The sequence below is a fragment of the Coenobita brevimanus genome, chromosome 93 (assembly GCF_032717465.1).
Source record: "Coenobita brevimanus isolate Jiangsu-jjx chromosome 93, ASM3271746v2, whole genome shotgun sequence".
In the NCBI taxonomy this organism is placed as follows: domain Eukaryota; kingdom Metazoa; phylum Arthropoda; class Malacostraca; order Decapoda; family Coenobitidae; genus Coenobita; species Coenobita brevimanus.
In genome coordinates this window covers 947,195-1,019,283 of record NC_137046.1, presented here as the reverse complement: position 1 = coordinate 1,019,283, position 72,089 = coordinate 947,195, and positions in this window count along the sequence as shown.

The following is a 72,089-nucleotide window of genomic DNA, read 5'->3' as shown; positions in this document are numbered from 1 at the left end:
TGCTGGATCTTGTAATTTTCACATTCACCACCATAGACGGGCGAGAATTAAGTTTTCAGTCCCCTTCCTTTCCTTTATCCCTGTCCCGCTTGTCCCTCCTCCTTCCCGCTTTTCTCTTCCTTTTCCCTTCCACTCTCCCAAATGCATTGCCTTCTCCTTTCCTCTCTTCCCTGCCTCTCCTGCTCCCCTTCTCTTCACCCCTTTCTTTCTATTCTTCTCTTTTGCCCAATCTGTCTCCCCCCTCTTGTCCTCCCCCCACTCTTCTCTCCCTCTCAGGCTACATAATCAATTTTTCTTCCTTCTTTTTTGCACGTTTCTCGTCGTGGTCTGGTGGATTAATAGACTCCCCACTCTGATTACACTTGTCGCCTCGGATCAACCCCTTGTTTATCCCAGTTAATCCTCACTTTTTTTCCATTCTGAAGTCTCAGTAATTCCCTGATACCCTGGCCTGATGGTCATGCTAGTGTGAGACAGAAACAGTACCCCTTGCATGTGTTTCTGTTGCTGTTTATCACCGTTTTCAATTACCGTCAATGCTGTGTTTTTTGCGAGTTGTGAGATTGTGGTGTGGATGCTGCAGGCTCCACCGACCCACATTCAGGAGCCATGTTCTCGAGGTGGCGGTCAGGTAATTAGCAGTCATATGTTACGCTTGGATTTATGGCGTCAGGTACTGCACCCTGCCTGTCACCTGCTTCGTGCTGCTGTATCGTTATCGTCGTCGTTGTCGTCAGTCTTCCTCGTCGTCGCGTCATCATTTTTACTGTGATCCCCAGTTTACCCAAGAATACGCTGGTAGTCACAGAGCAGTATTTTCAACCCTTCTGTTCGATGACGTCTCTTATTCAGTTCTGCTTCGTGGCACCGACCCCTTTCTTCTCATCAGCTTGTGAGTGCACCACAACACCAGACCTTCACTCAACACCCCGTATGTACAAGACCCCAACACCAGAAGCATGCCACACCACGCCCTTGCATCACACAACACACCATACCACACCACCGACCTTCTACAACACCCACACAGAACACACCACATCCACACTTCATACCACATCGCATCACACCACACCACCTGTTCCACATCCACGGATTATTCCATCAAATCTCTTTCTTGGTCCTTGCTGAATAATACAAAAGCATATTTCTCATTAAGCTCAGGGGAAATCATCGCTGTGCATTTAATGTTACTTTCCCTTAAGACTATGGAAAGCAGTATCCATTCGATCACTTTCATAAAAACCCAGTACCCTTCTGTCTACCACATGGCGGTCCTCCATTTTTTTTTTTTCCCTGCCGCTTCTAATCAGTGGACTAATGGTTGAGGTGTACTGGGAGAAGGGGGAGGCGCTTTCTTCCTGATCTTATTTCATATCATAATTATGACTTACTCTGGAATGAGTGTTCTTGAATAGTCCATTATATTTGGTGTGTGTGTGTGTGTGTGTGTGTGTGTGTGTGTGTGTGTGTGCCTTCACCCTGACCTCCTTTCTCCTCACACCTCTCTAAATCCTCTCCCCTCCTCTCCACACCTTGCCCTTTCTTCTCCATTCCTACCCATTGCAATCCACTTCTTGCCTCTTTTTGCCCGCTCCACCAGCATTCCGACTGGTTGGTGAGGTGACAAGCTTCTTATTGAAATTCTCGGTCCGCTCAGTAGGCTGCTCTCCCCATGATTTTTTCCGCAATTCCTGTATGAGTTTGTGCTGTGGCTGCTCGTGCTGGGGTTGTGTGTGTGTGTGTGTGTGTGTGTGTGTGTGTGTGTGTCAGAGAGAGAGAAAGAGAGAGAGACGGAGGAGCAGGAAAAGATAAAGACTGACGGTAAGTCATATTTAGCTTATCAGTCTAGTGACGTATTATGTCTTCAGTTATGGCCAGGTTCAGACTCTAGTCAGGTTAGGGAGAGACCAAGGCTCGTATTTTTGTCGGCTAAGGAAGCTTCTTAACACCTCTGCTTTAGAGATTTATTTCGTAAATGTGTGGTTAATATCCTTTTGAACTTTGTATATACACAGTATTGCTGTATTTGAAGGATTTGTATGAAACAGAATAAGTGTAAGGTGTAATAAGCAAAATAAATCGCATAGGAAAAGGTGTTAAGGAGCTTTCTTAACCGACGAGAATACAGGCCTCAGTGCCCTTATACCTTTTCATGCAGTTGTATAATTAGGGATCTGTATGTAACATCGACTGTTGTGGGGGTTTCTAGTGGAAGATTGGACCTAACAGAAATTTCAGGTCAGCCTTCACGACCGTCGTGTACTCGATAGGTAAATAATCACACTTGTATCCGTCTTCGTTGGTGCTGAACTCCCACAATTTTTTTTCTGTTGGTGCTCAGTGTACTCTGATTTCCACACTTTATTTCTTTACTACCCAAATTATCCGGATGTTACAATTGGAAAACGGTAAATCGATGGGATGACCCGTGATGTATGGCTTAATGGAGGGTGTAATAGGGAGTAATTATGGCAGAGAGGCGGAGGGAGGGTTACTTGGGCCTGTAATTATCCTTCCTTCCGCGGCACACTGCGTGTTATCTCTTCATCCAAAGTAATTAAGAACATGGCTATTAAGAATAAAGTGGGGTTTGGGGTCATGGTGAGGGTGATAAGGAAGATGAGGAGGAGCAAGGGTGTGTGTGTGTGTGAAAGTAAGTAGACCTAACCTGACCTGCCTACTTACTTTAAACCTACGAGTATCTTCATCTGCTTACTCTGATCCACTTCCAATGACCTCAAGCGGTTTGAATACAATATATCTAACCTAATCTTGGTTTGTTTTAGATTTCTTTTCTTCAGCCTTCTTTTTAAAGGTTTTATATATATATATTATATATATATATAAATTATATATATATATATATATATATATATATATATATATATATATACACACACACACACACACACACACACACACACACAGAGCAGTATAGAGGAGCGTGAGTTGGAGATTATTTTGGAATACAGTGATGGCCTGGGCTGCGTCGGGAGACATGTGACAAGGCTCGTGTACCTCCTTGAGTCTAGTGTCATTACGCCTTCGTGAAAACCCACCACCAACCTCAGCTGGAGGCGGCACACATAATGTTTCACGGGTTTTATAGGGCGATGTACAACTCCGTCTTGGTCCACTATGCCAGCGCATAAAGTGAGGGTGTAGGGAGTTGCAACACTGAGGTATTGAGCCTGCCGTTCGGTCCGGTTATACAATCATTCCTCAGCTTCGTCCACCAAGAGAGGGCTGGCGGATTGCTGAAGAAAGATAGTGTTAACCAACACTTCACCGGATCCACATCCATTTGAACCTGTGACAAAATCAATAACAACAAAATATGATATATTTCTAGAGCATCAACATATATTTAATGCTAGTTTTTACTTCCCTGCCTTTCAGAATATATTGAATATTGAAATTAAATCCATACAGGAATCAATATCTTTAAAAAATGTTTACGAGAGGACTTAGCAGAACATTTACAGAGTTCCCGCAGTTCTTACTGAGAAGGTTTCATTAGACCATCTTAAGTCGTCAGATGTCTCTGCGTTGAGTCAAGAGGATGTAGAGTAACTGCGTCGACAGAAATATGCAGACAACCTCACACCGTTTCTGTCTTTATCACACTGTTTGGAGTGACTGTCCCTCAGTGATGAAGTGAGCGTGTAGTGTAACAGAATAGACAAAAGCCATTCAACCAAACAACCTCCCATCACTTCTTTCATTGTCACACATTCGTCAGGGAGTCAAGCAGGACCCATCTCTTCCTTTTTAAAGCCGAGGCAAGTGTCCGGCTGAGGGAATAAACAGTCTCCACCGACACCGTGTACGCAAGAGAGAGAGAGAGAGAGAGAGAGAGAGAGAGAGAGAGAGAGATTCATCTGCCATGAGGATGAATTTATACCCCTTCTTGTAAATTAAGGTTGTTGAAGAAGGCTTGATTACCAGTGACCACAGCGTCAAATTACCCAAGTTATTATAGGAAAGCTTATACCAGCTTTATCTTGCTGATACTGTCCTCCTTCTCTGGGTGTGGTTTTCTTATGAGTGATTTGTGAGGCATGTATGTCAGAGGCGAACACCCATGGTTGGTGTTGACGGTGTGAGTCAGTGTTCAGCTCACAGTTTCTGCAGCATATTTACCCCAGCCAGTATGACGAGTGAGCGATGACTTTGTTATATATGCTGAATTTTGTTGTATGTTTGTTGACGTGAAGATATTATGTCATATGTGTATTTTCCTCGATTTTCTTATATGTCTAGTAGAAATATATATATATATATATATATATATATATATATATATATATATATATATATATATTTATATTTATATACATATATGTATATAAATAATATATTTATTTATATATATATTTGTTTATATATATACACACACACACACACACACACACACACACACACACACACACACACACACACTTGTATACACTTCTTTTTTACTTATTCAGATGTACCCACTGCATTCACTTATGCTTATCCTTTACACACATTGCACACTGACTGTGGAGCCAAATGATTCCTTGTAAACCAGGAACTATTCACTCTGCTGGGTGGTAACCATACCTGTATAACCAAATGACGCCTGGTGGTTTAGTGGGTCAAGACGTTTAACCGGTGTGAGCTCGTCAAGGTTTACGTCCGATAGAAAGTTGGGGTTTCTTGCCCAAATAATGCCACTCAGAGGGCCAGTGAGGCTGGTCACCCTCACCTTAACTGCCGGAACTGAGTAGCCTAGTCCCAGGATCGTACGCTTTTGATGGGGCAAAGAAGGCTTGGATCTTGATGATCATGAATCTAGTAGCAAATACACAAACCTGTCTGCACTCTTCCTTGTTGACTTAGATGCACTCACTTCCTGCACCTGTGTTTATCCTTTACACACTCGCTTTTGTCCCCCTTCCTCCACTACACACACACAGGCGACTCCAAGCACTCGATGGTAAATAATAATCACCGAAAAAACTGGACGTGTGGTCAAAGGTATCTCTGTGACCTCTGCCACCCCCTTTTGTTGACACTGTGGCGCCGGGGTGCTATGACGTCACTAAGCCAATGCTGGATCGTGACTGTGTGCCTTTCTGGGTGTGGAGTTGGGAGGGGAAGAGGAAGGAAGAGGGGGTTGGTGGTAGGGAGGGATGATGAATTTTTATTGCTGTCGGGTCTGAAGATGAAGGCAAGTCTGTGTTGTTTGATGAGTTCGTCACTGTTTGATTTGGTTTGGTTCCAGTTGGTGTTTCCTCTTTTTCCAGGTTGATGTGTGTTTGTTTGGGGGATGCAGGGATGGATACGTCATGCAGAAGGAAGCGGGAAAAATGGAGTGTGTTTTGGAAGTTTTGTCTGTATGTGTCGTGTGTGCAGTTTGTGATTATGTGTGGGTGTTGGTGGTAGAGAAAAGCATGTATGTTCGTTATTAGTTCCGTGTGTGTTCGTGTTTGAGTATGTCCGTCGAAATTTTATACCCGCGCGATATGGGATATTATGCTTGTGTGTGTGTGTGTGTGTGTGAGAGAGAGAGAGAGAGAGAGAGAGAGAGAGAGAGAGAGAGAGTGAGTTAGTGAGTGAGTGAGTGGGTGTTCTGGGAATAATGCTACAGCTCCGTCACTCTAACTGCACTACACCCTTACTAACATCCTCACTGCTGTCCCATTGAATGAAGGCTGGATCGTTAGTGTGATATAGGTGACAGGAGACAGATTTACTGCTGTCATAACATCAGCGTTTTCTATAAGCCTCTTGAGAGAACACAACAGTTACACAACCCAAGCCAATATAGCGTCACATTTTCAAACGATACCGGGTAATTCAGCATTTTGTTACGAATATAGAGTCGCATGGAGGTTGGTATAATGTTGAATGATGGGTCGTTACCAAGTGAACAGAAATGTAGCATGTCTCCATCGAGGTCTCTCTTCCCAGGTGATGTAGTGACAGCGTTTGAGTTAGAGGGATGTCCATGTTTTACGCGCATTGCTTTGATTCGCACTGATGGAACTGTTAGTTTCAGTCAGAGGCGTAGGTTGGTCTCCTGCCTTAAATGTTTAGGACTGCAGTAGCTTAACCTCTGACACAGACGCATTGAAGGTGACGGGACTGCCCGTGGTCTTCTACTTTAAATATTTAGGGCTGCGGTAGCGTAGCCTCTGACACCTACCCTTTGAATGTGATGGGGTTGCTTATTTTATCACGTCCCAGACCGAGGTTTGTGGCAACAGGCAGGTTGATGTGTTATTTTAAGTGCTGCATGATGCGTATTTAATATACAAAGGCAGTAGCTCCTGCAATAAATATCGAAAGTCTTTTGTTCTCGTCTGGTGGTGGTGTGGCGATGATGAACATAATTGCACTTCTGTCTATGTGATCCTTCACTAATGAAGTGGCAGTAACACACACACACACACACACACACACACACACACACACACACACACACACACACACACACACACACACACACACACACACACACACACACACACACACACACACACACACACACACACACACACACACACACACACACACACACACACACACACACACACACACACACACACACACACACACACACTGGTATTATCAGGGAGGCCACTGAAACAGTTTATACTATTGACTGTACACAGATTGGGCAGAACACTATTTTGGTTGTGGTGGCGGATGCACCATATGTTTTCATCATATATTTACCAAAACAATACCGTAGTCTTTACCTACGTACCATATCTCTCTCCCGAACTCAATCATCAGGAGATAACCAGAGTAAAATACATGAGCTTTGCCATCCCAGTGAGAGTTATAGAGTGTCTCTATGACCTCCTTAGTACGTTGGGTCAGTTTAATTAAAAACATAATAAACCGGAGTTAATGAAAGTAAATATCACAAAAGGGAGACCATCGCAGCAAAAGAATCAATATCTCTTTAGTGTAAGATATGTCTTGTTCGTATTTTTAGTTACCGGTAGTTGTTTTCCGAGGAGGGGCACTGACCCTCCGCCAACCCACTTGCTGTCACGTAGGGAACACCTGTTGGTTGGTAATAAGGTTCTCACCCAGCGTTGTAAATGAATTCCTGGTTTACAGGAAATCATTTGGCTTGTCACTCAGTGTAGAGCTACCCTAAACAGAGTACCTCTACATTAAGTGGGTGGATAATGGGCGCCCCCCATCTACCACATAGGTTGGCAGTTTGATGAGTAAGGATGGATGTTTGGAGGGTGAAATGCTTGAAAGGGTACAACAAGGAATAAAGGTTGCTGATTCCTTGAAAGCAATGATAAGAAACAGGGAAGTGAGCATGGAAGTGAAAAAGCTACTACATGACAGTATTGTGATACGAACTCTAACGTATGGAAGTGAAGCTTGGACGTTGTTGGAAGGACACACAGCAAGAGTGAGAAAAGTGGAAATGAGTTATTAGAGAGGAGCATGTGGAGTAACGTGGGGAGAGAGACTGACAAATGAGGATATGAAGGAGCGTTGTGATGTGGATGTGGATGTGCTAGGAAGCGTTGGGAGAAACACATTGAGGTGGTTTGGCCATGTGGAGAGGATGGAAAGTGAGAGACTGACGAGGAGAGTGTATGTGAGTTAGGCTAGGTGGAGGGGAAGAGAGGGAGGGGAGGCCCAGGATGAGATGGAGGGATGGAGTGGAGAGGTATATGAGAGAGGGGGGGGGGCTGGGAGCGGGGCAGTGAAATGGCGGGGGACAGGGCGACATGGAGGCGATTTGTTTGTGGCCACCCCGAGTGGAATTAAGGCTTCTGGCAATAGATAGATAGATAGATAGTATGATATATAATTGGCTAATATGTGTAACGTTCAGGATTTGTGGTTGGCCAAAATGTGTAACAATCATGATTTACAGCACACTAACCGTCAAGTTTAATGTACAGCATCCATATGTCTCTCAGGCTTTCTTTTGATAAATGTATCTCACCCTGAGGACAACCATTTACGCTCATCACATTCAGGGTGTACAATTTGCTAATGTGTTTGCGAGGGGAACACTTTTGTTTGATCGCAAACAGTGAACATGCCTAGTATGGATGCATCTGATTAGTATTGCTCCACTAATCACTGGGATGCACAGACTTCCTCGTCACGGCAAGACAGCCTTCTACAGAAGTCCTAACATCCCTAACATTCAGGACTGACACCTTTATGTCCCACGTTCAGGATTTACGGGTAGCTGGTATGGATTTACAAATCGCTAATATGTCCCACCTCCAGGATTGATACTATATTATCTATCACATTTTAATTACATTGTCATTTTCATTCAAGATTCACAATTGCCTTACACCCTGCCTGTTCTGGGCTTGCATTTGTATATTTCATGCTCAGTATTTACAAGATGTTTACGTGTCTCAACGTCCAGATTTGCAGTACCATATCCATCACGTTTGCCATACAGTGTCATTCACAGTCAGTACATACATGACTGAAGCTACAGTTGTTACTGTCAGGGTGGGAACTCAGCATCAGTGCCATTTAGAGCATCATTCAGACTACACTGACACCAAAAGTGTGACTGCTAGTGACTGGTCAGCATCAGGCTTGTTTATAGCATCGTCCTTGCCACACTGACGAGTCAAGGCGGCATGTCAGCTTCAACGTAAGGCCAGCTTATTCAAGGTGATTCACTCGCACAGGACCCGGGATTAATGACACTAGATTCAGTCTGGGACTGAATCACCCTTTAGTGTCAACCAACCCACACTGACAGCATCAAGGAACCTTGGCTGCGTCAGGACAGCTGTGAGCAGCAAGGAGGCTTGACTACGTCAGAAAGGTTGGGCCATCAATCATCCCACAAAGACAACACCAAGGAGGCTTGGCTGCGGCAGGACAGGCGGGAGCATCAACCAACCCACACTGACAGCATCAAGGTGGCTTGGCTGCGTCAGGACAGCTGTGAGCAGCAAGGAGGCTTGACTACGTCAGAAAGGTTGGGCGCATCAACCAACCCACACTGACAACACCAAGGAGGCTTGGCTGTGCCAGGACAGGCGGGAGCATCAACCAACCCACACTGACAACACCAAGGTGGCTTGGCTGCCTCACAACATCTGGGAGCATCAAGGTGGCTTGGCTGCCTCAGAACAGCTGGGAGCATCAAGGTGGCTTGGCTGCCTCAGAACAGCTGGGAGTATCAAGGAGGCTTGGCTGCCTCACAACATCTGGGAGCATCGAGGTGGCTTGGCTGCCTCACAACAGCTGGGAGCATCAAGGTGGCTTGGCTGCCTCACAACAGCTGGGAGCATCAAGGAGGCTTGGCTGCCTCAACATCTGGGAGCATCAAGGTGGCTTGGCTGCCACGGCTGACAATGTTTTGTGTCACTTTGAACATTTGTATTATTAGTTTAATAAATTTAGAGCTACCCTGGAATAAAGTGACCATCGCTGTCCCTCGTCTTACTGGAGCGTGTAATCAGCCTACAATTACATTCCACTTCAGGTCACTCACTAGTAAATAAAGTTGCTTGGTAGTAAAAAAAAAAAAAAATAGTGAAGATTTCGGTCGTGGTTGGAGGTTTACTGGCATGAGGCATTGCGATTCTCTCTCTCTCTCTCTCTCTCTCTCTCTCTCTCTCTCGGTTTAGTTGTTTGTGTTTCACGTGCCTGTCCACTTGTCTGTCTGTCTGTTTACCTTCTGCCTGTATACCTCTCGTTTTTTAGTCTTGTTTATTTATTGGCAGACTCATTTTCGTTCCTTCCTTTCCTTTATCACTTATCACTCCGCTCACCTTTCCACAACTCACACAATAATATGAATCGAAATGTGCAAATGCGTGATTCCCTTGATACGTTTTGATGGTGTTGGGCCGCATGAAAGGGTGTATCAGAGAGAGAGAGAGTGTGTGTGTGTGTGTGTGTTCTTAGTTATATTGCCGCATTTGAGACCGGCTCGTTTTGTTCTGTCTCCATATATGCATTTACCCAATCTATTCTTTGAACATACAAGAATAGTGAGGCGCCTTGGACCCACTGCATCCCCTTGACGTGTGGGTGACCAGATTGTGACTGCATTTTTTTTTATTTTTTTTTTTATTTTATTTTTTTTTTACCAGCAAGAAAACTTCATGACTTCTGTACCAACACACACATTGAACGCAATTAAACAATCTTATATTTATTTATCTCCATGGGCAATCCTGTGACGTCCCTGGGCCCAGTAGACCTGTACCTCATCCTTTCCTCACACTGACACCACCGCCACTGATATTGATGAGTCACCCATGTAGAGCGTAAGTTATGGTGGTGGACGGGGTGGTGATGACCCTGTTAATGAAGTTGGCGGTGGCGAGAGATTATAGTAAAGCTAATTAAAGGTAGATGAAGAGGCCGGGGTGGCTCCCGTGGTGTCACTGGCCCTAATAAACAGATATAGCCCATCCTCTTCACATTGACACCACCGCTACTGGTTTTATGAGTCATCCTTCAAGAGCGTCTGTTGTGGTGGTGGACGGGATGGTGACGATCCTGTAGCTAATAGAGGTGACGGTGGCTAGAGATTATAGTAAAGATAATGGTAGACAAAGAGGGCGGGGTGGCTGCAAGTGTATTGATGACGGGGGGGGGGGAAAGGGCATGGGGTCGTAACCTGTAGTCAGAAGGCATAACTCCATCTTATGTATACCAGGCGAGTGGCAAGTGGGTGCAGGGGCGTTGGCAGGATGTTTTCCAGCAAATCTGTTTCTCGTCTGTAACTAATCCAGATTTCCTCATATTTTGCTGTACTTATTTACCGGAAAAATGAGAAGAACAGTTAAGTTTGACCACATTCTAGGCAGGGCGGGTCTAACTAAGGGACATTTAGTGGGTAGTCACGAATCAAATTCGCGACATTTCCCTTTTGTGAGAAGCCACGAACTATTAGTGGAAAACTCACTGTGTATCGTTCAGTTAACCGCTCATTCGGACGGAAGCTTTGTCAAATCAATTTTTCATTGTCATACGTGATCGTCTTTGTGTGAGACATTAGCGCTTCTGCTGAGCGATTTGTTTTGGGTGCGTTTCGCTCACTCAACCGTTAAAAAATGCGGCCTATCGCTCCCATTTCTTTCTCACGAGTTTACTCAGTCCAGTGTTTGCTCTGACGGAGAGAGGTTCTGTGCTCCAGCAGTGTGAGAGGTCAACCCAAGCTCCACAAGACCACAGCTCCAAGCTCCCACCCTTGAATTGGGTGATACACAGCATTCATCGACCAGTATTTCTTTCCGTTTTCCTAGTCTTAAGAGTTTAATTAAGGTGTTTTTCCTAGGCGTAAGAATTTAGCTCGAGTGAGTGAGTGAGTACGATCTCTTTATTTGAATTCATTTGAAGTGTAACGTTAAATTTATTTTTGTAATCAATAAATTTAACAGTTCTTTTCCTTGAGCTTAAGGTAATGTAAACTCTTGTTTCATTTCTCCACAATTAAGCTTATTTTCCATATAGCTCCTAGCTTGCATAAACGTTTTGCTATTCATAACTGGTACTTAGGCCAGTCTTGTATTAAACTTAAAATCCGTTGTGCCTCCTAGGAGTTAAGCATCAGCAAGAACCTGATATTATTATTAGTATTAGTTATTGTCAGGGGTGAAGTAACTTTCTCCAGAGGCTAACAGTACTAGAAATCAGCATTGGTGAGTAATTAGTCTCTGCTGTGTACTGTTGAGAAAGTTTATAAATTCCCTTTCTGAGAAAATCGGCGAAGTAAGCCAGCGTAAAATAATCATTGCTTGATGTAGCAAGACAATCATTGTCCCTGCTCTTCAGTATTATTGAATATTATTATCAGTTAAATAATATTTAGCATTTATTTTTAAAGCCCCGTGATATTTAAAAAACGCCGTGACGATTGGCGACCTCATTCCAGGATATTAGCTCCTAGCTCTAAAGCTATTCACGAGATAGTGCTCACTCGTTCATATTTAGGTATTTATAATTAAAGTTTATAGGCACAAGTTTACTGGTGTTTACCGTTAATTTAGCAAGTGAATTTTTGCTTTATTAATTTATAGAGTACTTAACTCTATTTAGTACTTTATTTTTGGTAACGCTAGACGATTTTATTCGCTCCTGGGTAGCTGCCGTACCCATTGTGTTAATTATTGAGTCTTCTCAGTTATTGGCATTTTTGCTTTATTCTTTTCCAGTTAACTAGATAAGACTGGTCACCACTAGCTTGTGTCTGTACTCTTTACTTGTGTTTATTAGCATTCGTTTGCGAAGCAGTCAGTACTCAGTTTCGGTTTGCTTAGTAAATTAGCGTCATGGCTACCACTTTATTTTTACAGGAAGCCAAAGAAATGGGTCTTTCGGACCCAACTGAAATTAAAGAGTATATACTCTCACGGCATAATCAGGAGCAGCAGCGCGAGAATGATGCCCGTGAAGAACGTAAGATTCAGCGCGAATACGAGCGAGAACAGCGTGAGGAACGCGAATACGACCGCGAACAACATGAACGTGAGCAAGAACAGCGTGAATACAAGCGAGAACAGCGCGAACACGAGCAGAAACAGCGCGAACTCAACTTGGAACACGTGCGGGAACAACGTGAATACGAACGTGCCGAGCGAGAGGCACGAGAAAAACATGAACTTGAAGTGCTGAAGCTCAAGCGAGATTCCTTGGCTTCAGACACATCCGGTGCAGTTGGTCCAAGCTCCACGAGCGTTCTTCCTACACATGTCCTGGCGACCCCACGCATCAAGCTTCCTTCATACAAGGAAAGTAAGCGAATCGAGCCGTACATAGCTCGTTTTGAGGACATGGCAGACATGTATCAACTGGATGAGGCAGCTAAACGGATCCAATTTCTTAGTTTATTTGAGGGCCCTGCCCTCGATATTCTCCACAGAATTCGTGGAGACAATCTCACGTATGAGATGATGAAAGCTGCACTCACTAAGGCGTATGGTCTCACAGTAGACGATGCCAAAGTTCAGTTCATGCGAGCTCGTCTCCAAGACAAGGAGACAGCTGTCCAGTTCCTCGACCGTCTCACTGCTTACATAGGTGAGTGGATGGAGAAAGATGAAACTCCTTCCACGCTGAGGGGATAATTGATCTTATGCTGCGTACACAGCTAGAGAGGTCGTGGCCTGCTGAGCTCATAGCACAGCTTAAGATCTGCCAGGTGAAAGATGCCAGCCAAATGGCAGAAAAGGCTGACGCATTCTTTACTGCATACGGGTATCAAACTCGTAAGCAAAACACCTGGAACAGAAAACCTGATAAATCTTGGAAACCGTCTCAGATTGAACCCCAGCAAAAAGGCCATTCTCAGAATAATGGCCAAGGTCCAAAACCGCAGTGGAAGGACCAGGGGCAAAACACTCAGAAACCTGAGTGGAAGAGGTACAACAAGTACCCTAAGCAGCAGCAGTATGAGCCACGCAACCGACCGCTGGGACAAACTTTTTCACCACCAGCTCAAAAGAGGCAGGAAGCGAATGCAGCCTTCATTCCTCAGCAGCAGCACGGTGGTCACGTCCCTACCAGTATGGGTACTTCCCCACAGTTCACTAGTCCCACAGTGACAGTGAACCTGTTCCATCTTCCCAATATAATTCACAAGGCACAATGTTTGCCACATCAATTCAGCAGCCTCATGAGTGGCTAGCTGCTTCCTCCACAGGCCCTCCCGCAGGTGACAGTACCTTCCTTGTTCAGCCAGGGTTTGTGGGAGACATTCCTGTGAAGGTCCTGAGAGATAATGGTTCCTCAGGTTGCTCTGTCAAGCAGAGTTTAGTTCGGCCTGAGCAATATACAGGTCGACAGATCCATGCAGACCTTATTGATGGATCAGTGAGATTGTTCCCTGAGGCATGTATCCAGGTGGCATCTCCATTTTATACTGGTACGACACTTGCAGTTCTCATGCCAGAACCTTTATTTGACCTCATCATTGGCAATATTTATGGTGTCAAGGATAGTTGCACCGAACATGATGCTACTCAGACTTCGGCTGCTATGGTAACACGAGCCATGGCTGAGGCTCCAGTCTGTGTCACCCCAGTGATCATTGAATCGCTGCAAGATCTGATGTGTAGCCAACTTGTTGTACAAGAACAACATTCTGACCCGACACTTGCTGCCGTGCGGAACAAACAAAAGGGTCGAGTGATTAAGTATTCATGGGGAGGTCGAGCCAAGTTCCTTCGCAAACAAGGACGGCTCTACCGTGAGTCACGAACACCCGAGGGCGAGGTTCGACTGCAGTTTGTTGTTCTCGCCAAGTACCGCCTAGCAGTGTTACAATGGGGTCATTGTTCAGCCTCAGGAGGTCACATGGGCAAAAGGAAGACCCAGGGCCGTATCCGAGCTGACTTTTTCTGGCCAGGGATGGGACAGGACATAGATAGTTTTGTCCGTTCCTGCAGTGTGTGTCAAAGTAACACCATTAATCAGGGATATGTCCTTCCTGTGCCGTTCATAACCACACCTGTAATCTCTGAGTCAGTTGAGAGACAGGGTAGTGGTGAAGTGGATGCAGACCTGACGTCTCGCCCATTGGCCCCACAGGACACATTATGTCCAGGGCCTGTACATACATATTATGTACCTTAAGTTAAGGGGAAGTTCAAGAGAGAACTCCGCAGAGGCGACTCGAGGCTATGGAAGACCCGAGTTTGCACAAGGATTCTCAGCTCCCCGATACTAATATAAGTACTGTAGGTTAAGGGGGGAAGTTCGAGAGAACTCCGCAGAGGCGACTCGAGGCTATGGAAGACCCGAGTTTGCACAAGGATTCTCAGCTCCCCGATATTAATATAAGTACTGTAGGTCAAGGCACAGGTTGAGGACCCGTGTGCAGTTTGAGGCTATGGAAGACCCGAGTTTGCACAAGGATTCTCAACTTGCCGACACTAATCGTGTGCTATAATTAATGGCGACCTCGAATGTACGAGCTTAGGCTGTCACTTGTATTTTTCAGCTAGAGCGTACTTTCCGTAGCATGTACTGATTGCTAGGCAGAGAGAGTAATTGTAATCAGAATTTTTGTCTCATTGACACTTTTGATGCTCCACCTTAATTGGTTTTGCAGGTACAGCAATGGGTGTAGCAGTTTTGCTGTGCGGGCCAGCTGATCGTCTGCCGCACGATGCCGCCTCTTCTCCTCTGCCTTCGTCGTCGCCATGTTATTATTTACTGTGTCATTTTACACGTAGGTACAGTTACACTACAACTGTCACACCTACACCGTGTATTACATACACCACGCTACACAACAATTAGTTGTCAGTGTAAATGTAGCGAACTTTTGCTCAGTTTGACCTGAGTACAGGATTTTCACCGTCGTCACGGAGTTTTTCCCTCAAGCTTGCTTCTATGAATGTAAATACGAGTTTTTTTTCGCTCACTGGCGACTGCGACTTTCTCCTGTAGCAGGATAGCACACACACCACAGTGTGAATCTTGTGTGAATGAGTTAGGATGTGTACATATATATATATATATATATATATATATATATATTATATATATATATATATATATATATATATATATATATATATATACACAAATTTTTTCCCATAAGGAAAAAATTTAATTTTGTAGGGGCGTAATGTCACAAATCAAATTCGCGACATTTCACTTTTGTGAGAAGCCACGAACTATTAGTGGAAAACTCACTGTGTATCGTTCAGTTAACCGCTCATTCGGACGGAAGCTTTGTTAAATCAATTTTTCATTGTCATACGTGATCGTCTTTGTATGAGACATTAGCGCTTCCGCTGAGCGATTTGTTTTGGGCGCGTTTCGCTCACTCGACTGTTAAAAAATGCGGCCTATCGCTCTCATTTCTTTCTCATGAGTTTACTCAGTCCAGTGTTTGCTCTGACAGAGAGAGGTTCTGTGCTCCAGCAGTGTGAGAGGTCAACCCAAGCTCCACAAGACCACAGCTCCAAGCTCCCACCCTTGAATTGGGTGATACACAGCATTCATCGACCAGTATTTCTTTTCGTTTTCCTAGTCTTAAGAGTTTAATTAAATTGTTTTTCCTAGGCGTAAGAATTTAGCTCGAGTGAGTGAGTGAGTACGATCTCTTTATTTGAATTCATTTGAAGTGTAACGTTAAATTTATTTTTGTAATCAATAAATTTAACAGTTCTTTTCCTTGAGCTTAAGGTAATGTAAACTCTTGTTTCATTTCTCCACAATTAAGCTTATTTTCCATATAGCTCCTAGCTTGCATAAACGTTTTGCTATTCATAACTGGTACTTAGGCCAGTCTTGTATTAAACTTAAAATCCGTTGTGCCTCCTAGGAGTTAAGCATCAGCAAGAACCTGATATTATTATTAGTATTAATTATTTATTGTCGGGGGTGAAGTAACTTTCTCCAGAGGCTAACAGTACTAGAAATCAGCATTGGTGAGTAATTAGTCTCTGCTGTGTACTGTTGAGAAAGTTTATAAATTCCCTTTCTGAGAAAATCGGCGAAGTAAGCCAGTGTAAAATAATCATTGCTTGATGTAGCAAGACAATCATTGTCCCTGCTCTTCAATATTATTGAATATTATTATCAGTTAAATAATATTTAGCATTTATTTTAAAAGCTCCGTGATATTTTAAAAACCCCGTGACATGGGTGACGGTAAGGACTGGAATGCTTAACAAGTTTGAACAGATGAAATGTGGAGTTCTTTGTCCAGTTTTTACTCCGACCTACATGATTGGATATTATGGATCATATTCCTGCGTCAGCGTGAATATAACCGTAAATTAGACTGAGGAAAAAGACTGCGTGGTGTTTTCTTCTTTGACTCATTCTCATCGCCTGAGAGTGCATGTCACGAATCAATTCGCGACATTTCCTTTTTGTGAGAAGCCACGAACTATTAGTGGAAAACTCACTGTGTATCGCTCAGTTAACCGTTTCTCTCTCCATTTCGGGGTATACTTTTCAAATAATTCGTCACCGTTTTCAAAAAGTGACCGATTTAATGCACGTCACTAAGTGCGCTACTGAGCGATACAATTATTTCTTTATCGTTTGCCTCTGCTTCCCTCAACCGTTAGCCACGCCTTGCGTCCTGCCCATTCAATGTATTTGAATTCAGTCTTGTGTTTGCTGTGGCGGAGAAAGGTTCTGTGCTCAGAAGTGGAGAGGTCAGCTAGCACCCCAAGCTCCACTAGACAGTTAATCCAGTCCTCCCACCTTAGTGGTGATACATAGCATTCATCGACTGGTATTTCTTTTGTGTATTTTGTAGTTTTAAGAGCTTAGTTAAGGTGTTTTTCCCTAGGCGTAAGTATTTAGCTTCTGTGTGAGTGAGCGAGTGCGTCTCATTGATTTGATTTGAAATGTAATGTTAAATTTATTTTTGTAATTAATAAATTTAACAGTTCTATTTCTTGAGCTTAATGTAGAGTAAATCTTGTTTCATTTCTCCATAATTAAGCTTATTTTCCATACAGCTCCTAGCTTGCATAAACGTTTACTATTCATAACTGGTACTTAGACCAGTCTTGTATTAACTTAAAATCCGTTGTGCCAGGAGTTAATGCATCAGCAAGAACCTGATGTTATTATTATTAGTATTAGTTATTTATTGTCAGGGGTGATGTAACTTTCTCCAGAGGCTAACAGTACAGTAATTCAGCAATTGTGAGTAATTAGTCTCTGCTGTGTACTGTTGAGAAAGTTTATAAATTCTCGTTCTCAGAGAATCGTGCTAAGCCAACGTAAGGTAATCGTCGCTTGATGTAGCAAGACAACCATTGTCTCTGCTCTTCAATATTATTGAATATTATTATCAATTTAAATAATACTTAACCATTTATATCAAAATTACCGTGATATTATAAAAACCCCGTGACAATTGGCGACCTCATTCCAGGATATTAACTCCTAGCTCTAAAGCTATTCACGAGATAGTGCTCACTCATTCATATTTAGGTATTTATCATTAAAGTTTATAGGCACAAGCTTACTGGTGTTTACCCTTAATTTAGCAAGTGAATTTTGCTTTATTTATCAATAGAATACGTAACTCTAGTTTATTTTTGGTAACGCCAGACGATTTTATTCGCTCCTGGGAAGTCGCCGTACCCATTGTGTTTATTATTGAGTCTTCCCAGTCATTTACATTTTTTATTTATTCTTTGCCAGTTAATTAATAAGACTGGTCACCACTAGCTTGTGTCTGTATTCTTTACTTGTGTTTATTAGTATTCGTCGCTAAGCAGTCAGTACTCAATTTCGGTTACTTAGTAAATTGAGCTAGCATCATGGCTACAGCTGTATATGTACAGGAAGCCAAAGATATTGGTCTCACAGACCCAGAGAAAATACAGAGTTACGTTCTCTCACGGTTCAATTACGAGCAAGAACGTGAGAAAGATGCTCGTGAAGAGCGTAGGATTCAGCGCGAATGTGAGCGAGAACAGCGCGAATACGAGCGAGAACAGCGTGAGGAACGTGAAAGAGAGCGTGCTTATGAACAAGAGCAGCGTGAGAAACAGCGCGAATACGAGCAGAAACAACGCGAGCTCGAGTTAGAAAAAGAGCGAGAACAGCGCGAATACGAGCAGAAACAACGCGAGCTCGAGTTAGAAAAAGAGCGAGAACAGCGCGAATACGAGCGTGAACAACGAGACAGAGAACGAGAACACGAACGTGCCGAGCGAGAAGCACGCGAGAGACATGAACTTGAAGTGCTGAAGCTCAGGCGAGATTCCTTGGCTTCAGACACGTCTGGTGCAGTTGGTCCAAGCTCCACGAGCGTTCCCCCTGCACATGTCCTGGCGACCCCACGCATCAAGCTTCCTTCATACAAGGAAAGCGAGCGAATCGAGCCGTACATAGCTCGTTTTGAGGACATGGCAGACTTATATCAACTGGATGAGGCAGCTAAGCGGCTTCAGTTTCTTAGCCTATTTGAGGGCCCTGCCCTCGATATTCTCCACAGAATTCGTGGAGACAATCTCACATATGAGATGATGAAAGCTGCACTCATTAAGGCGTATGGTCTCACAGTAGACGACGCCAAAGTTCAGTTCATGCGAGCTCGTCTCCAAGACAAGGAGACAGCTGTTCAGTTCCTTGATCGTCTCACAGCTTACTTAAATGAGTGGATGGAGAAAGATGAAACTCCTTCCACGCGTGAGGGGATAATTGACCTTATGCTGCGTACACAGCTAGAGAGGTCGTGGCCTGCTGAGCTCATAGCACAGCTTAAGATCTGCCAGGTGAAAGATGCCAGCCAAATGGCAGAGAAGGCTGACGCATTCTTTACTGCATACGGGTATCAAGCTCGTAAGCAAAACACCTGGAGCAGAAAAGATACTGGTAAGTCTGGGAAGCAGTCTCAGACTGAATCCCAGCAACAAGGTCATTCTCAGAATAATGGCCAAGGTCCAAAACCGCAGTGGAAGGACCAGGGGCAAAACACTCAGAAACCTGAGTGGAAGCGGTACAACAAGCACCCCAACCAGCAGCAGTATCAGCCACGCAACCGACCGTCGGGACAAACTTTTTCATCACCAGCTCAAAAGAGGCAGGAAGCAAATGCAGCCTTCATTCCTCAGCAGCAGCACGGTGGTCACGTCCCTACCAGTGTGGGTACTTCCCCACAGTTCACTAGTCCCACAGTGACAGTGAACCCCCCTCCACAGATGGCCAATGTTCCATCTTCTCAAGTATATAACCCTCAAGGCACAATGTTTGCCACATCAATTCAGCAGCCTCATGAGTGGCTAGCTGCTTCCTCCACAGGCCCTCCCACAGGTGACAGTACCTTCCTTGTTCAGCCAGGGTTTGTGGGAGGCATTCCTGTGAAGGTCCTGAGAGACAATGGTTCCTCAGGTTGCTCTGTTAAGCAGAGTTTAGTTCGGCCTGAGCAGTATACAGGTCGACAGATCCATGCAAAGCTTATTGATGGATCAGTGAGATTGTTCCCTGAGGCATGTATCCAGGTGGCATCTCCATTTTATACTGGTACGACACTTGCAGTTGTCATGCCAGAGCCTCTATTTGACTTAATAGTAGGCAATATTCAAGGAGTCAAGGATAGTTGCTCCGATGATGACGCTACTCAGACTTCGGCTGCTGTGGTAACACGAGCCATGACTGAGGCTCCAGACTGTGTCACCCCAGTGATCATTGAATCGCCGCAAGATCTGATGTGTAGTCAACTTGTTGTGCAAGAACAACATTCTGACCCGACACTTGCTACCGTGCGGAACAAACAAAAGGGTCGAGTGATTAAGTATTCACGGGGAGGTCGAGCCAAGTTCCTTCGTAAACAAGGATGGCTCTACCGTGAGTCACGAACACCCGAGGGCGAGGTTCGACTGCAGTTTGTCGTTCCCGCCAAGTACCGCCTAGCAGTGTTACAATGGGGTCATTGTTCAGCCTCAGGAGGTCACATGGGGAAAAGGAAGACCCAGGGCCGTATCCGAGCTGACTTTTTCTGGCCAGGGATGGGACGGGACATAGATAGTTTTGTCCGTTCCTGCAGCGTGTGCCAAAGTATCGCCACTACTCAGGGACATGCCCTTCCTGTGCCATTTATAACCACACCTGTAATCTCTGAGTCAGTTGAGAGACAGGGTAGTGGTGAAGTGGGTGCAGACCTGACGTCTCGCCCATTGGCCCCACAGGACACATTATGTCCAGGGCCTTTACATACATATTATGTACCGTAGGTTAAGGGGAAAGTTGAGAGGCGACTTGAGGCTATGGAAGACCCAAGTTTGCATAAGGATTCTCAGCTTCCCGGTACTAATAGAAGTACTGTAGGTTAAGGGGGAAGTTCGAGAGAGAACTCCGCAGAGGCGACTTGAGGCTATGAAAGACCCAAGTTTGCATAAGGATTCTCAGCTTCCCGGTACTAATAGAAGTACTGTAGGTTAAGGGGGAAGTTCGAGAGAGAACTCCGCAGTGGCGACTTGAGGCTATGGAAGACCCAAGTTTGCACGAGGATTCTCAGCTTTCCGGTACTAATATAAGTATTGTAGGTTAAGGGGGAAGTGAGAACTCCGCAGAGGCGACTTGAGGCTATGGAAGACCCAAGTTTGCACAAGGATTCTCAGCTTTCCGGTACTAATATAAGTATTGTATTGTAGGTTAAGGGGGAAGTGAGAACTCTGCAGAGGCGACTTGAGGCTATGGAAGACCCAAGTTTGCACAAGGTTTCTCAGCTCTCCGATATTAATATAAGTACTGTAGGTTGAGGCACAGGTTGAGGACCCGTGTGCAGTTCGAGGCTATGGAAGACCCGAGTTTGCACAGGGATTCTCAACTTGCCGACCATAATCGTGTGCTAAAATTAATGGCGACCTCGAGCGTACTTTTCATAGCATGTACTGACTGCTAGCCAGAGAGAGTAATTGTAACATAATAAGAATTTTGTCTCATTGACACTTTTGATGCTCCACCTTAATTGGTTTTGCAGGTTCAGCAATGGGTGTAGCAGTTTAGCTGTGCGGGCCAGCTGATCGTCTGCCGCACGCTGCCGCCTCTTCTCCTCTGCCTTCGTCGTCGCCATATTATTATTTACTATGTCATTTTACACGTAGGTACAGTTACACTACAACTGTCACACCTACACTGTGTATTACATACACCACGCTACACAACAATTAGTTGTCAGTGTAAATGTAGCGAATTTTCGCTCAGTTTGACCTGAGTACAGGATTTTCACCGTCGTCACGGAGTTTTTCCCTCAAGCTTGCTTCTATTAACGTAAATACGAGGTTTTTTCGCTCACTGACGACTGCGACTTTCTCCTGTAGCAGGATAGCACACACACCACAGTGTGAATCTTGTGTGACTGAGTTAGGATTTATATGTATGTATATTGAAATCTTTCTTCTGAAGGAAGAAAGATTTAATTTTCATGGGGCGTAATGTCACGAATCAATTCGCGACATTTCCTTTTTGTGAGAAGCCACGAACTATTAGTGGAAAACTCACTGTGTATCGCTCAGTTAACCGTTTCTCTCTCCATTTCGGGGTATACTTTTCAAATAATTCGTCACCGTTTTCAAAAAGTGACCGATTTAATGCACGTCACTAAGTGCGCTACTGAAGCGATACAATTATTTCTTTATCGTTTGCCTCTGCTTCCCTCAACCGTTAGCCACGCCTTGCGTCCTGCCCATTCAATGTATTTGAATTCAGTCTTGTGTTTGCTGTGGCGGAGAAAGGTTCTGTGCTCAGAAGTGGAGAGGTCAGCTAGCACCCCAAGCTCCACTAGACAGTTAATCCAGTCCTCCCACCTTAGTGGTGATACATAGCATTCATCGACTGGTATTTCTTTTGTGTATTTTGTAGTTTTAAGAGCTTAGTTAAGGTGTTTTTCCCTAGGCGTAAGTATTTAGCTTCTGTGTGAGTGAGCGAGTGCGTCTCATTGATTTGATTTGAAATGTAATGTTAAATTTATTTTTGTAATTAATAAATTTAACAGTTCTATTTCTTGAGCTTAATGTAGAGTAAATCTTGTTTCATTTCTCCATAATTAAGCTTATTTTCCATACAGCTCCTAGCTTGCATAAACGTTTACTATTCATAACTGGTACTTAGACCAGTCTTGTATTAACTTAAAATCCGTTGTGCCAGGAGTTAATGCATCAGCAAGAACCTGATGTTATTATTATTAGTATTAGTTATTTATTGTCAGGGGTGATGTAACTTTCTCCAGAGGCTAACAGTACAGTAATTCAGCAATTGTGAGTAATTAGTCTCTGCTGTGTACTGTTGAGAAAGTTTATAAATTCTCGTTCTCAGAGAATCGTGCTAAGCCAACGTAAGGTAATCGTCGCTTGATGTAGCAAGACAACCATTGTCTCTGCTCTTCAATATTATTGAATATTATTATCAATTTAAATAATACTTAACCATTTATATCAAAATTACCGTGATATTATAAAAACCCCGTGACAGTGCACCAGAATCCATTGTTGTCAGATTTACTTAATGAATCTTGACTCTTGTGTCTGATCTGATGACGTATGACATCTCTCGGATCCGGCCTCCTTAACACTCCGCATATTGGGAATCGGTGGCTTTATGGACGTCATTACGACCTTAACACCGCCCCGACACGCCACCAGATCCGAGAGGCATTTAAGACGAACCTGTAGGTGGCGAGGACCTGGCTTACATCTGGCAAGCTGATAACAGAAAATATAATGATGATACGCCTGTGTTCATAGTAGAATGGACGCACACACACCCGGTCAGCCCGGGTGTGTGAGGAAGAGTGATGTGGTGTGGGAGACGGGTTGGTGTGGATAGATTCTCTGTATGTTCTTTTCTCACGGTTGTATACTACACTGCACGTCAGACAAAGATACATAATTCGTTTGTTAGGTGGATGAGGAGGGATCTGCATATTTAGTATTAGGTACTGGAAAGTTGCTAAAATTTTTAAGTCTCCGTAAATTTACCTGTGTAAGCTTTCCAGGTTTCCATACTGGAGCCATCAATAGCAGATAAGGGAAATAGAATCACGGTGCACTTCCATAAACTCCACCACCGAATGTGGAGGAGGTTGTGATTATATATTTGTATGTAAATCTGTCTGTCTGATTAAAGGAAAAATCATGATAAAACATTTTGAGAATGCTTTGACTAAATCGAGAAATAAATAATTGAGTTTTGGTGAAAGTTCTTAATAAAAAAGGAGCAGGGCAGTCTACCTATCTATAGCTAGACACCATAATCTTATCTTTCCATAACCAGACGCCATAATCCCATAAGGGGTGGCCATCTGTCTTGAATTAGTTGTTTTACGGGGAGGGGCACTAACCCTTCGCCAACCCACTTGTTGACACGTAGGGAACACGTGTGGGTTGGTTATATGGTTACCACCCAGCGTTGTAAATGGTCTCCTGGCTTACAGGAAACCATTAGGCTTGTCACTCAATGTAAAGCTACCTGAAATGGAAAGAATAATAATAAAAAGTGAGAGGAAATGTGGGGGATATAGGAAGAGGGAAGAGCAGACACAGGAAAAGAATTATAAAGATGAAGGAAGAAGTAGTTAGCACTGCATCAAGTGAGTGGATGGTGGGTGCCTCCGCATACCACAAGCGACACAGTTGTACCCTACTTTAGTAAATAAGGTACAGTTAGGGAACCAGTAATCTTCTGCGTTTTGTTTGAAAATTAATTATCTAAACCAGCGAAACGTAATCTAAGTCTCAGTTGGTTTGTACTGTGTTTCTTTTAGGTCGACTCTAAAAACGCGAAAACTGATTTTCATAGAGATTCTCATAGTCAGGACTTGACAACCCTGTAGGAAATGTTCAGTATAGCGGAGGTGGGGTCTACTGAATGTTCTTATCGTTTATTCTGTTAAGTGGAAGGTTAAGTTATGCAGTATGGGGTACCGATCTGTGTGTGTGTGTGTGTGTGTGTGTCTGTGGGGGGGGGAAGCGCCGTGATACCCTGGTGGTGTTGACAAGGGTGACTGAGAGTACGAATGTGTTGGTTATCATTCCTTTGTCTGGCTGGAGTATTGTGGACAATGTTAGTTGACTGTCAACCCTTATCTCACCTCTTCCACTCCATACCTCCTCCCTCACTTAGCTCTCCACACCTCTTCCTCTCTTCTCTCTCTCTCTACTCCACTCACGTAACCTTCCCCCTTCATCCATCAACCGGCTCAGACATGACTCACTCCTTCCTCCCTACATCAATCCATGTTCTGTTCTGCTGTAATTCCGAAGTTTGCTCCTACTGTCTAATATTACGTCAAAGATATAATCATTTACTAGTGTTAATTTATTTGTACGAAACTTATACAACAAGGAAAAAGTGATCATCCTCAGGACCCAAAATGTCGACCAAGACACTCGATACCGAAGCGTAGAGGAATCCATTGGTACATTCAGAAACTCTTGCAAAACATTGGTGAAATCCAGCCAAACACTTGAGACATTCAGCAGTACAAGGAGGCAAGCCCAACATATCACTGCAAGGTTTGGTGGCACCGAGTCCTACATCACAACTCCCATGTCACTGGGGTGGTGTTGAGGGAGGCAGTACCTTGGTTTAGATAAGGAGTGAAGCTTACATCATCTCTCTCTCTCTCTCTCTCTCTCTCATCATATTTTTGTTGCAGCCAAATAGTGTGTGTCTCTAACTGTGCTACTCATTTATTCACTGAGTCGTTGTATCTTCTTGAAGGATGAAATCTGGCAGGTTGTAGCATTAGAGCTTTGGGAGCGTCACACTTTCATTTCAATTAATTTTTCCAGCGCCCACAGGAGTCCAGGCCGTTGTGGGGAGGGAAGGTGTTGGGAGTAGTGAGTATTTGTGGTGTGATTGGTGAGCGTCACGGGCGTGTCTGGGGTGGGTCTGAGGTGCGTTTGGTGTGCATCTTGGGCGTGTTGAAGATGTATCTGAGGATCATTTGGTGTGAGTTCGGCTGTAATGATGCCTTTTCTCTTGTTATAAATTTTTAATGTACATTTTAAATGACCAGAAGTATTTGCCATGTAAACCAGCACTGTCTCCCTCCTTGGGTGTATTTTTTGTGTCTTAATTCACTGCCTTTTACGTCGCTGTAATATTTCGCCAGCAGTTGCAGTTTGCTGCGAAAATGCAAGTGTTAAGCATTTAAAATCGAGTTTTGTTAACAGATGCGAGATGACTTCATGAGATCAGAAGGAGTGCAACCAAGAAATGTTAGAAGCCACTGAACTGCGTCATTAAAGCCTCTAAGTAATCCTCCATGTTGTCAGTTAGGCATAACTTACTGAATGTGACGTCAGGCAATAAATATAATATTTATCTATGTACCTAGGCTGCTTCCCCCGAAGAAAGGGGGGTAGCCGAGAGAGGACGACACACTCCCAATTTACTCACACACACACACACACACACACACACACACACACACACACACACACAAATTTATTCGTATCTTAGCCCCAAGGGGAGAAGTAGATATACACCTTAGATAAATAGATAGACTGGCGTGAATGCCGCATCATTACTGAGCTGTGTCAGTTGAGCCTTTTAGTAGTGAAAACCCTTAACCCTTTGACTGCGGGATGGTTTTTTGAGATGAAGAAAATCATCCAGAATTAGGTAATACATATATGGGTCTTAGGTGGTAGCCAGAGGATTAAACCAAGTACACCGTGTGCTTTGTTTTCTTTTTTAAATTCAGAACTGCACAAATTATCTGCGGACAGTCAAACATAAACAGTTGGTAAAGCGCAGCCATGGAATTATTTTGGCGCAGGGTGGACCTTGGCTGAGAGCGAAATGAGAATTTATTGGGTGGGGCAATCAAGGGAGTATGAAGCCTCGATGAAGATTAGGATCCCGAACGATTAACATCTTTAGTAGGTTAGTGAAGCTCCTTTAAGGTGGTTGATTTTTATAGCCTTGCGGGTAGTTAATATCAGGTGATAAGAACGTTTATATGTGGAGGGGAAAAGTGAATGCTGTAAGAATGGGAGATTTGGGCCCGTATTCTCATTGGGTAAGGAGGCTCCGTAGCACATCTTGCTTAGTGATTTGTTTTTATATATAACTGCGTGATATCCTTTTGTGCGTTATTTGTACAGAGTATGGCGATATTTAAAGGACTTAGATAACACAGACTAGGACAGTAAGGTATAGTAATAATAATAAATAGCTTAAAAAAGGTGTTAGGAACCTTCCCTAATCAATGAGAATACGGGTGAGAGGGAGCAGTAATGAATGAATAATGACGGCCGTGGGGGTCACCAGGTGTCTTAATGTTGTTTGCCGTGCTGATGAGATGGCCATGCAAGACTTCAGCATCTCATCTTGCCTCTGTCACACCTGTTACCAGCCGATATTCTTTGCCTAGAGTCAGGTGTGCCATAGCCTTCAATAGCACCGCTGCAGAGGATGACAATAGTTGTGTGTTCATGACCGTACCCAAACATGTCCTGAGACTGGGGAAACTGTCCAGGTCTGCCTCTGAATCAGCCACATGCACCTGACTACTGTAATTGGCTTATGATATTGGGGATGTAGCCTCTCTATTGCGAGTATTTTCTTGATCCCCTGATATTGTGATACATACTGATTTAGTGTACCATACAAGTCACAGAGGCGCTCGCCTGTGATATACCTCCAGACACTGATCTCTCTTCCTCAGTGCTTGGGGAGGGGACATGTGCAGTGGAGAGTGGTGCCTTCGTTGTTGAGGGATCTGATTTGAAGTTTTGTTAAGTATTGGCGTCCGATCATATAGAAAGGAATAGGGTGTGTTTGTTGTCTTAACCACCCTCAATGGATTCTGGTGTTTGGCGTCTTACATACAGATGGATGGTTAAGCCACAGCGGATGGGCACTTCAGTGTTCTGTAGTGTGGGAAAGTTGTTTTATGTGGTGTGGCAGCTTTATTAAGGGAGCAGCACAATGCGACGTCAACAGAGGCACCTTCTGGCGGTCATGTCTCTCTGCCCAGCTTCTTATAGGTAACGAGGAAGCTGGAGATAACATGCGTATCATTGCCGTTTAATGCTGCTTATTTGTTAATGAAGCTGGATATAATGCGGCTTTTAATTAACAGTTTCAGGCTGTACGTTTGTTAAAGCTGCCGGCATCATCAAAAAGGAGAGGCGAGCGTCCTGCTGACTATAATAGTGATGGGATCTGACTGTGCGGGGGTGGCTGGCGGCACACTGTGTGGGGTTGTGGGGATGTGGGTGTGGAGGGTAGCACACTGTGTGGGATTGTGGGGATGGGGATGTGGAGGGTAGCGCACTGTGTGGGGTTGTGGGGATGGGGGTGTGGAAGTTAGTACACTGTGTGGGGGGCTGATGGACGTTGCCGGCGGCACACTGTATGACTGTGTAGCTGGCGGCACTGTGAACAGTAGTGTAATCTCACAGACCAGTGTTATGAATTATTCAGCAATTACGGGAGTGGTGGATATAGGTGGCGATAAACAGAACAACAGTGCTACTGTTAGTATCTCACCAGTGTTGTAGTATCCAGTAAGTATGGTGACTGCACTAATGCTCTCGCACCCACCGTGTCTTCAACTGCTGTTGTGTGAAAGTTTTTCGCCTGTTTTGCGCAGCCAAGAATTTCGATGACTGGAATGATGTGTTAGTGGATGTATTGTCCATTTCACTTGCCAAACTGCATCATTGTTCTTCTGCGGTTGTCCTCTTTCCCTTTCTCTAGATTTACTTACCCCATGATTTGCAGTTGTAAAAATTGTTGTTGTTGTTGTTGATGATGATGACGACGACGACGACCTTTCCTCCTTTTCATTAATCTTTTCCCAGCTCCATTTCCTTCCTTTCGCCATCACTGAGTATGAATTGTGAAATACATATGTTTTATTGAAGGTCTTGCGATGGTGTAAAAACCTCCTAACTCAAGTGTCAGCCCCTCAGCCTACAACTCCGCCGACAGCCCATCATTTGCTTCACTCCGACTCAACGACACCATCTCACCCAAAAGCCGTTGATATTATCGGTATTAACGCTTGGCAGATCGTATGGTGAACTAGAGGCGCTTTAGTAATTGTGAGCAGGTGCTGGCCCAGTGGACAGGGTATAAAAGGGATAATAATATGGCCATTCATCACCAAAACAAAGAGTATCCCGGTATATGGACTGATCTGTTAAAATGGCGCTTGGCACGTATCTACAATGGGGAAAATTAGAGGCCCCGTGATGCTTGATTTTTGGCTGATGTTGCCTTCTCTGTAATCCTACCCATGGAATAAACTTACTTGCTTCCATCAGGGCGCCTCCTGACCCCTCTCCTACCCAATGGCGGGTTGGCAATAGCGATGCTGGGCTGGCCAGTAGAGGGTGTGTTTAACGGGACAATAGCAAGATACCGTTCACCAAATACAGGTAAAGAGGGCGGGGTGCAGGCGAGGCAGTGTTATGCCTCGTTAACCCAAGCCGCCAATAATACACACACATCACAGTCTTCAGTTATCTCATCATCTGCTTACCGCCAGACGCCAGATTTCGTTCACTAAGACTGCTACAAAAAGTCCATCAATACATATCAGACACTTTCGTATCTTTTGGGTATCTGTCCAGTGTTAAACGCCTAGTCCCATAAACATCTTCAGTGGTTAAGACAAAGACTTCACCCAACCTCTCTTTCATGTCTCATCATCACTGCTGTCTGCTAGTCTGAGTCACCTTTCTTCATGCAATCTGTATTAAAGAGTGTTTGCCACCTGACTACCACGGCCATATCTTTGTGTACAGTATAGTGATCTCGCCGCCGCTTTGGGAAGAGAGAGAGAGAGAGAGATGATTTAAGAGAACATAATCGAGGCAACTGTAACTCAGTTAATTAATCCCCAGGCGCATGATTTAGTGTCCGACAGCGTGTAAGGGTTGGACCTGCCTGAGGTGAGTAGCAGCAAATCTGTGCTTGTATTCAAAGAGGTGTTACTGAATTAACCATTAGGAAAACTTTCGATGTATTGAAGGAATTAGAAAGTACAGTATCCCCATTAACACTTTCACTACGATAACATCAATCGATGTTTACTGTTCAAGATAACATTCAACCTATGATAGATTTATTCTTACGGTGTGATTAAAAGAGGCTAGACAGAGGATCCCTGCTTTCCTCCCACCCCTCACATCCACACCTACATTATCCCGATGCTCGTCACTGTACTGCCATATGGGGTGTTGCAGTTGTAGCCCACCTCTACTTAACTAATATGGATTTTTTTTCCAGGTGTCAGTCACTTCATCGCCCATTTTCAGTTTTTGTTGAGTATTTTTGCTTTCTTCTTCGTCTTCTTCTTCTTTTTTTTTTAGGTTTAACATTTTTTTGTGTTTTGTGTCATTGTTCACTTTTTCTCCTCGGTTTTAAACAATTTTGCTCGCCTAATACCTCACCACCCCGCCACCAGTGATACCTGTGTGGTCTTATTTGATGTTGATGGTGTGCTGCCATCATCAAAGGGCCGCGGAAGGTTGAGGTTACCAGGGTTATTATCGACGATTTACCGGCGATGAGGGATGCCCAGGAAGGGGATGTAGCTCGATAAGGCACCAGGGGAAGATACTTAGGATTCTATTAAGCTCGATAAAGGAAGCAGTGGAGAGTGAGTCAATTACAAGGCAAGCTCCGTCTCTATCCCTCACTCCCTAGTCTAACCCACACCTCATGTTCCAGCCTCCTTCCCCCCAAAGACCTCCCAGGATAGTGCAAGGCCAAACCCAGGCACAGCTTCCATCTGCACCCATAAAATGTCACCATATGCTATACCGTTTTTACTCTTACGTGGCCTAATATTGCTATCTCTCCACCTTCAGTACTAAGGTGTAGCAAGAGATTAATACTGTATAAGTTGCTAGTCATGAAGAAGTGCTATGTAAAGGATATAGAACCATAGTATTCTCTTATTTTGCCACTGAGGTTCGTGAACTTAGCGGCAACCGGACGAAAACCTGGGTCAAGTTAAGGTAAAAAGACTATACCATTAACCTTTACCATTCACCATATCACCTTAACACCTATAAACTGTTGTGATAAAAGGAAGGATGGTATATGATTTTATTTCAGCCTCGGTTGTAAGGTGCAGTGAAGCAAACTTGAGAGTAATCCATCATTTCCATCAGAGAAAAACATTGGAACGACGGTTGTGAACGCCATGGTGTTTTTTTTAGTCGCCTCATTATACAGCTGGAGGGCATTAGTGGGTGTGTTACATAGGTGGTGACAGGTGTTACAGGTGTTTGTGCTGTAGGTGGTAAAGCAGGTTCAGGTTTGCGATACTTGAATTACTGAGCCGAGGAGTACAGGTCTGGCGTGTATGAAGTCTGAGCTGCTACCCGTGTCAGAGAAAATAATATGCTGACCTGGCAACAATTCTGACTTAGCCACAAGAGATTTCTTAACGCCTCCTCCTACAACTAAGTCATACAACCAGCTATACAGTAAGGCATATACATTACAGGTAAAGAAGAGTTCCCTGGGTACGTATTTGGGTATGATAAACAAACATCTTCATCAGTATCATGGCATTCTTCCTTCACTGATGGTTAGACGCGTTGAGAGTGGGTGAAGGGACGGTGATTAAGTGAAAGTTGAAGAATGATAGAACTGATTGAAGTGAAAGAAGTGGAGAAGGAAGACTTGGAAGAGTAATGGGAGAGAATGGACACAGCTTGTTAAAGTGATGATGGGAGAACACTGCATGGAAGATAATTGGTACAAAAAGATAAGATGCGGAGAGAGAGAGAGAGAATGTACTGAATGACTTGAATAGGCGTTCTCGTCTCAACCCCAGCTATACTTGATGCTAAAATAAGAGTAAGGTAAGATTGCTTGTAGGCTCTAAGAATCTCCCACTCCTCCGTTATCAGTTCGCATATCTCTGACGCGTCTCCCAATTTATTCTCTGACTGACGTATGCTTAGATGTCATGATAGTGTTTTATGCCGTATAATTTAATCTGTTAGGGAATACTTACACCAGGTTAGTGATGGTAGTTAGACGGAGACGTGTGGGTGAAGATGAGGGGTAGACGCTGTAGGAGTTTTCTGACCTTACTCTCCTCCGGGTGATTATTTTTTGTCTTGCCTCCACTCCCTCTCATTTTTATTCTTTCTCTCATCTTTATTTCATTCCTATTCAGACATTATATTCTTTATGTCTTCCTTTCAACCTTAGTGCTGCCAGCTCTCTCTCTCTCTCTCTCTCTCTCTCTCTCTCTCTCTCTCTCTCTCTCTCCACCATCACCTCCATGCTCGTTGACACACTTTCTATAGCTTCTTCCTTCACTTCCTTTCTCTTCCCATTCCTCCACACCATTATTTATCATCCTTCATTCATTCTGCCTCAGTCACTCTTTCCTTTCCCTAAATTCTCCTTCCGTTATTCTGCCACAGTCTCTACTTGCCATCTTCATTCAGCCCTCTCCTTTACCTGGTGTGTTATCGACAAAACATCCTTGTAGCCCCACCCAGACTCAATTACAGTACTTCCCTCCCAACCCACCCTTCCTCATGCACGATATTCATGTGCCCCCCTCTCATTCCTGGTCTTCATCTGTTCAACATTCTTTCATCCATCCATCCATCCACTTCTTTAGCTTCAGTCCTTCATTGTATCCCAACGAAGCTAAGCCAAGTGAGCAGCACAAATCGCCAGCTTAAGACAGTGTTCAGAGATCCACGTGTTCACTCAGCCTTAATTCTTTCTTGTATCTAATGGTGATGGCAGCTGATCCTGATCCTTAACTGGTTGGGGGTTCTTTTATCTGATCGTAAGGTTTAGTTAAGTTGATAATTTCCCCGTTGTCAGGTTGAGTTAGCTTAGGTTCTCCGTTTCCTTGATGATCTGTGACGGTGTGATCACAAAGATGCCCCTCTTAGTTTGGCATATTAATTTCCAAGCTGGCTGTTTTGAATCAGAGGTGGTGGTTAGTTCCGCCAGACGAAGCACTGCGATGCTTTTTGTATTCTGTCTTCCTACTAAGATAACCTTCATCATTATCACCATGACAACCGTAATTCCCACTAGATACATTGCATCTTCCTAGCCATCTACTATACTCCATTTCACCAAGTCTGGCATCATCAGTGATGTCCTCAACGCTTGTAGTGTGGATGTAAATCCTCTACTTTGTGAACCTCTATTTATTACCCGAGAATCAATATCAACAGGCAATACAAAAAGGTATATCCAGTACCGAGGATCTTTATCAGAGCTACAGGTGTTGAGGACATCACTGATTGAGCCAGAATCGGTGAAATGGAGTTTAGTAAAACAGTCACTCAAAAGGCCCCTCCCCCCTGACCACTATGGCAAAATTAACCACCAACTTGCACTCAGTTCGGCCAGTCTGGGAATTAATATTGCATTGGATTGGCCTGGGAGCATTGTGCTTGAAGGTACATCACAGTCTAAATCACCCTACAACCAGGTGATTACCTACCTTAACCCAGTCTAACCAAACCCTACCGAAATTAACCTAACTTAACCTTGCCTAACGCAGCCTAACCCAACATAGTCTAACGTAGTGTAACCTAACCTAGCCTAGCCTAGCCTAGCCTAAGACTAAGCTCACCTAGCCTAACCTGACCCGACCATCGGCAAGGGATCCTCGAGTCAGTCAAATCTGGTGACCGGACGCCATCAGCACCAGATAAGAGAGAGAGTTAGAAGGAAGACTGGGACAAGTGGAGCCCTGCACGCCCCGGCATCGCCCCAGTCAGGATACTATACCGGTTTGTGATGCTCAAGTGACCTCGGGGTTAGACATATAACCCGCTGGAGTAGGCAGTGTGAAGGTAGAGGGTTGAGGAATACCTATTTGCTGAAGGTTAGATTTGAATAATAAAGATAGGCAATGTATCTACTACGAACGACGGCGAAGCCCTCGCGAGTCTTTCGTCAAGTAGTGGCATTTTCTCGCATATGAGCGGCCCGACCCTGCCTGGTCCAACCGTAATGCTTTTGAGAAGCTTATATCTCAGCAACCACAGGGCCGATCATTGAGTTGTTTGCACCATATGATAGTCCAGTTCTTTAAGATTTGTTTTTGACAGGTTTCATCACACCCAGGCGGTGCACGTGGCACTTGACGCGCCAAGTGCAGCATGTCGAAAATCTTCAAAAGAAGGCCACACACCAGACAGTTTGTCGTAAAGGCACGAAACTTGGTATGTTGATAGCCATCAAAACACTTCAGGCCTCCTCGGGGTGTAAGGCGACATTTCAGTGCTTTCGGATGTAAATGCCCTCGCTCGTACCTCGCCGACAAAGGCGTTTTACTGGTAAGTTAATTCAAGGAGATGAGAAAAAAAAAAAAAAAAAGTCTTTTAAAGAAAGTATTGATTATCAGGATTAAATCTGTAACACACACACACACACACACACACACACACACACACACACACACACACACACACAGTATCGTGCGCTGAGAGGTTGTTACTGTGTAGGGATGGAAGTGCCTCAAGGTTCACTCGTCGATACCATGTAAGTTGTCATGTCCGTACTAAGAAGTTAAAGGTAATTTTGTGAGGCATGTGATGTGTTGTTCATGGTAATGGTGATGGTATGGTAATGGTCAGACCTGGGTCATAGCCTGCCTTATCGTTCCTACCCACCTACCCATGTATCTTCTTGCTTACCTGCCTACTTGCCTACTCACCTGTATTCCTACCTACAGTACTCATTACCTTCTAGCTTTCCACCTACCTGTATTCCTGCCCACCCACTTACCTTTGATCAACTCACCTATCAGCTTACCCACAAACTTACCTGCTTACTCATCTGCCTACCTATCTATTTCCCCTCGTGCTTACCTTTCTACCCACGTACCTGCCTACTGACCCACCCACCCTCCCTGCCTGCCTGCCTCCCTCCCTCCCTCCCTCCCTCCCTCCCTACTTGCAGTAACTATCCACCCACTTTCTAACGGGTTGGGGTGTGTCCTACTTACCCATCCACCGATTTGTGATCATGTCAATCCACCCACCCACATACTAGTCTGCTTTTGGATCTACCCACTCGCTGAACCATCTAGTCACCTTCCCTACCCCCTCTCATACCTGCCAGCTACTCATTCTTCCACCTAAGGACTTACACACGAGCATTGCCAATATACCAACCAATCTACCAGCCTGCCTGAGAAGAATATGCCTGAGGAACACCGAGATTCACCCTGTTGTATGTGGACCAGATGTGGGTGTTAGTGTTGGCTCGTGCAGTACTTATTACCTCACCGAGATTTTTTGCGCCTTGCTTGGTTCTGTCCGGCTGTCAAGGTAGTGGGTGGATGTGGGAGGGAAGGTGGGATGGAGGGAGGCAGGATAGGTATAGGAGAGCGAGGAATGAGTGGAGTTTGTGTGAATGGGTCAGCGTGTGTGTGAATGAATGAGCGAAGTATGTGTATGGATGGACGTGGAATGTTAGTGTGTGTGGGCATGGCATCTGAATGGTTAGGCAGTGCGGGTATGTGGTGTGGATAAGAAGAGAATGGACGTGTGTGGACGTTGATGCTGGAATGCAGTGTGTGGTGGTGTTTTAAATTGGTATGGATGAGGAAAGAATGAGTATGGGTTAGAAGATAATGTGGATGGGTGTGGGATTGAGCTGACAGTGATGGTGGGTATGGCGAAGAAAGGTTTGTTGGCAGTACAGATAGACTGTGAGGGAGGGTGTGATCTTGGAGAGGGTGGGTTGACAGTGTGGGCAGGTAGATGTGGGTAGGGTGAGTCAGGTGGGTGTGGCACGACTACTGTACCGAAAGTCAGGGCCGGTCATCACAGCGCCTTGCTCCAGGACATCATCACCGGAAGTTGGTATTACACTGTTAGCCCGTGTGAGGTGAAGGTTGGCGGGGCTGTGGCCTTGGTGGTGGTGGTGGGGGTGCTGGAGATGGAGTTAGTTTTTACCTTCACAATATCCCAGGGGTGCGAGAGCGACGCGTGTTTCATTTTTTGCTGTTGTTTTGGGTAAGATTGATATAAACCCATCCTTCCCCCACACTGGCTGTTGTGCATATTAGTCCACGTTTACAGGGTCAGAGACAATAATGTGATCCACGTCAACACCAACACTCTCATGCAGTGTACGCCAACACCCCTGTGGGCCCGGAAGGTGGCCAACCCGTCTGACACCAATGAATATGAGGCAGTTGACACGGCGATTTGACACACGTAATTAACCTTGGAGGCAGGAACAGGAAAATTATAAGTAATGAGGAGGTGGCAGTACTAACACATGATTACAGTCCCAATTCGTTCTTGCGTCATCAGCAGCCACGAACATGAACTGAACTACTAAAGATTGCCACTGAATGCAGTTATAGAACAGGCGTCAAGAATCAGAACGAGACAATGAAAAATAATGGAGCTAGGCGAACGAATGCACTGGTTTATATCAGTACTCATTCTTTCTGACATCTTTAGTCACGAGGAACTTTAACAAGACTGACAACATTGTGGTGGTGTGGGAAGCAGTGGCGTAGCTAGAGAGGTGGCATTGGTCACCCCTGAAATATGCCTGACCTCCCTAGTCATGGTCACTTTAGATTTCAGAGGGAATATTCCCTGAACCCCGTTAATGAGTTCTCTTTGGGGCATCCCTTAATTCGGCTTGGCACTGAAAGGGTTCATACAAATTGTTTCGAATGCCTTCACTGCAAGAGAGGTCTTCTAAATTACGTATTTCTAATCGTAGCAAGAGCATCGTATCAATAGTATTACAATTAATGAACACGTCTGCAGCGTCGACTCTTCACTCGTCGTCACAACTTTACTAGCGAGGAGCGTGACAAACATCTTTTCCTAACACTAATCGTAGCTCCCAAGTCTGTGTATATTTTTGCACTGTTAGTTATATGTTACTTCCTGTCCGTGTGTTTTCTCTCTCTCACAAACTGTACGTGTGGGGGCGTTGTTGCTTGGAGATGGCAGATAGTAATCCAGTGGGGCCGCCGACCAAATGCTGTTACCATTGCTTTGTATGATGTTCTGCACAAGTTACGTAACGAACATCTTCATTGATGATCAATTTGCTTAACACACTCCCACACCACCGCACACAGGGGTTTTCATGCCATACCTTTGTCGAGGCAGGGGCAGGCTGGATGTAGCAGGTCAGGACTACAGTAGAATGTGCCAGGCAGGATACAGTGGGACAGTATAGAGCGAGGTAGGATTCTTCGAGACGAGCCAGAAACAGATTAGACCGAGTAGACTTTGACCGAGGGTGGATTGACGTGGGTGAGGAATATTAAGGCAGTGAGTGTTGCGAAGATGGATTTAATTAAGCCGGACTGGACGGGGCAAGGCAAGTTTGGAGTGCAATTGACAGGACTGGATTGTGAAAGACAGGACGAAGTAGTTTATATCCGTTTCACAGCCTGCAGTAATCACAGCAGCACAGGCGGGTGGGTGGAGTGTCGACTGGTGCCGGGACCCGCCCTGGCCGCAGGGTGGGCAGAGTGGAGAGGGGGCGGGTGAGGCAGAGAGATGGAGGTAGGTGGGGAGAGGGGGGGATGAGGGTGACAGGTGGAGTAGGCAGGAAGAGGGAGAGAAGGAAGGATGTTGTTAAGATGAATGTCGGTAGTGAAGTACAGTAGGTTAGTCAAAAAAATGTTCACTTAACTATTAAAGCCAGTTACTCGACTAAGTGACTTTAAAGTGTTACTACTCTGTCAAAGTTTGCCACATTGCAAGGCAGTATCATAGTTTTTGAGAGGAAATGCATTGTTTTATTTAACTGGACACACTTGCCAGTAGTTTTATAGCAATGACCTGTTGTGTAATTCAACGGGTCTTTTGCAAAATATGTATTAGTTGTCTTCATGACCTTTGAAAATTCTGCATACTTGATCCGTTCGTAATCTGCTCTTCATCAGATTACTTTATCTTAATGTCCCACATATTGTTTGCTTCTCTATGAACGTATCAGTTTTGTCACCAATAAATATTCTCTGGGGTGAAGGCGATTCTGGGTGCATAAGTGTGCGTCGCCTGCTTACTCTCACTCCACCCAAATAACTTCGTTACTGATGTTGAGTAGATGATAATTCATCCAGCCTCACACATCCTTTTGCGTCCCTTTTATCTACTTCTCTCATCAACTTTCTTCTTCTTCCTTTGTATTCATTTTCCCATACTTTTTAACTTCAGCAGTAAAGGAGAGCAAAAACAGACGATGTAAGATATGGTGCTCTTTTGACCACAGAACACACAGGTGTTATCAAAGGGCTTCTGACAATGACAAATGTGATGGTGAAGAGTAAACCATTAGATCAGACGTCCATAAAGGTGTCACTTGGGTACAGGAGTGTGTAGCGTCAAAAACAGTATTAGTGTGATGTGCTTTTCTTCGGCATTGATTACTCGCCTGTCCGCTGGTAGCTTCTACCCTCAGCATATTCAGTGATTTTATAAAAGCGAGAGAGCATCATAGGACTGAGAGTCGCCGTCAGTAGACACAGTGGAGTGGGTTCTTGAACCGTCCATTACTTAATGGTTAATTATTTCAACATGAATTACAAACCACAGTTAACGTGATGGAGTGACTATCGATGTCGCAATAAAGGAGATACAGACTATAACACGACAGTAATTTTGACTGCCCACGATGAAGCTGTCACTAGGTAGTTACTACTTCCAAATTATCAATGCGGAGTCTCATAAGCTACCAAACAACAGATTTTTATACTGATCTTGGCCTGAGTATATACGGTACATTAAGTCGATAATAGCAGAGTCTTTTTTGAAGATTGAGTGAGTTTCAGGGCTGTGGACAGCAAGACCAGCAGAGTCTGTTCCCCCTTATCATTGCATTATTTTGACGTGCCGTCGATAAGTGCAACAGATGGTGACATTTAGTGCCATCATCCTGACACAGGAGAAACCAGATTGGTGTCGTAGCCAAGCCAACCGCATTTACAGCTCTGAGATCCCTTTGTGCTGGCGGGATTATCAGAGCCACCAGTCTGTCTATTAGAGTTACAGTTTCATCCACCATGATGCTAGCTTGGAGAGAATAAAACGTCTATTATGGTCGCTAAAAGGATGAGGAACCCAGCGCATTGTGTGAGGTGGAAGGTTCCCCTGCAGCACCAGTGCTGTTGTGCTGCATACTGGTCACCGTTCGGGTGCCAGTGATCGGAAAGGAAAGTGTGGTGTGGGTGAAGGCAGAGAATTGCACGAGATGGGTGGTTCCTTTACAGCACCAGTACTGTTTTGATGATACTGGGTGCAACTCAAGTGCCAGGGGCCGGGTAGGGTGTGGTGTGGGTGGTGGTCTGTGCACAGGTCACCCTCACAGTACCTCCTCATGGACGACTGACTGGGAAGTTATTTGCTGTTGAATATATGAGTGAAACCTTGGTAATGGTTGAGTGGACTGGAGGGAGATGCTGAAAAGAGATAAGATAAAAGTGGGAGTTCAAGAAATGATCCCCACCAACGAAAACGATTTAGATATGGAACAAGAGGGGTAAGCCGGGTGAGAGCTATTATTAGCGTTGAGGGTGAGGCACATTCACTGTCACAAATTGGAGAGGGATGGTGAATTGATGTGTGAAAACTGAGTGAAAACTGGGGATGGGGGCAGGGGTACGACTGTGATGGGGGAACAGACTTGTGAAAATGGTGAAAATAAAGAGTGATAATAATGGTGTGTTTATGAGGCCAGGGTTTTATGGTGGTGGAGAGACACCCCGGCGAACTTTAAGCAATATTAAGGCAGCCATTAAATGCCCTTGTGTAATAAGAGAAATACAGTGTAGGGAATTGGATGTTGGAGTGACGTTGTCTAGAGAGGATAGTGTTTGGAAATTGTTTGTACTGTTGTTTGCTGACGATATTACTTTCTTGCTTGAAAATGAATGGGGGTTGCAAGGATTGGGGAATGAATTTGGAAGTATGTACAAGTAACGAAATATAAACGCGTCTATAAAAGTGTGAATTTATCGTGTTTGATTACTGAATGGTCAGGAAATAGATTAGGCTATGTGAGTTCCTTCAAAATATTCAGCCAGTGTGATGATACAGGACGGACGTTTAAATGACGACGTTCGTATGAGGATACAGCACATATGAATGGTTGTAGGTTCACAGATAACAATGATAAAGGATTATGGAAGTGAGCACGGAAGTAAAAACCGTTACACGACTTTATTGTGATCTTCACTCAAACGAATGGAAGTCAAGCTTGGATCATGTTGGAAAGGCAAAAATCAGGAGTGGGAGGAATGGAAATGAGTTATTTGAGAGGGACATGTGGAGTTTTATGGGGAGATAGACAGACAAATGAGGAAGTGAAGGAGCTTTGTGGTGCAGATATGGATGTGTTGAAAAACATTAGAAGCAGTCTACCTTGAGATGGTTTGACCATAGGGAGAGAACGGAGAATGAGAGATTGACCAGAAGAGTGTGTATGTGAGAGAGGTGGAAGGGGGAGGGGGAAGGAGGAGACTGACGATGAGTTGGAGGGGTTGGGTGAAGAAGTATAAGAGTGAGAGGGAGTGAGCTTTGAGTTAGGGAGAGGGCAGACAGGTGGCAGAAGACAAAATTACATGAAGGCAATTCGTTTGTGACCACCCCTTCCGAGATTAGGGCGACAGACTGTAGATAGATAAATAGCTATGAAAGGGACAATAGCAGACTCCCAACATTTTTTTCGCTCATTATGTTTTACATATTTAAAAAATGGGCTTTTCAGCTGGAGGTGTTGGCTGGAATGTTGGTTGTACTGGGACAGACTTTGGTGCAGGTAGAGGAGTGAGGGTGTGAATGATGGCTGGGATGATGGTTGTGTTAGGAAAATATTGGGTATTGTGTAGGTAGAGGAGTGAAGATGTGAATGATGGCTGGAATGATGGTTGTGTTGGGAAAAACTTGGGTATTGTATAGGTGTAGGGGTGAGGGTGTGGGTGATGGCTGGAGTGTTGGTTGTGTTGGGAGGGACTTGGGTAGTAGACAGGTAGGCTACTGGAGTGTGAGTGTGGGTGGTGATAGACAGAGATTGGGTGTGGACAGGAATCAACACACTGGTGGAAGTTGACGGATGTTGGTGAAGGAAGATGACAGGAGACACCACACCCACCACCAGCCCGTGATGTCTCTCTCATCAAGGTCCACAGTCAGGTCTCCATCCGTCATTCTTTCTTCTCCTATCGATACCTCTGTAGTTAACCCTCACATCCCCTTCCATTAAAGCATCAAACAATCATTAGTTTCTCAGCCCATTCTCCTTTCTCCTGCTCCTTCTCCTTCCTGAATCTTCTCATTTTACCGTTCATCAGCTGGACTTTTTTTTTTTTTTTCCTTCTTTCATTTTGCTTACCAAGCCATTGTTTGTTGATACTTCGTAACTTTCGTACATTTTTGTTATTCATTATGCATGTTCCTCTCTCTCTCTCTCTCTCTCTCTCTCTCTCTCTCTCTCTCTCTCTCTCTCTCTCTCTCTCTCTCTCTCACACACACACACACACACACACACACACACACACACACACACACACGCACACACACACACTGTCGATTACTTTAATCTAGTTTCCTACCGTTAAACAAGCCTTTATATATCGAATCCTTTGTCTTTCACTACTTAATTTTCCTCCTCATTCAGTACCCTGTTCCATCAAACATGCATTCAGGTTTATATTACGTTTTGGTTGTTCCCCTCCTTCGTTTCTGACTCTGATATTTAATGTTCAGGACTTCTGGTATAATGTGCAGCTGCTGTTTGTGGAGGATGTGTGTGACCGCTAACGAGACATGGGTAAGAGTAGGTAGGAGTGTGGCTGACAACCAAGCCACACTTCACCCATTCACACCCTACTCCAGCCTCCCATCTAACCCCTTGCACTTGACCATCCTCTTATCCCACTCGTACCTCTTCACATCATCCTCATTCTTTGCTATCCTCTCACCAACCCATACACTTTACTCACTTTATCTCTCTCACCTCACTCCCATGCACATTCGCCCATGACCTAGCTACGGTACCTGCAGAGAGTAACACAGTTTGTGGATACTATCAAGCCGAAAAAAATATCATCAGGAGAAAAACATCTTCCCTGAAGCTTAGATTTTGTATGTTTCGTCTTTTTGCGTAGCCTATTTTTTCCACTCCAGTTATAAGTCTGAGTTGGCCTGTTAGTCCTGTTGTTATTATACTCTTGGCCATTTTGTTTTCTGTTTATCGTTCCGTTCATTGATTAGACTGTCTCTCATTCTCCTTTTTCATGGATCTATGAAACCTCATCCACACATTAACTTCTCTCTCTCTCTCTCTCTCTCTCTCTCTTTGTTTATCGTTCCGTTCATTCATTGAACTGTCTTTCTCATTTTCATTTTCCATGGATCTTTTAAACCTCATCCACACATTTTATTAACTTCTCTTCCTTTATATCATCGTCCTCTTCTCTTCCTCTTAAACCCTAAACTTACTAGTCAAGCATGTATATCTTTGCCAACTCTCATCATACACCCCGTTCCTCCATCCTTCCGTATCTCATGTTTTGAGCTTCTCTCATAGCCCCCCTCCACCCCATATAGCCCCTTCCCCCGACCATCAGCTTCTATACTCCACACCCGTCCCTCCGAGCCATCCAGCTACCCACCATATATCTACCATTCTACATCACCCTCTTCTACACATAGTGTCAACTCCCCACCAGCCCATCTATGCAACTTACTTACATCTTCAGCTAAACTTCCAGTCCTTCCACCCTCACTTCCCCATCAACTACATCATTGCAGTCTTTCGCCTCCTCTCTCTCTCCTCCTTTTTCTTTCTTACTCCCCTCTCTTTCCTCCCATCCTTTATTTTCCTCCTCCTCCCTTGTTTTTTCCTTCTCCTCTCTTTCCTCCTCCCTAGTATCCTGCTGATTCCTGCATCATCTCACCCCTCACGTACGTACCTCCCTTCTCTCCACCTCCCCAGCAGACCTGGTCACCCGGGGGCAAGTGGCGAGCGATGACCATATACGGCAAAAATACCGGTTTGTCTAGGGAGGTCCCTGGATTGTATTTATAAAAGACCATGGCCATTTATATTTTTACGGTAAACGAGTCTTGCCAGCAGTGAAAGGTGATATCGAGTAATCTTCCTTTCTTCGTATTTTCAGGCATTTACGAGTATGTGTTCTAGTTTGGATAAGTGTTTGGTGGTGATATAAGTGAAGGAAAAATATAAGCAGAGGAATTTATAGACCACTTAATCTTAAGGAAGTTTTGTGAATACGACTCCTGGGATCACGTTCATAAAGCATTTAAGCCCCGACTCGTATTCTCTTCGGGTAAGGAAGCTCTCTAGCACCTCTTCCCTGTCGATTTACCTTTTATTATGGCTGGTTAATATCCCTTTGTACGGTATTTATGCAGAGTATGACAATATAGGAAGGATATATGTAACAGGAGGAGATTATTGAGTAATAAACAAAATAAATTGCATAGGGAAAGATGTTAGGGAGCATCCTCAACCCACGAGAATACTGGCCAAAGTCTTTTACATAAACAGGTATCTGTGGCAAGTGGAAAATAATCGAGAATTGTTTAGTTCTGTAGAATTTCTGATGTTATTATTATATCTATTTTTGTGATAGGGTATTGAGTAGTTGTGAGAGTTACGAAAAAGGCATAAACAAATGGTAGAGGAAGCTCCCTAACATCTCTTCTTCGGCAATTTATTTTGTTTTATTACACATTCCTCTTCTGTGTTAAGCAAATCCTTCCACCATCTCCAAACTCTGCATAAACAACGTACAAAAGCATACCAGCCACTCTTCTCTAAAAATAAATCGTTAAGGAAGAGGTGTTAGGGAGCTTCCTTACCCAAAGAGAAACTGGGCTTTAGTTCGCTGGTGGGCATGTCTGGTCCCGCACCTCACCGCACCCAGTAACCACGTCCACGTATGTGGCAAACATTTAACAATATCCCTCTCTCTTGCTTCATATTTTGTAAGACTGGCTTCACGGTGTATATTTACGGTGATTGGGTGGAGTGTGCAGGTCGTGGGTGGGGTTTGGAGGTCGTGGATGGGGTTTGGAGGTCGTGGGTGGGGTTTGGGTGGTTGGTACAGTGAGAGGATGAGCTGGGTGGAATGTGGATGGGTGTTAGTGATGTTAGGTTGGATGGAGTGGGTGGGAGGGTGGGTGGTTGATACAATGAAAGGATGAGCTGGGTGGAATGTGAGCAGGTGTCAATGAAGGTTGATTGGATGGTGGGTGAGATCTGAAAGTCGTGGGTGGGGTGGGTGGGTATGGTTGGTTGGTACAGTGAGAGGATGAGCAGGGTGGAATGTGAGTGGGTGTCAGTAATGTTAGTTTGGATAGTGGGTGAAATTTGAAGGCTGTACGTGGCGGTACGTGACTGGGTGAGTGTGGGTGTTTATTGAGGCTATGGGTGGACGATGTGGTTGTCCATGGTTTCGATAGGCTATTATTGCACCCTTCTAGTCAGTCTCTCATTGTCCATCCTGTCCATGTGGATTGGATGGAGAATGAGAGACTAACAAGATTAGTTCATGTGACTGAGGTGGAAGGGGAGATGAGAGGGGGAAGACCAAGGATGAGAAGGAGGGATAGGCTGGATGTAGGATATATATATATATATATATATATATATATATATATATATATAATTGTCGGGCATAGCCTTCACGGCCTGTTCCCAAGGCCCGTAGTCCTCCTATGCACCATACACCTCCACATGTCACCACTTTGGCACTAACATCCACCGTCCATATTGAATAAATGCTTGGGCTCTCTCATACAGGACTACTGTATTGGTATGAGCGGGAGTATTTTTGCATGTCGACGGGTCCTTTGGTAAATCAGTAAATTCTGCTTTAATTAAATTCAAATCCTTAAACTGTTATAAGAGAAGGGGGGTGTGAGTTGTAGGAAAGACAGCCAAATGGCCATCTTTCGATCTTGAATGTTGAGTCGCAACTATAGATTAACAGTAGAATATGATACTAGTCACGAAGAAGCTTTATGGAAAGAATGTAGAGCCATAGTTATTTTTTTTTCTGCCACTGAGGTATGTCAAGTAAGCAACAAAATGGCCAGGTTCAGGTGAAAAGAACACAGGTACGTACTTTAATAAAGGTACTTTTGTTTAGACTGCAGAAATCCATGTCAGAGAGAAAGTAGTAAAAGATGGACCATTATACTGACCCGTGGGGCAGGAGTGCGAGGGATGAAAGTGAGGGGAAGAAGAGTAGGGATGCGAGTGATGGAAGGAAGGGGCAGGAGGGTCAGCACTCAGATGGTATCACGACACTACCACACACTTTCTAATGCATCAGATCATACCAGTCTTTATACCACATAGCTCTTTTGCCGCGGGAACAATGAAAGCAAATGTGTCTGGGGAGAGAGGGAGAATGGTGGTGGAGGGAGAACGGTAGAGGAGGAGGAACGGTGGGGGAGGGAGCTTGCTACGGTCTGGACTTAGTTACTGAAGGATTTGTGGACTGGTAGTGTGTGGGGAACGAGATGAAAGGATTTGGTTAATAGACGTGAAAGGATTTGGCTAAAAGAGGTGAAAGGATTTGGTTAATAAAGGTGAAAGGATTTGGTTACTAGAGGTGAAAGTGTTTGGCTAATTGACGTTAAAGGATTTGGTTAATTGAGGTGAAAGGATTTGGTTAATATAGGGGAAAATATTTTGTTCATAATATGTACTATCTCACTGCTGGTGTTATTACGAAGGTGTTGGAAATTATGAAAGCTTTTTAAATGATCAGTGAAGAGGTATTTTGTTGGTAGATTTTGCTTTGTTGTTTTTTCACTGTTGGAGCTCCATTTGCTTGCATTACGAAGGTGCCGTAAAATATGAAACCATCTTTAATCGAACAGTTACCGACATTAGAACCTCGTTGGTACCATGTTGGCATCGTGATCTGCGTGTGTGCGAGGTGTATTCTTTCTACAGGGTATTATTTCTACAGGGTATATGACTTCACTCCGGCCCCTTTGCGTTCACCTTTGTTATTCTCTATGGGTCTTGATCAGCGTAGTCCTGCAGATTAACTCGAGGGAACAACAGACCCAACACGGGAGCCACGGAACACAGTAGCCACCACGAGACCTGTATTATTGTTCTGACCGGCAGCGACATGCCATACATGTCCTATAACTTCCCAGGCGACAGTTACAATAAAATGCCCATTGACAGATAAGATACAGGCGAAATGAGCATGTTTAATGAATGGCAGGTTGTTAGAGTGAATGGATGTGGAGAAGTTGCACTAAAACAACTATACAAAATTCAAAACAATGCTGTTAGAATGATTAATAACTCTACTGTTACAAATAAACTACCTCCCCTGCAAGTAAGAAGGAATGTTGCCTCCCTTGCATTATCTTACAGATATTTTTATGACAAATGCTCAGACGAAGTTGCATCCATTGTGCCACCTCTCCATGCCTTCCCTCGTGCTACACGGGCATCTGTTAGCGCTCATGACTGGATTGTCACGCTGCCATATTGCAGAACTTTTGCCTATCAGAATTCTTTCATTCCCCGAACTGCATCTCTCTGGAACTCGCTTCCCCGGAGTTGTTTCCCCCCAAACTTCAACCTGCAGCTGTTCAAGTCCAACTGTTAGATTTTTTATGAACGGAGGAAGCCAGTACTCTGGTGTATGCATTATTTTTTTTTATTTATTTGTTTTTCCTTGCTCTCTTCTGTTATTTAAGAAACATAAAAATACCAAAAATAATAATGAGCAGAAGCGTATGTGAGCATGAGTGTTGTGGGTGAAGTGTATTGTAATCAAATACTGACAATTTTTAATAATTTTGCGAACTCATGAATAGCTAAATAGTTAGTTTAGGCCATAAGGAATAAGGGCAACAAGGTGGAAGATCACGCGAGGGAGGGCGTCTCGAGACTGGCTGGAAACAGTGGTGACTATATTTCATTCACTTTAACTTGGCCCAGATTTTCATTCTTTTGCAGCGTATTTACCGATCTCCATGGTAGGAGACGGTACCGGTACTGTGGCTCTACATACTATCTGCAGCACGTCTTCGTGACTGACAGCATAATCTAATGTAAATCTCTTGCTGCAGATTAGCATTAAGAATGGAGGAAAGGCAATTTTAGGCCAAGGTAAAGTGAACAGCGTTAAGCTATGAAAGTGGGGCAAAGAGACGATTCTGCTCCAGCCACATTACGTGAAATCTGCTTTTAAACATCAGGCAGAAAACAGAGAAAAATAGAGCGTTAATTTTCTACTCAATTTTCAGGAAGTGGTAATCGGGAAATTGCAAATCACAACGTTGACGTGAGGTGTGTGGCTTAGTGAGGGGAATAATGATGACTAATTATGGCAGTTAGGCAGCGGTACGGTCGTTAGGGACGATACGCTGGCTTATCCCTCCAGGTAGGCATAATGAAGAGGATGGCTGTTAGGGGTGGGATGAGGGTTAGGATGAAAACAGGAAAAGGCTGACGGTTTTTGACAAACGTACTGCTCTTCTTTGGAACTCGTGTTTCCGGATTAGATTCTCCCCAAACTTCTACCTACAGCAGTTCAAGTCGAACTGTTACAAATGTTCTATGAATGGAGGACACCTTTAATCTTGTGTGCGGATTTTTTTTAAATTTGTTTTTCTTAATCTTTTCATCCACTAAAAAAAAAAAAAAAAAAAAAATAAAAAAAAAAAACTTCTGTACACTTCGATCCACTAGTTTTCCATAATGTTGCAGAGTCAGACAGACAGACAAACTGGCAAACGAAGCCAGAAACATACCAGTAACCTTCTTAATGATGAAGTAATAATCGCTAACATTATTGAACTATCATAGTCATTACTATGATTCATTTATCTTCCTTATCCCACCATCTTCCCATTCCTGATTCTTGTTCTTCCTTTGGGAATGGACATTTAAAAAGGTGCATTAGTATGTCACACAGGTTGGCCTCCTGTTGAGGTTCCCTTTATGACATACCGTATACAGACACACACTCACAAACACAGCCATACCAGCTCATTTTCCACATGCATTTCCAACTCACAAAAATCTTCTTCAATTATACCAGTGTGTGCGAAGCACAGAATGAGGGTTTGTTACAGTATTTCTCAAGTGACAAGTTGGTGTTCCTCGGTTCAGAGCAAAAGCTGTGTAGGAGATTGCTTGTATATACGCTTTTCTCCACACCACACCTGCCGTCCATATTACCACCAAACTAGAGCCATAGTAAAGCGACAAAAGATCTTCTGTGATATTAGTTGCCTGCTAGGATTGTTTTTTATTCGTAATTCTTAAGGATCCGTTAAAAATGCTGCCCCACGTCCCATAAAATATGACTTGAACGTGTATGGTAGAGCTGCCCACCTGTGTCAGACTTGTGAAAACTTTCCATTACAACAGTGTGCATACTGTACATATATAAATGCTGTATTCACTCTTTTTATATTATTCTGCCTCTCTTTGCTCTTAATTTTCACACCTCTCTCCCTAATTCATACACTGTGTATCCCTGTATGGTGAGTGTAGCCTATACACTGTATATACATTGTATATGGCTAGTGAGGGAGTGATCGCCCTCTACCTACACAGATCAAAAGCCCTCGGGAGCAGGGGGGTGGTTGCTTTCTCAGGCAGAGGAACTCCTTGAGAGTGAAATGGCTGGGAAGCATGCCGGCACGTGACTGGCTACAGCATAGCTGGGTTTTTTCGGGTGTGGGCAATCAGGCAAGTTAGCTGCCACTGCGACTGCAACACAATGGCGAGGTGTTCAGGAAGTTAGCCAAAGAAACCTTGATGGACTCTGAAAGAACAATAATGGCCCCCAGTCCCGTGCAGCCCTTAAATGGGCAGGGGGTGCTAAGAATCTCACGGTTGCCTCAATTACAATCTAATTCCTTTGTTAATGCAAAAAATACAATTAAAATTGGTAACTGGAATGTGAGAACGCTAAATCATGACGGTAAAATCGATGAGTTAGTGAAGGTTTTTCAAAATTACGGACTTGATATTTGTGCTCTGACAGAAACTAGATTAACTGGAGTCGATAAGTTGGATTTGGAGGATGGTATACGTTTATTGATATCTGGCCGACAGGACGGAATGCATTATCAGGGAGTAGGATTGTTGCTGGGTTGTAAGGCAAATAAGGCTTTATGTGAGTGGGATCCTATAGATGAGCGATTGTTATACGCACGGTTTAAATCAAATCATGGCAACATCAGTCTGTTTGTGCGTTATGCACCTACTAATGATGCACTCGATGAAAGGAAAGATACATTTTATGAAAAGTTGCAAGAAGGAGTAGGAAGGGTACCTAGACATGATGTTTTGCTCTGCGTTGGAGACTTTAATGCAGTAATGGGCTGTTCAAATGAGGGATTTGAGGCATGTATGGGTAAGATGGGAGTTGGTAGTAGGATGAGTGAAAACGGAGTGAGGTTTGGAAGCTTCTGTCTAGCAAATGACTTAGTCATCGGGGGCACACTCTTTCAGCATTGCATTATACACAAGACAACTTGGGTGTCGCCGTGTGGAAAATATAAAAATCAGATTGATCACATCGCTATCAGTAGGAGGCATAGAAGTTCTTTGCTAGATGTTCATGTTAAACGGGGAGCGGATATTGGTAGTGACCATCAACTCAGCATTGCAAAAATAAGGTTTAAACTTAAAAATCAGAAGAAGGAAAAATCTGGTGTTGGTAGATACGATATTGTTAAGCTTAGAAGGGAAGGAGAAGAAAAGGAGGAATTCAGATTAGAATGCAGAAATAGGTTTTTGGTGCTGGAAACGTTGGAAGAGGGGGAGAGAAGTGTAGATGAAATGTGGGAGGATGTGAACAAAGTTTTGCATGAGACTGCTGAATGTACGATTGGAAGGAGACATAGATTCAGGAGAAAGAAATGGATATCAGAGGAAACGTGGGATATGATAAAAAAGAGAGGTGAGGCTAAATTGAGGAGTGAGATGCAATGCGTTGATGAACGAGAGATTGAATTAGCAAGAGCTGCGTACTGGAGTTTGAATTCAGAAGTAAGAAGGTTAGCTAGGAGAGATAAAAGAAGATGTGTGGATGAAAAGGTTGCAGAGACTGAAATCTTAATAAACAAAAATGATGGACAGAGTCAAAGAATAGCATATGAATCGATTAGAGAAATGAGTGGTAATGCAGGTAAACGCAAGGAAATACCAGTTAGAGACAGGGAAGGAAATTTATTGACCAAAGATGGAGATATTAAAAATAGATGGAAAGAGCATTTTGAGACAGTTCTTAATAGACCAATACCACCAGAAGAGGATATACCGTCTGCTCAGGAAGATTTAAATATAGAAACAGGAGAGTTGAGGCTTGCAGAAGTGGAGAAAGCAGTAAAACAGTTAAAGAATAATAAGGCACCAGGGGAGGATGGTTTATTTCCGGAAATGTTTAAAGTGGAGGGGATAGATTAATAATGATCTTGACCAAGCTATTCAATAAGATATGGGTGACGGGGTTACTACCATCAGTTTGGAAGAATGGTGTAATTGTTAAAGTTCCGAAGAAGGGAGACCTGAGTGAATGTGGTAATTGGAGGGGAATCTCTTTGTCACCGATAGCTTTGAAAGTTTTCAGTAGAGTGTTGTTAAATAGGTTGGAGCCGATGGTTGAGGGTATTCTGAGGGATGAACAGGCTGGTTTTAGAAAGGGACGTGGTTGCAATGATCAGATCTTTATAGTTAGGCATCTGATGCAGCAAGTTAATGAAATGAGAGTACCGTTAAGTCTTTGTTTTGTTAATTTTGAAAAGGCTTTTGATAGTGTTTCGAGAGGGACTATGGGGAAGATCATGAGACATTATGGAATACCAGAGGAGTTTGTGAGGGTCATTATGAACATGCATGAGGACACATTTTGTAAAGTGATGGTTGATGGTTGTCTGAGTGATTCGTTTGAAGTCGAGTCCGGAGTAATTCAAGGTGGTGTTCTATCGCCTTTACTATTTATATTGGTCATTAATTACATTATGAAACGCGTTGGAACAGAAACCGGTGCAGGTATACTTTGGGGAGAGAACAGGAAACATTTGGATTTAGATTATGCAGATGATATAGTTTTGATTTGTGATGGGCCAGAAGAGATGCAGAGAGTGTTGGACTGTTTGGTGAGTGAAGGTCGCAAGGTGGGTTTGGTTATTAATTGTGGAAAAACTGAAATAATCAATATGAATATGGAAAATGCGCAGGAATGTGTAATTGGAGGTATGGTTGTAAAGCAAGTTGATAGGTTTAAATATTTAGGTACTTATTTAGCCAAGGATGGTTCTTTGAACTTTGAATTCGAGGAAAGGTTAAAGAAGGCTAATCAGGCAATGGGAATGCTTAAAAATATTTGGAATAATAACAATTTTTCTGTGCATACAAAAATCAAACTTTATAAGGTAATGGTTAGGAGTATCTTAATTTATGGACACGAGTCTTGGTACAGCACAGTGACTGGAAAATAAATTTTTGGTGTTTGAAAATAAAGCACTTAGAAGAATATTAGGAGTTAAGTGGTGGGAAAGGATACCAAATAGTAGAATTAGAGAAATAACGGGAGTGCAGCCGATCGATGAATATGTTAGATTCTCACGATGGAAGTGGCTAGGACATGTGTATAGGAGACAGGGAATAGTACGAGGTACACCAGGGTGGGTGGCACTTGGTAGGAGAGGTAGAGGAAGGCCAAAAGAGACTTGGGTGAGGACAATGAGACAGGAAGCTGGAGATGAGTGTTGGGGAGATCTTGAGGAGTTAGCACAAGATAGGATGTGATGGTGTGAGTTCATCGAGGCCCTATGCATCCCCGAGGGTGCCACAGGAAATGATTGATTGATTGATTGTATCCCTGTTCCCCTCTCCTTCCGTTCGCATATCCTTCACAGTCTCTCTCTCTCTCTCTCTCTCTCTCTCTCTCCCCACATCTGAATACTTTTTTTTTTTCCTTCATCTATCATTCTCTGTCCCTTTCTAACTTGATGCATCTTCTTTCTCTCTTAAAAAGTACCTCGAAGTCGTCGTATTTTTCTCACCCTTTTCCCAGCACTCTACTTTGTGGAATAAGACACCCACCACAGACGCTTTGGTCAGATAATGGAGCATTTTCAGTGATTTCTTTTTTTTATGCAATAAGAAAGAAACCAAAGGCCAGGAGTCCGCAAAATTATTCCTTCCAAGAAAAATCAAACAAGATAACAGAGAGCCAAATTCAAGATCCGTTCCAATCGAGATGCCTGGACCAACTGCGTTTAAAAGACTGGAGATCATAGGCAGTAGGACAAGTTGTCCACTCACCCGATCCGAGGACACTAGAGAATCACACTTCCAGTTCCTTCCTGTGACTTCCTAGTCAGTGTATGTTTATATATAGTCGCATCCAAACAGCACTCGTTAGTGTAGATCTTTGTAATGCAAGTCACCCCGTGGCCATTCCATATTGTTTATAAAGGCTATACAATTCACAGTAGAAGACAACTACACTGTGGAATCCTTGCGCCATTGTTTTCAAATGCCCTTTGTGATTCTCCCAGATCATGTAAATGAATATGCTAGTTTGCCCCGCAGTTGATGGCAGGTATCTTGGTGAATATCAGGATAAGCCGCAACAGGCTTGCGGAAAAAATCTACTTCAGGCATTAGGAGGGAGTTTAAAAGACACACAGATTAGCGTGGCAGGTGTAACTATGTCAAGGCATTGTATCGTTGTTGGGGGTTAGTCTTTTATGTAGATTAGCTGGCTTGAGTTCTAATGATGTAAGAAGAATATTTAATACCTGCTTGTGGAGGACAAGTTTTTGTATCCCTTGCTTCTGTCGCCTCCTAACTCACTTTTCTTTGGTCATACTTCCTTTCGTGCCACCCTCCTCTTGACTTTGCTCCGTTTCTCCTCTCACTCTCTACCTACTACCTCTTTCACATTTCCTGTTCCCTCCACCACACCTTTCTCACTTAGCCTCTCTAGTCTCTCCCTCTTTACTTTCTAAACTTTCATTTTATATTTCCTTCATCCAGGGCTCTTGTTTGGCGAGCCACAGCTCGCAAAGGCGAGTATTTTTCCCTTCGGCGAACAAATTTTACATGCAAATCGCCTCTTGGCGAGGAGAAAATACATCCACTTCAAAACCCAGTAAACTACAGAATAAGTAAATCTCACTTAAATGAACAAAAAAGGACGTTGTGATCGATTATTAAGTCTTTCCTTGTCGCCATAGTGAATTTTTAAAACCTCATTATATGATTATAATCATCACAGTGTGTAAACAATTAAATATATTTATTGTTCGTAAAATATTTCGGCTCGTAGTCATTTTGGCTACTAAAAATTTATTTGGCTCGTAAATCTGAAACCTTAGGAGCCAAATGACTCGCAACCATCGGCAGTTAGCAAGAGCCCTGTCATCTCTTTCTCCCACTCTGTCATCTCATTCTCTTTCCTTTCGTTCATCTCCTCATAACCTCTCTTCTCACACCCCTTCGTCCTCCCTTCTCTGGTACCTCCTGCCTCCTCTTCTTAGTCGCCCGGCAACTTTTTTTTAACTCCTTTCGTATACTGCATTGAAAAAGACAGAAGAGAAAAAGAGTAAGTAGATGAAGTGAAGGGGAAACAGTGTGAGAGGAGTAAATGAGAAGCAGAGAGGAAGACGAAAAGATGGAGTAGGGAAGAGGCAAGTGAAAGAGAATAGGAGTTGTTACTGATGTACAGTAGAATGGGAAGAAAGGTGATATACTGTGGAAGAGTGGAAAAGAGTAAACGATTGATGAGGTGAAGGAAGGTAAGCGGAGAATGCAGTGTTAAAAGATAAATTAAAGGGTCGGGGATAAAAGTTACTCTAAAAGCATACAGATTTGTCTGAGATAAATAGATAGATTGAGAGAGAGAAAGAGAGGTGGGGGGGAGTTACACACACAGACCACACACACCGTAGGGTCCATACGAGGCTGTCCAGCCTTGACACTGATACAATACTCAAGTTGCACAAGTTGGAAAAAAGGACAGCACAGCAAGTGGGTCTCTCCCCCATCCTCCAAACCCTCCTGCTTTTAACGTACAGGAAAAAAAAGGGAGGAGTAGTACCATGCAGGGTTTAAAAAGCCTGAAGGACATTTCATAGCATCGGCAGAAAGTAGAATATAATGGAATTGAAAAGGCTGAGCATACAGCCTCATGTCAGGCTAATCTTAACATATTGCATGCATTTTTTCTTGGCTATTATTTTTTGTTTATAAAGAAAGAAGGAAATTTGAACTATGTACTTAATTGCTGTGTAAGTAAGCAAATATCTGTACACCAGGCATTGGTACATAACACAAACTCCAGCATGTCTCCATCAGTACTTGGATACATATATAAACAAATGTAAAGACGCCCATGTACCGTATTTATCGTTAATTCATGTCCCGAGAGACTAGACAAATCTTGGTGAAGGCGACGGCCCCACCTGGTACGGAATATATGGTCAGGTCAGGTCGGGTCAGCTCATGGGTTGCCACTGTTCCCTCTCTTTCCCAGAGAGAGAGAGAGAGAGAGAGAGAGAGGGGGGGGGGATATACGTAACCAAATTGGTAGTGTGAACCTTATGATACCAAATAATAATTTTAACATAAGTAGGGGAACAGAACGAGATTACGGTCGGACATTGAAATAGGATATGGTGAAGGGGTCACTGAACATATACTTTGGCTTCATTACTTAGTCGATAAGTTGATAGAGTGGCTTGGTGGTTTTCTGTGACTGCCACCCTGTTTGAATTCTGGTTTGGGTGACTGTCCTCCTGTGATGAAGTGAGGGTGTAGTGTGACAGCATCGACAGGAGCCAGACAGCCTGACCACCTCTCCCAGCCTGTCTTTATCACGCTTTAATACACTTTATCACACCGGTTAGGATGACTTCCTCCTGTGAAAAGATGCGGGTGTAGTGCAACAGCATTGACAGAATCCACAAAACCAGATAACCTCCCACCGCCTCTGTCTTATCACACTTTATTCAAGGAGCCAAAAGGAACCCCTTTCTCGCTCTTAAGTGCACGGCTGAAGGAGTACGCCGCCTCCTTCGACACCCACAAGACGAAATAAAACTCACTGTGTCTGGGACAAGTTCAAGCCCCTGCCTATGTATCAGAGATGGATGAAGGTCTGATTACCAGTGACCGCCACGTGGAACCGCACAAGTATTCATAGGAACGCTTAGATCAAGTCTAACTCCTGTATATTTTTACTCTCTGGGTGTGGTTTTCGTGTGAGTGATTTGCGAGGGATGTATATCAGAGGCAAGCAGCCAGGGTGGGTGTTGACGGTATGAGTAATGTTCAGCTTACAATTTCTGTCACATATTTCACCTGGGCGGGATGACGAGTATCAGCGGTGGCCTCTTACTATATGTTCTTGTTCTTCCTGTTCTTGTTCTTGTTACGCTTGAGTGTTGACGCAGATGTGTCTGGTTTATTCCCATTATTTTTTCTGTGTTCAGTAATTTATATACAAACCTGTCAACACTCATCATTCTTTGTTTGGATGCACTTACTGCCTACACCTACACTTTTAAATCAGTCTCTTGCCCTTCATTTCACACACACACACACACACACACACACACACACACACACACACACACACACACACGAAGATAAAAAAAAAAAAAATCACTCAAAAAGCTGGACGTGAGGCCAGAGGTATCTTTATGACCCGGAGCGACCCATATGTTGACAGTGACGTCACTAAACCTACTCAGAATCGTGACCAAACCACACTCTGGGTTTGAGGAAGATTTGAAGGAAAGGAGGAGGATTTGGAGGCAGGGGATGGTGGAGGTGGTGCTAATTTTTTTCGTGGTACAGTTTTGGAGAGGAAGGCAGGGCGCTCTGTGTTGCTTGATGTGCTTCTCGCTGGGACATGGAACAGTATCAATTGATATTTTCCTTTTTTCGATCGAGATGCTTGTAGGAGAGGTGGGATGCGTGGAGGAGGGAGGCGTGTATGCTTTGGAATTTATGTCTATGTATTTGTGTGTGTGTCTGGCATACAGTTTTGTTCTTGTTTATTTATATAAGTATTTTTGGCAGAAATTATTGTTGTCGTGGGAAGTGACAGTTACGATATTTCATAAAGAAAGATGAGCTTAAAAATTATTTTAAAACATTATTGAAACACCATCATATAGTTTCCTAGGAATTTATTTCCCTTTCTTTGTGGGTTGTGCAAGTGATAATTAATGAATTACTGGGAAACGTTACTTCTTTTGCTGATTGTACGTGGGAGGAGAAGGAGACTGAGAACGAGATAGATAAAGGGTCATGGGAATGGGGTCTTTTATATTTATTTATTTATTTTCTTTACTCTCTGTAGTTGATTGTTAGTGTTACGGAACAGAGAAAGATAATGTACACTTTACGTGAAAATACTAAAAATCACTACTGTCCCGTAAAGTTCCAGGTTCAAAACAAAAGAGTTAGGTAAAATTACAAGTTAAAGTTTAATGCTCAAACTAACAACAAAACATTCAGGACTCATAAGGATAATGTAATGGCAAAAAACAGGTTAAATATATGGTTAACTGCAATAGCCTCTATTAACACGAAATTAGCAAGAGTAAATTTATCTAAGTCAGCCCTGATAAAATGACAATACTAGATAATACTCAGTGAATGCAAGATATATTATTACAGATACAAAATAATATTAATGATGACTGACAACAAGAACCTTACATGAATTACAAAAACCTCACTAGGCCTACGAATTAACACCTTATGCTATACAGTACAAGAACAAAATGCAATAACACTTACACTCAAATTACACAGCTGCTAGATGGTTGGAGACTTCCTGAGCACTCACAATAATAACAACTGTACAGGGGAGGACAGAGATGTGAACAAAATGAGGAGTAGATCTACGTGGCAATAATGCAGAGACTGAGCTCATTATATAGGGGCCGGCAGAGCTTGATACAACTTGTAAGAAGGACGCGCAAATGAAGCCATAGGGACAAAGAGTTGACAATCCTGCTCTGAACAACAGAAAGAACGACTTACTCTACTATAAGGGAGGAGGGGGGGGAGTGAGGTAGAACACGCTCGTGATCAAACATGCAGCATACTGTACGTTAGAATTACACAAAGGATGATGAAATCATAGGCTATGTAACACCTCCCCACAAAGAAAAAGAAATTTACAAAGGAAATTTCTTATTATTCTAAAACAATCTTTCTAAAGTCTAGATAAGCAATCTGCAATAACATTTTCTTTCCCCTTGACATGTTGTATGTCTAATGAATACTCCTGAAGAAGTTGACTCCATCTTGTCAATCTCTGATTTTTATCTTTAAACTTACTAAGGAATTTCAGTGGGTGATGATCGGTATAAATGACTATGGGGTCAAAACCAGAACACAAATATAATGAAAAATGCTGTAAACCCAAAATCAAGGCCAAAAGCTCTTTCTCAATAGTTGAGTAGTTCTTTTGAGGTGGAGTGAACTTCTTACTGTAATAAGATACAGGATGTTCAATACCCTGATCATCCTCTTGCAGCAAAAACAGCCCCAGCTCCTGTATCACTTGCGTCAACAGCCATCTTAAAAGGCTTAGCAAAATTTGGAGTAGCGAGCACTGGCTGACTTAATAGGATAGCTTTAAGTTTGTTGAAAGAGGATTCACAGTTATCGGTCCAGACAAATTTAACTCCCTTTTTCAGTAGGTCTGTAAGTGGTGATACAAGAATTGAAAAGTTAAGAACAAATCTCCTGTAATAACCTACCATTCCCAAAAATCTTTGTAGCTCTTTCCTACTTTTAGGTCTGGGAAGATCACTTATAACCTGAACCTTAGCTCCTGGTGGTGCAACATGTCCATCACCAATTACGTACCCAAGGTACTGAACTTTAGCTTGACCAAACTCACACTTTGATAAATTAGCTACAAGATTAGCCTGAACCAAACGCTCAAGAAATATACTGACATGGCATAGGTGATCTTTCCAGTTGTCACTGAAGATTAATCCATCACCAGTATAAACAACACACCCTGCCAAACCCTCGGTTACAACATTCATGAGCTTCTGAAATGTGGCTGGTGCATTCTTCATACCATATGGCATTACGGAACATGCAAAAGTCTTTCCTAGTGTTACAAAACATGAGATCTCCCTAGCACGTTCAGTCATAGGTACTTGCCAGTATCCCTTTAACAAATCAAACTTACTTATGTAGCTAGCCTTTCCGATCTTGTTTATGCAATCTTCCACGCGAGGGAGAGGGTAAGTGTCTGTTTTGGTTATCTGATTAACACGTCTGTAGTCGATGCAAAGCCGCTGTGACCCACCTGGCTTAAGGACTAGAGTGACAGGAGAACTCCACTCGCTCTGACAGGGCTCAATCATCTTGTGGTCCAACAGGTAGCCAAGCTCCTTCTGGATGAGAGGAACTTTCACTGGGTTCACACGGTAAGGAGGCAGTTTAACTGGCTTTGCTTCTCCAACATCGACATCATGCATCAACACAGTGGTTCTTCCTGGAGTGGCACGGAACACTTGCGGGTACTCCTGCAGTAATGCCGAAAACTCCTGCCTTTCCTCGGGAGGTAGATGAGAAAGCTTAGTCTGGAGATCATTCATGATATCAGGATTCTTCCCCAAACTATCACTCAGGCTCATGCTGCATGGGAGAGCTTCACTTGCAGACTCGGGTGGAACAGCTACAGTGCAGACTGGATTATTTTCGTCCCGCCTGTGATATAACTTTAGCATGTTGATGTGACAAAGTTGCTTGTTCTTTCTACGATCTGGTGTGGCGATGACATAGTTGACATCACTGAGTTTCTTCTCCACGAAATAAGGACCACTAAACTTGGCTTGAAGAGGTTGCCCATGCACTGGTAGCAGAATCAAAACCTGATCTCCTGGCTGAAAGTGGCGTAACCTGGACTTCTTATCATACCAAGTCTTCATCTTCTCCTGAGCAGCTCCTAAATTCTCTCTCGCCAGCTGTAAAGCAGTGGACAGCCGTTCTTTGATCTTCATCACATACTCCAGCAGGTTGACGTAATCTTCCTCTGACAGCCAGCATTCCTTGAGTAACTTAAGGGGTCCTCTTACTTCATGGCCAAACAGTAGTTCAAAGGGTGAGAAGCCCAGTGATTCATTTGGAGATTCTCTTGCGGCAAACACAACAAATGGAAGACCTTTATCCCAGTCTTTCTGATATTCCATCCCAGTCTTTCTGATATTCCAAACAGTATTTCTTGAGCATCGATTTGAGTGTTTGATGATATCTCTCCAAAGCTCCTTGGGTCTGGGGATGGTAAGCAGAAGACGTGATCTGGGTGATGCCCAACTCTTTCAGAGACTGCTTGAAAACATTTGACATGAAATTACTTCCCCGGTCTGACTGTACCTCCTTGGGCAGACCAAACTTTGTGAAGAACCGTAGCATTTGCTTAACCACGTTCTTTGCTGAGATATTTCTAAGTGGAATGGCTTCAGGATAACGAGTAGCCATATCGATCAGGGTCAACACATAAGAAAATCCTGAAGAGGTCTTAGGAAGAGGGCCCACAATATCCACCAACACACGGGTGAATGGCGCCTCAAAAGGAGGAATGGGAACTAGACGTGCAACCTTTTCGGTCTGATTACACTTCCCCACAACTTGACAGGTGTGACAAGACTTACAATACCAGGAAACATCCCTGAAGATACCTGGCCAGTAGAAGTGTTTCAAAATGCGTGCCACAGTCTTCCTTACTCCAAGGTGTCCTGCCAAACTGGAATCATGAGCCACTCTAATGATATCCTGCCTACAAACACGAGGGATGACAACTTGATGTACAACCTCCCATTCGCAGTCGGCTGATGCTGTTGGGGGTCTCCACTTCCTCATAAGTACTCCTGACTTTATATAATAACAAGTAGAAGCACCAACTGACTCTTCCTCACTGCAAGCAGAGTTAGCTAGACCTTTCAACTCAGGGTCAGCAACCTGCAACTCAACCAACTCTTGACGAGACAAATTATCAACACTACGGGGTACTGCCTCATCTGGTGAGTGGTCCAAATTAGCAAGAAAAGTGTCAGCTAGGATAACATCATCATCATCATTATCCTCTAAGTCACCAGTAACTTTAGACTTAGCCTTAGTGACAGCACATGCAGGGAACATATCAGGGACATCACAGTCCTGGGCCGCAGCCACCGGCTCACTAGACAACTGAGGAGCTGGACACACTTGACTTCCACCAATATCATTTCCAAGTAAGAAAGTTACACCTGACATTGGGAGTGTCTCAACCAACCCAACCATAACGGAACCATTAACAAAACCAGACTCTAAATTCACTCTGCACAGAGGGACAGAGAAGTAATTATTCCCTACACCTTGTAAGATTACAGTTTCATCAGAGGAATCAACATTAGAGCCTAGAACACTGGTCAGCATAAGGGATTGGCAAGCACCTGTATCACGATATATTTGAACTGATTTCCTGTCATTACTGTCCAGAGGACTGACAAAACCATCAGACAGGAAATTAGCACATGAACTCTTGAGAGTGTCACCCACGTTACTGCTCAAAAGAGGAGCTCCATCATGAGAATTTAAGTTACCCCTTAAAGCAGGTTCAGTTAACTCAGTTAAAGAATTCTGGGAACTCTCAAGGGTGGACACTAGACCAATTGACTGAATATTTAGAGACTCCTTTTTGTTCACATCACGCTGTCTCCTGAAACATTTCTCCGTAGTATGACCAAGCTTACTACAATAAGTACATCTACTTTTCTGAAATCTAGAGGTGAAGCTGGTATTTACTTCCTGAGAAACATCATCTTTACTCTCTTTCCTGTTACCTGTACTCTGAGTAGAGGCAACGTACTTACTCTCAGCTTTCCTTTTTTCTCTAGAATATCTCTTGTGAGTGAGAACATATTCATCAGCTAAAACTGCATCATCAGACAAATTATCTATTCTTTTCTCATCAAGATATAGGCTTACATCTTTATTAATACACCTTTTGAAGTCCTCCAGCAAAATCATCTGCTTAAATTTACCAAAATCAGAATCCACATTCTTAGAATTTAACCACTGCTTTAACAGATCTTCTTTGATTTTTGCATACTCAACATGGGATTGCTTATCTTGCTTGTAAGTTGTCCTAAATTTTACTCTATAGGCTTCAGGAACAAGTTCATAGGCCTTAAGAATCAAGCTCTTAACTACATCATAATTATCAGATTGATCCTGAGGCAAAGATGCATAAGTTACTTGAGCTTTACCGGTGAGAACAGTTTGAAGGAGTACTGGCCAATACTCCTTAGGCCAATTAAAACCTGTAGCTACCCTCTCAAACAACTGAAAATACTTGGTTAAATCAGATTCATTAAAAGGAGGGACAAGTTTAACATTTTTAGCCACATCAAAATCATCAGAGTTAGATGATCCAGCTCCACATTGGTTCATGCGATACTCATGGTCTGCCTGAATCCTAGCAAGTTCAACTTGTGCGTGAAACTTAGCCTCCTTAGCACGGGCCTCCTGCAGGGCTAGCTGTAACTTAGCTAATTCAATCTGCGTTTGCTCATTTGGAGGAGTTACATTAAACAAGCTTTCATTAATCATGTCAACAATTTGATCTTTAGAATGATGAGAGCGAACAGCAATTCCCAATTGTTGAGCAACAAGCTTAAGTTCATTCTTTGTTCTGTTTTCTACATCCAACACTGTTTGCACATTTGACAGAAAATCTTTGGCTTCATCAAGCGTAGTAATGGTAGACATCATGAATAAATCACAGTCACAAAATATCAAGCAATATCCTTATGATAATATCCTGAATATCCAGATAAGAGGTCGCCAAATTTATGTTACGGAACAGAGAAAGATAATGTACACTTTACGTGAAAATACTAAAAATCACTACTGTCCCGTAAAGTTCCAGGTTCAAAACAAAAGAGTTAGGTAAAATTACAAGTTAAAGTTTAATGCTCAAACTAACAACAAAACATTCAGGACTCATAAGGATAATGTAATGGCAAAAAACAGGTTAAATATATGGTTAACTGCAATAGCCTCTATTAACACGAAATTAGCAAGAGTAAATTTATCTAAGTCAGCCCTGATAAAATGACAATACTAGATAATACTCAGTGAATGCAAGATATATTATTACAGATACAAAATAATATTAATGATGGCTGACAACAAGAACCTTACATGAATTACAAAAACCTCACTAGGCCTACGAATTAACACCTTATGCTATACAGTACAAGAACAAAATGCAATAACACTTACACTCAAATTACACAGCTGCTAGATGGTTGGAGACTTCCTGAGCACTCACAATAATAACAACTGTACAGGGGAGGACAGAGATGTGAGCAAAATGAGGAGTAGATCTACGTGGCAATAATGCAGAGACTGAGCTCATTATATAGGGGCCGGCAGAGCTTGATACAACTTGTAAGAAGGACGCGCAAATGAAGCCATAGGGACAAAGAGTTGACAATCCTGCTCTGAACAACAGAAAGAACGACTTACTCTACTATAAGGGAGGAGGGGGGGAGTGAGGTAGAACACGCTCGTGATCAAACATGCAGCATACTGTACGTTAGAATTACACAAAGGATGATGAAATCATAGGCTATGTAACATTAGTCATAGTCACCACAAGATGGGGCGTCAGATAATACAAAGACAGACATGGAAAAAAGGCGAGATGAAAGGCTAACTACCTGAAAGATTTAATTGGCGAGATAGTGAAAGTTCAGATACTAGGACGCTCTTGCCTTCCCGCTCTACCGAATTGCAGATCTAAGACTTCATCAGTGTTCTACCCTAAGTAAACCTTATTTAGGCCATATTATCCATTTATTACTCGTTTGTTTTTTATTTACTGCTATGTTAAATAATGAATATTTGGATGGATGGCCTGTTTTACTGGAATCTCAATTGATATTTCTCCTTTTTGTGCTTTGCTCCTGTTTCTGGACTCTACCCTTCTTCCCAATCCCAGGTTCGGAGAAGGAGAAATTGGCCAAAAATTAATTGCAGGATTATGGCTAGGGAGTGTATAAGGGAAGGATGGTGTGCTGTTTGAGGTAGGATCGTTACTGAGGAAAAGAAAATAGATGCGTTGAGGTACTTTTGTAATAGGGTCATTTCTCACTGGATGCGGTGTAAGAGGGTAAACGAGCACCAATAGAGTGATAGATTGAAAGATTAAACATAACATCATGATTATCTACCACCATGTTTAGTCTTGCATTAACCAGGCACTTTGTTGAAGGGTGTGTGCAAGTTGTGAAGATTGGGAGTGTCTGGGTAAAGAAGTATAAAGCAGTATTACCTTCGTAGGGGAGGTTGATGTTATTATGATAAGCAGGCCGTCAAAAGCCCTTTTTCCCTCATAATATAATTGCTTGCATAAAACATCACCATATTAGCATTTTCCCCCCCCAAGGCAGAATCTCGCATGAGTCAAGAAGCGAGGTGATTGGGTACTCTGCAGGAACTTTTTCTCAGTATGTGCAAAGGGTCGGGGCAGCGTGGGGGGAATGAGAATTATACAGAGTGTCTGAGGAGATGTGTACCAAACCTCAGATGATTCTAGGACTAATTCTAAGTAAAGATGGTATATCAACATGTGTTCAATTATCAGTCCGTTACCGAGCTACAGTTACTAAATAACCTGTGTGGAAATTGCCTCAGTCTAATTTACCCATGAGGTCATCAGTAATTGTAGCTAAATAACATCCAGGACATTTCGTGAGACGCCTTGTATACTGGCGCCCTCCAATATTACCACTGCCATACCCACATACACACCGTTCACAAAGGAGTGACCTACATTATAGAGGAGATGATTCACACACACACACACACACACACTCTGTGTGTGTGTGTTTTAGCAGTACTTTTGATGTAAGGAAAGGAGTTTAGGGAACTGACGAGAGAGAGAGAGGGGGGGGGGAGAGGAAGGAAAGGGAGAAAGAGAAGGCGAGTATTGGGAGAGAGGAAGGGATAGGGAGGTAAAGAAAGAAGACAGGGAGAGACAAGTGCAAAAGAGAGAGATGGGGAAGAGAAGTAAAGAAGTAGAAGGGAGAGAGAGAGAGAGAGAGAGAGAGAGACTTATGGAATGTGCAAACTGTCTGTCAAGGAAAGGATAAGGGAGGAAGAGAGAGAGAGAGAGAGAGAGAAGGGTCAGGAAGGAGGGAAAAGGTGAGAGGGAGGGAGGTACCATATTAGGGCGAAAGATACTCATGCTGGTACCAGAGACAAGAGAGTGAAGGAGAGATGAGACAGGAAAGTAAGGAGGAATACAAGGAGCCAGACTCACTTGGAGGAAAAGATAAGGGAAAGTGGGAGATACAAAACAGAGAAAGAGCAATAGGGAATAGAACATGAGACCGGGTGTGGCAAAGGAAGGACGCCGAAGGGAAAAAGAAAAACGTAAAAGAAAGCCCATATTTGTTTTGAGAACACCGTGCTGTGTCATAAACCATCATCCTGCGTCACACTCCCATGTTCCAGTCTAAGAAAAATTATACTTTTGAGGACAGACCAACTGTACAAGTCTCAGAATATCTTGAAACTGAGAGTGTGGAGTAAGAAAACCAGACTTTGTCATAGAGGCAATTGGTGTGCGTGGAGAAGAATACGATGGTGATTTTATGGCGAGCGTAATAAAGTAACATATCTGTGATTAAAGTTGGTGCATTTACCGAGAATTCTTGTAACAGTCTAATGATATATTAGATTTTCTTCTTAATTGAGCTACCCGTACAATAATCTTGAAGAAAAACAAATGTATTTAGGGATATAATAATTCACGTTTAAAAAAAACACCGCATAAGGAAATTCACCATGTGACCCTGAAAGAATTATAATATATTTTCTATGCATTTGTCTCTTCTGATGGACCAAACATCTAGCCGTTTTATCAACTGTCTGCTTCGTGTATACCAGGTGCCATATTCCGTCCACCCTGACTGTGTGGGGGAGTTTCCGGATGTGACGGATGGATCACAAAGCAAGTAGTATTGATGTCGCCATAACCAGTACTGAAGAATTTCTACTTTATAGTGTTTGTACATCATAAATAAGCCTCCACCCCATTTCCAGCTGCCGCGAGAGCTAAGGTCAAACTTTAGACGGCTTGAATGATAAGTGAAAGATAATTGAATGATAAGTGAAAAGAGGGAGCCCCTAGTTAGTAGGTGCTTCCTCTTCACAGTAAACTTATCTTGAAACAACCAGAATACAGTTATCCACGACCATCATCATCATCATCATCATCATCATCATCATCATCTATCCAATCTCATCGTCGTTGTCGTCGTCAATCATCATCATCATCATCATATCCAATCATTATTTTTCCCAGTTAAAGATGGGTTGGGGTTTGTTCGAGGGAGAGTAAAAAAAAAAATGAGAATTAACCAGTATCTCCCAGTTAAATGGGCCACACTCTCATTCACTCACCATCCAAGCTCCCGGAATCCTGGCTTAACCTCACCTCACAGGCACACTTACGGTATTAGTTACCTCTCTTATAAGATCTGTTTCCAAGAGATCAGGTGCGCTAAGCCGATTCCGTGCCGGCTTTACCTCTGCACAGCTGTTGATTTTATACACGGGTTTTATTCGCCCCTGTGTAGAGTACATCTCTTTTGTGTGAGGAGGCTTCCCACTTACAGCTTTTCTCAGCAAGATGGAGTCAAAGGCGTGTCGTCTAATTAACTTTCCTCTTCTTACTGGCTTCCTTCAACCTCTGTCTCTTAGCCGTGCAGTTGCATCTGTATCTCTTCTGTCGCTGCTTCAATGGTCACTGTTCCTCTGAACTGTCTGCTTGTATCCATCCACCATGACGTGTGGCACCCGCCAGGCAGCAAACTCTCATCCCTTTTCTTTTCTCCTCTCTAATGCAAGAGTTAACCGTTACTCCCAGTCCTACGTGTATGCAACAGGTCAACTCTGATACTGTTTTCCTCTGTATTTCCAACTGCCTATGACCTCCAGTCTTCTAAACGCAGTGTGTCCAAGCATGTAGAAATGAACTGATCTTGAATTTGACTTTTCTTTTTTTCTTTTTTTTTTCTTTTTTCGTGGAGGGAACAATCTTGCGGACTTCTGGCCATTGGTTCTTTCTGTCTTGCCTAAAAACAACTGCGCTTCATCGTGTCTGAGGTGGATTGCGTCTCTGGAGTTTATATTACCTGAATAAAAGACGTATACCTTGTAACCACAAAGGATAGGAGGAAATGTATAGTGCATCATGGACAGACTCCCACAGAGAGAGAGAGAGAGAGAGAGAGAGAGAGAGAGAGAGAGACCGATAACCCAATATCATCACCATCACAGTACCAGGTAATGGTGAGATTGTCTTCCTGAATCAACTGCCTCTTGTGCTTTTGTGGTTTGAGGTCAGGAGGGGGCCAGGTATTCAGGGTACCCCATTAACATAGGCTGAAACTACGAATACGGTTCTCATTCTTGGCTGTTCACGAAAGATTTGGTGGCGAAGATTCAGCTGTGTTCTTTTATCCAATCGTTTCTTCTTTTAACTTCCTTTCCTTTCTTTATTTTATTCCTTCCTCTTCCTCTGCACTCTGTCTTTTGTACTCAGGGTCACCAGACAGTTGTCCCATAAGCCCCTTATAATTGGATCAGATGGTCCTTCGACGAGTTGTGAGAAATCAGTGCAGACGTTAATAATAAGTTTATGGAACAAAGCCTGTAAGCCATGAGCGAGGCGAGTGTCCACATGCATCAGTTCCTTCATGATGTGATGGATTACACCTCACAAACGCATATTATTCACCCAATCATATTTTCCCTGGGTGGTGGCTGCTAGGTTTCGTGTTGACTTGAGAAGGTAAGGTTACATAAGAACATAAGAAGAGAGGATAACTGCAGTAGGCCGGTTGGCCCATGCTAGGCAGCTCCTAGAAGAGTAACTGAACTACTAGAATGAGATAAGGATAGCAAAGAAGAAGGCTCTCCCCCGCCCTCCAAACCCTCCAGCTGAAGCCGGCAGGAAAAAGTCAGAAAGAACACCACGCCGTATAGAAAAACTGGCGTGGATATTTTACAGGAAAGTGTGAAAGGAGAATAGAGACTATCATAGTGTAACCTGAAAAGAAGTCGTCCACCAACCTCTATATCACTAATGATATTTTCTTTATTAGCTAAAACCAAATCTAGTATATTATTACCTCTGGTGGGCTCCCTGATATACTGATAAAGGAAATTATCCTGTACTACCTCTAGTAATTCCTCTGACTCTGCATCTCCTGTCTGATTTCTCCAATCTATCCTTGGCAGATTAAGGTCCCCTACAATTATTACTAAGCTGGACTGTGATGCTTTCCTAATTTCCTCCCAAAGGTATTTACTATCAGCTCTACTTAATTTAGGAGATCTGTAAATTGCTCCTAAGACTAATTTCTCCCTATTGTTACTAATTTCAACCCAAACACTTTCTGTGTCCCTATTTACTTTAATGTCTGCTTTATTGTAACAGTTTAATGAATCCTTTACATAAATAGCTACCCCTCCCCCCTTTCTTCCCTGACGGTTTGACACAAAAATATTATAGCCTTTTATCTGATATTCTGCTAAAAATTCTCGAGTGTCTGTATTCATCCAAGTTTCACTAATAACGGCAATGTCTATTTTCTCTGTACAAATTAAAGCCCTCAGTTCATCTATTTTATTACGTAAACTCCGGCTGTTTGTGTAGTACACTTTCAGATTATTACTAGTAGTTATGCCTTTACCTTGGCATTTACTGTTATTTATTTTATTACTAACTGGGAAACTCTTTACTTTACTAATATAACAATTTTTTGTACTATCGCTTATCGCCCTTCTATCATCGCTTGTTCTATCATCTATCATCGCCTGCTCAATTTGAGGTGCCTGAGTGGATGTATCTACACTATTGGTTGAACTTTTGTTCTTAATTTTGCAGGTATCGATGCATCTATCCAAACATGGTAATAATGATTTCTGAGTGTAGTTGCTGCATCTTCCTGTACACCTACTTCTCAATCTCTAAAAAATCCCTCCAACTCCCTATCTATCATTGTAGCTAAAACAGTAACTCCCTGCCTGTTAAGATGAGTCCCATCCCAACTATACAAGGCACTCCGTCCATAAAACCGGTCCCAGCTGTCTATGAAAGGTATTGCATTATCTTTGCAATACCTTTCAAGGCGGCAATTAAACCCTATTGCCCTGCTCAACCATTCCCTTCCAACCCGCCACCTTGGTAAAACACCAAGCACTACAGGGGTTCCTCCCCTCTCCCTAACCTTTTCTAACATCAACTTGTACCTTTTCCACAGTACCTCACTCTTACGGCTACTAATATCATTGCCTCCTACACTGAGGCACACACTGGGTTTGTCACCACTTTCCTTTACGATATTTGAAATTTTTTCTACCACGATACTTTAGAAAGGGATAAGATCATGAGTGGTAGTACATGATATTTTATGACAGGACACTTTATTCACTGGGATCGTTTTTTATGTATAATCTGTCTGTCTGTCTATACCCAGACGCCTTATTCCCTTACGAAGTAGTCACAAACAAATCGCCTTCATGTTGACCTGTCCCCTGCCATTACGCTGCCCCACCCCCCAAGCTCACACATCCTTCTCTCATATACCTCTCCACTCCATTCGTCCACCTCATCCTCAGTCTCCCCCTCCCTTTCCCCTCCTCCACTTCACTCACATACACTTTTAATGTTAGCGAAACTTATTCTTTCTAAAGGTAAATGGGGATGGTGTTAAGCTGGACAGGTCTTATCAGTTGCTGTCGGGCCACAAGGGTCAGGTTATTGGGCAGGTGTCAGAAGGAAGGATTGATCACGAGTGAGAGCGGCCAAGGCAACTATGGTCCTTTCGCAGCAAGAAGTCCGTTCAGGGTGTGGCAGAAGTTGGAATTCCCCCGAGTGCGACGTTGCCAGTTTGACCACCAATTATCGGATTATCACTCTCCCTACCTACCCCTATCACCCCTGTTTCTCTCTCTCTCTCTCTCTCTCTCTCTCTCTCTCTCTATATATATATATATATATATTGTATATATTTATCATTTATTTTCAATTTTTTTCCACACCACTTATGAGGTAAAAGTCTAGGCGCGTTTTATTTTTAAGAGGTTTCCCCTGTAGGCCTAATCCTCTCTCTGATCTTTAATCATAATCTTCTTCGTCATCAGAACTTTCTGTTATATTGACGAGAGAGAGAGAAACAGGTGGGATGGGGGTATGTAGGGATAGTGATAATCCGATAATTGGTGGTCAAACTGGCAACTCTACGGCGTGGCAACATGGGAAAAAAGCACTGCCACGTGTCATAGAATTCATTCAAATCGTTGTTATAATTCTAAAAAGTGATACTCAATGTACTATATAGCTTCCTTTACTATATACAGAATATAAAAAACAATTTCAAATAGCACATAAATGGGAAATAAGAGAGAGAGAGAGGCATGTACTACGGTTGATTTGGCAGCATCGCTAGAGGTGATTCACCAGGTGGGCCCCACCCTGAACGGACTTCTTGCGGTGAAAGGACCATAGTGGTGTTGGGGGAGTGATTGCACCTACATCACCAAAACTTACCAATGTCCTTTGCGCTTATGGCCACGGACGGGAACAGCCGGTCAAGATAGCCGGCAAAAAAGGCCTCATTGCATCACGGTTACGTAAATTCCACTCTTGGTGAAGGTGAAGCCTAAGCAAATTACATTATTGGTAGTTATTGTTTGACGGGTATCTTTAGGTGGTTAATGATCGTGATCGTTGTATTAGGGGGGGGGGAAAAAAAAAAAAAAAAAAAGACAGGATAAGGGTCCTCCTTTGTGTGTAGGCTGAACCGCAACGGCCTACTTGGGGCTGGCCATCGTCGCCTACCGGCTTTTGTAATCTGTTGTTACCACCAGACGATTTCAGTCAGCTCTGGAGAACGCTTTCAAACTAGAGGGGTTAGAGCTAGCCTTCATTAACCCCTTCACTGCTACGGGAATGTCCTTAGTTGAATTTAGTAGTTTGGTAACAGCCTAAAATAAGAGAGAGAGAAAAAAGGTAAAAGAATAATTTGCTGGATTGGACGGTTAAGCTTGCCTTGGCTCATACAAAAAAGTCAGTAAGTACGATATGTAAATAAGTATGACAGGAAGCGTTAGGAGAAACACACTGAGGTGGTTTGGCCATGTGGTGAGGATGGAGAGCGAGAGACTGACGAGGAGAGTGTATGTGAATGAGGTAGAGGGGGAGGAGAGGGAGGGGAGGCCAAGGATGAGATGGAGGGATGGAGTGGAGAGGTACATGAGAGAGGGTGTGTGTGACCTGGGAGCAGGGCAGTGAAATGGTGGGGGACAGGGCGACATGGAGGCGATTTGTTTGTGGCCACCCTTTACGGGATTGAGGCGTCTGGCAGTAGACAGAAAGATAGATCAATAAGTAATATTAGGAAGTCACCCAACAAGCTTTGCTGAGAAAATATCCGATTATACTTGACTAACGTAATGTGTGTTTGGTTAAATTATTATGATCGCTAATGGATATCACTTAAAACTTTGGGGCACAAGGTAAATAATAAAGAAAAGCTTAATCACTTCATATCATATTACTGTATTCTGTTTTCCGTTAAATTATTTTTATTCAGCATAGGGAAGACCTTTTGGTGTGAAGTGGTTTGAGACATTATTAGTCCCATCAGAATAATGAAGTTTTTGTACCCCCTTCCATCCAATAGCGTACTTTCTGTTTTCTTTTTGAGGCTGCTATACATTTCAGCTCACTCAAGGAGACTAAATGAAACCAGTATCTAACCACACCAGGCTGAAAAAGTCACCCCCAAATTGCACATCTAAATCTGGTAAGATGTCTGGAAAATGTGCTATAAAAAAGAAAGTTCAGGTATAGCGTGCAGCATAAATTACTGAGGATATGGTGTTACGAAGCCTTAGAAACCACCCACAATACTGGCGTGAGTCGTGCGGCGTTCCAGTAGGACTCAGCTGCACGCGTCACCCCTACAACTGGTGCCGTATTTACAAACTCCAGCAGCTTCCCTCCGCTAACGTATTTCGTTTCTTCACACTACGATGACGCATTTTTTGCGTTCTTCATGACGTACTGGGCGTGTGGAGAGGATGGAGGAAGACAATTGTGTAAGGAAAGTGAGAAATGTAAAGGTCGAGTGTAGGGTTGCGGGTGGCGGACCGAGAAAGACCTTGGACGAGGTCATAGAGTGTGACCTCAGGGATAAGGAACTGAACTGAGAGGTTGCCAGAGATCAAGGAGCGCGGACAGCCACCATTAGGTGACCAAGGCCGACGCATACAAACATGCTGGAACCTTGATAAAGGATACGATTTCTTATTCATGCACTCCGATGGTTTATTTCATATTTTTACACTCGCATGACATATCTTTTATTTTTATACCTTGGTGACGTATGCCTTTTTTTGTATTCTTGGTTCTTGATATCGCGTCTTCTTGAGAACTGGCGCCGTTTCCACTTCACCCCTGTGACGTATTCCGTATTTTATTTTTGCAACTTAAACAGGCATTTACTCAGCACAGGGGAGACTTGTTGAGCTGGGGAGTCAGATGTAGCCTTCATCATCTCCTTCAGTGCAAGTGTCTGGTCGTGGCAGGAAATGAAAAAAAGGCACCGAACTGAAGAAATTATCCCTCTCACAGTGATGACCTATTGCTTATTTTATTCCTCTTCGTTTCCCAAGCTTTAATTCGGCTTAAGAGAGACTTTTTCAAGCTGGGGGAGGTAGATGTAACCTTTCTTAACCCCTTCAGTGCCCGGGGAAGTCTGACAAGTTTAGTACAAGTGTCTGGAGATAGCAAGAAGTAAATAATGAATGGCATACTTGAAAATTATAAATGGTTTATATGTGGTGAAGAAGTTAAATCGTGTATTGGAGTCCTTGTTTCTATTTTTCTTCTCAGTGTCACGTTCCCTAACACTTCACAACTAAATTACAGTGAACGTTTAAGTGGAAAGTTACCGGTTCACAGTTTCCAACATCTCACGGTTATGAAGAATTATCTCAAAAATTGGTTAGAATCTTAATAATTACGGCCTTTCAGCTGATTAATGTACAAATTGGCTAGAATCATAAATACAGCTCCTCACATGTTTATAATAATAATAATAAAATAAGGTTAGGATCCTTTATAACGACGACCTATTACTTGCTTGTCGTTAAAGTGGTTACAGTCCTACATAAATACGACATCCTCCTCTGTGTATCTTAAAAAATGGTAATGATTCTTTACAAACACGTCCTCCTCACTTGTTTTTCGTAAAAAATGTTTAGGATCCTTTACAAATACCTCTCCTGGTGCCAAAAATAAGAGCATCATTAACTCAACCGTTTCTACGGGCACGTCCAGTACGTTCCCTTCTTGCTGCATCAAAACGATTTCATTAACCAGAGGAGAGACTTGTCCGTAGGATGAGGTTAGATATAGCCTGCATTAACCCCCTCACAACAAGAAATCTCCCATAAACTCATTACTTACAGACGATTTAAGGCCTAGGAATGTCTTTTCGAAGTGGAGGGGTTAGATACAGCCTACATTAAACCCCTGACAACAAGAGGTCTACCCTAAA